Here is a 71,453-nt window from a genome sequence, read left to right as displayed (position 1 = left end):
ATCTATTTAACTCAACACTCAATTTCGTATCCAACTCCACCTGTTCCAGGAAGCCTCCCCTAATCACCCAGCTCTGCCTTAAGCTATTCTTGGGCAGCAAGTGATAAAGAGTTTTTTGGTCTTTGGTTGGTTTGAGCTCGTAACCCAGAAATGAAGACTTTTCCTCTTTTGTAGCAGAGTTGCCTTTGCTCTTGGTGGCTATGGAATTGAGTAGGCAACTACTTTTAAGGACAAATTCATTAATTTCCGTAACTGATATGTGTCTAAGAAGATAAGAGAAGCAAAATTCCAGAATAGATAGATAAAATAGTTAATGAAATAAAAATGTTATAGATTGAATACAGCTTTCCATTAAGGCAGTCTATCATTAAGAAATTTTAATGCCCACATGTCTATATCTTTCCTATTTTCCTTTCTTATTTTTCCACTGAATGTCCATTGTGCAAGGCAGTTGGCAACATTGGCTATTTACTTTTCAAAGAAGGAGAAAGTGAGGCTAGAGAAGTGGGGGTAATTTCCCCAAAGTCAAAAAACTGATCAATAGCAGAGTTACGATTAGACTCTTGGTGTGTCTGATTCCAAAGCCCAGGTTCTTGGTAATATGAATAATTATATATATATGTATATAAATATATATGTATATATATATATTACAAATAAGATTATTTCTTCTAATAATTCCACATGAATTTCCAAGATCTTCACATATTTTTTCTAGTGATACTACAAATAAGTAGGGAATATGAATTCTTTCAGACCTTGTTTCCTAGCTTATTATTTGAATTTTGAAATTTTACCACAGTATCTCTTTCTGGGGGTAATTTAGGGACTGGGACCCCGAGCTTTTGTGCAGAGCCTGCCCTACCCGGAATGGACAGCAGAGGGAGCTGTTAGCCCTCCCTCCCTGCAAGGCTGGTGGCTGCATGTTGCATGCTGCCCTTCCTTCCAGTTTCAAAAGCACATACATCAAAAAGAATATTTAAGGAGACAGGGAGGGAGAAGGAGGTGGAAGAGAATACTTGGACACTCCAGAGAGAAAGTGCTGTGACCACTGGGGCTTGGTGTGGGGAGCAGGAAAGCAGCATGTGTGAAAGCAAGTGTCTGCAAAGGCGGCACTGGGATGTGCAGTGGGGATGGCTCCAGGCAGGATGCCTATTTTAGTCACATCTGCCTCTTACTCCCGAAGTTATTGTGGAAAAAGATGCTAAATCTTTCTGAACCTCCGTTTTCTCATCTGAAAGACAGCAATAATATCTGCCCTGCCAATTTCATAGAATTGTAAGGATAAAATAAGATATTTAGTGGGTACAAAGGGCATGCAAAACCGGTAATGAAGGTAATATCTGGCATACACTGAGTGCTTATCCTGTGCCAGATAAGAGCTTTACATGTACGAACACACCTAAGATAATAACACGAGGTCCAGAGACATGGAGGATTCATGGACCGTCTGCTCTGCCAAGTCACCCAGACGAAAGCAGTGATGTACCATTTTTAGTAAAAGAAAGAAGTAAAAATAACTGACTTTGGAGATGGTCCTGCCGTTAACTGCACGGATCTGTTACTTCCTATTTCTAAGTCTTACTTTCCTTTCAGTAAAACGGGAGTAACAGTACCTACTGCGATTCACAGATTAGGAGAGGGAATCTAATTCCTTCCTCGTTCTTCCACATCTGCTTTTGGCTCCCAGTAGTTTCTTACACACTTATTGATGGAACTGAGAACACAACTCCAGTCTCTGGAGTGCAGCCTCAGGCACTACAGTCATCCTAGAGGGGACCACGGCCAGCCACTGATTCACAATTCCTTGTGGGGTCTAACAGTTAGCACTAATTCCTCAGCATGTTCGTTTCCCTGCTTACATGAATCCTCAAACATTGCACACATTCCAAACAAAAAACTTCTTAACCAAGAAATTGTTTTAAAAGAAAAACTAATGATTAGCTTCAAAAAGTCTATATCCTTATACTGAGCATCATTCACAATTGTCTGAAAGTCTTGATTTCAAATAAGCTGCCTTACTGTTGATCCACTCTCATCTCCCAACTTGTCATATTGGATGTTCTGATTTGGGGATTGAAAAATAAGGTCACACTATTTTTTTTTATAATTGGAAATCCCTCCCTTTGAAAAATTCTAAATTAATAAGTAGAAATCACTTTACGATTAATTCGGTCTATGTCACTGTTAAGAAAAAAATAGCCAAAACTTGGAAATAAGGCAGAAGAACTGTGTGCCCTTTCAATGTCATACTGGAGCTTCGTCTCACAGGCCTACTCAAAAAGTATCTAATTCTCTAGCAGACTTACCTTTGTTTGACTTGCTATTATTGATTGGGACCAAGGTTCTTTGAGGTTAGAAGAGAACTTGCAGATTTTCATCAGGTAGAACTGTAAATAGTTTCTCTACTATGGAAAAGTTAACCACAAAGCTGTGGTTTTATTGGCCAGAATGATACTAACCAGGTTTGCATCTAACCTGGTAGTCGACATTCTAAAAGTCATCATGTGCCTAAAAGTTCTTCAATTGCTCTTGACGCCAACTTTACTACTGATTCCCTTGTTAATGAGTTGAATAACTCTTTGATGTGTGTTCATTCCATATTTGTATAAAAATATAATTTTTAATTATTACTAAGTTATTCTTTGACATCCTCCTCCCTTCCCTACTCTCTACCGCTGCATCACTGAATGGTAAGATAAAATTCCTGATTGTATATCATGAGCCAGAAGTGGCTGCAAAATACAAATGGTCTTACTCTCTAACAACCGCCACACACACACACACACAAAACAACTACTCTATACTGAAATGAAATGTATTATCCTTAGGACAAGCAATCTTCACAATCTAATAGATGTACAACAAGTAACTACTTTCTGAAGGTCAGCTTGTCCTGTTAGCTGAGGGTATATTCTTCAGATCTACATTCTAGTGTATATATTATGAGGCAGAGTTGCTTATGATGTCTTCGTCCATTCAACATTATTTGATTGAGTGCATACTACTTGCCAAATACTATTCTGGCTGCCAGCAATGCAGCAATTAGCAAAATAGACCAAGTCCATGCACCTATGGAACTTACATTCCAGTGGGAAAGCAGATGATAAATAAGTTAATATAAAGGAAGGATGTCAGATAAATATAATGAAGAAAATAAAGCAGACTACAAGAGATAGAAGATGTGGAATATGAGGAAGTAGCTGTTTTTTAAATGGTAGTCATGGGAGGTCTCACTTAGATGGTGACATTCAAATGGAAGCCTGAGGAGGTGAAAAAGAATTTTCCAGGGAAAAGGACAAGCAAGTGCCAAGATTCTGAAGGAGGAATGTGTACAGTGTGTTTGAGGAATGGCAAAGAGACCAATGTGGAGTGAATAGGAGGAAAGTAGTAGGAGATAAGATCAAAAATATGGCAGGAGCAAGGCTTCCCTGGTGGCACAGTGGTTAAGAATCTGCCTGCCAGTGCAGGGGACATGGGTTCGAGCCCTGGCCCGGGAAGATCCCACATGCCACGGAGTAACTAAGCCCGCGAGCCACAACTACTGAGCCTGTGTGCCACAACTACTGAAGCCCATGCGCCTAGAGCCCGTGCTCCTCAACAAGAGAAGCCACCGCAATGAGAAGCCCGCGCACCGCATCGAAGGGTAGTCCCCGCTCATCGCACCTAGAGAAAGCCCGCGTGCAGCAACGCAGACCCAAGGCAGCCAAAAATTAATTAAGTAAGTAATTTAAAAAATATATGGCAGGAACATAAAGACCTTAAAAGACACAGTAATGACTTTGGATTTTACAATGCTGATTGGAGGAGTTTGAGCAGAGGGGGAGCCTTGCCTTTTAAAAATACTCGAGGTGCTGTGTTGAGAACAGACTGTAGAGGAGAAAAGTGGAAGCATGACGACCAGCTATGAGGTTATCAGCAACAACCTAGGTAGCAGATGCTAGTTGTTTACTTCAGGTGGAGGAGGCACGACTAGGGATATATTTTGAAGGTACAGCCTACAGGATTTCCAAATGAATTAAAAGAAAAACACAGGAATTAAGAATAACTTGGCCAGAGAAACTGTTAGAACGGAACTGTTACTTGATAAGATGGGAACTATAGAAGAATAATTTGAGAGTAATATCAGGATTTAAAGTTTGGACTGATTTAGTTTAAGATGCCTATTAGACATGCTAATAAGTATTTCTGGTAGACAGCTGAGTGTGAGTTTGTAGTTATGTTCCAAGATGGAACATAAATGTGGGTCTCATCTCAAATGTGGGAATTCAAAGCCAGGAGACCAGATTGAATAAGGAAATGAGTATAGAAAGAGAAATCTAAGAAATGAGCTCTGAGGCATTGAAATGTTCAAAAGTGTGGCAGGTAAGAACGACAAAGAAATATGAGAAGAAGCAGTTAGTGAAATAAGAGAAAAAACATCCTGGAAGAAGGGGTTTTAAAAAGAAAGACATACAGGGACTCAAACAGATACTCGTGTACCAGTCTTCATACCAGCATTTTCCACGATAACCAAGAGGTAAAGGCAACCCTAATGTCCATCAACTGATGAATGGATAACAAAATTTGGCATATACATAGAATGTAATATTATTCTCCTTAAAAACAAGGGAACTCTGATACATGCTACAACATGGGTGAAACTTGAAGACTTCATGCTAAGTGAAATAAGCCAGGAACAAAAGGAAAAATATATGATTCTACTTATATGAAGTACCTAAAATAGGCAAATTGATAGAAACAGAGAGTAAAATGATGGTTGTCAGGGAATAGGGGAGGGGGAAATGGGAAGTTATTATTTAATGGGTACAGAATTTTTGTTTGGGATGATGAAAAAGTTCTGGAAATGAATAGCGGTGATGGTTTTACATGTGAATGCTTTTAATGTAACTGAGTTATGCACATAAAATGTTTTTAAGATGGTAAGTTTTATGTTATGTATATTTTACCATAATTTGAAAAATATATACATATATAAGCATGATCAACTTTGTCAAATGCTGCTAATTAGTTGAGCATATCAGCTGTCTATTATGCATTAAAAACACCCCAAAACTTAGTGACTTAATCACTTTCTGCTTATGATTCTGTAGGTCAATAATTTGGACTGGGCTCAGTAGGCAGTATTTTGGATTTTTTTCCTTTAGGTTTATTGAGAAATAATTAACATATAATACTGTGTAAGTTGAAGGCATACAATGTGTTGACATGATACACTTCTATATTGCAGAATGGTTACCACCATATTGTTAGCTAACATCTGCATCACGTCACATAATTACCATTTCTTTTTTGTAGTGAGAACATTTAAGATCTACTCTTTTAGCAACTTGCAAGCATATAATACAGTATTAACTATAATCATCATGTTGCATGTTAGATTTCCAAAATTTATTCACCTTGGAAAGAAGTTTATACTCTTTGACCAGCATCTCCCCTTTTCCCCCATTCCTTAGTCCCTGGTAACCTTCACACCATCAGTTTAGTTTCTATTTCTTTAAGTTGGGCTTTTTCAAATTCCACATAAGTGATATTATGCAGTGTTTGTCTGATCCATCCATGTTGTTGCAAATGTCAGGATCTTATTCTTTCTCATGGCTATATAAGATTCCATTATACGTATATCCATTCATCCACTGATGGACAGGTAGGTTGTTTCCTTATCTGGGCTATTGTGAATAGTGCTACACTAAACATGGGTGTGCAGATATCTCTTCTAACTCCTGTTTTCATTTCCTTTGAATATATTCCTTTGAAGTGGGATTGCTGGGTCCTGTAGTAGTTCTATTTTAATTTTTTAAAGGAGCTTCCATACTGTTTTCCATAGAGGCCGAACCAACTTACATTCCTACCAACAGTGCACGAAGGTTCCCTTTTCTCCACATACTCGCCAGCACTTGTTATTTTTTGTCTTTTTGATGATAGCCATTCTAATAGGTACGAGGGGATATCTCACTGTAGTTTTGATTTACATTTCCCTGATGATTGGTGACACTGAGCACTTTTTCAGGCACCTGTTGGCCATTTGTATGCATTCTTTAGAAAAATGTCTATCAGTTTCTCCACTTATCTTTAATCAGATTGTTTGGGGTTTTGTTGTTGTTGTTGTTATTGAGTTGTATGAATTCTTTATATATCATGGATATTAACACCTTATTCGATATATGATTTGCAAATATTTTCTCCTGTTCTGCAGGTTGATTTTCATATTCTTTGTTTCTTTTGCCGTGAAGAAGCTTTTTTGTTTCATGTAGTCCCACTTGTTGATTTTTTTCTTTTATTACTTGTGGTCTTGGTGTCATATCAAAAAAAATTATTACCCAATCCAACATCAAGGAGTTTCTTCTTTAGATTTTCTTCTAGGAATTTTATAGTATCAGGTTTTATGTTTAAGTTTTTAATTCATTTTGAGTTAACTTTTGCGAGTGGTGCAAGATCGGGATCCAATTTCATTGCTCTGCATGTGGTTATCCAGTTTTTCCAGCATCATTTATTGAAGAGACTATACCTTCTCCATTAAGTATTCTTGGCTCCTTTGTCAAATATTAGTTGACCATATACATGAGGGTTTATTTCTGGGCTCTCTGTTGTGTTCCATTGGTCTATTTGTCTATTTTTACGCCAGTACAATATTTTGTAAATTACTATAGCTTTGTAATACAGTTTGAAATGAAGATGCGTGATGCCTCTGGCTTTGTTCTTCTTTCTCATGAATGCCTTGGCTAGTCTAGTTTCTGTGGTTCCATACAAACTTTAGGATTGTGTTTTCTATTTCTGTGAAAAATGCCATTGGAATTTTGAGAGGGATTGCATTAAATCTATCGATCACTTTAGGTAGTATGGACATTTTAACAATATTAATTCTTCTGATCCACGAACACGGGATATCTTTCCATCTGTTTGTGTCTTCTTCAATTTTTTTCATTAGGCCATGTAGTTTTCATTGTACAGATCTTTCAGCTCCTTTTTAAAATTATTCCTAAGTATTTTATTTTTGATTCAATCGTGAATGAGATCGTTTACTTCATTTTTTTCCCAAATGTTTTGTTATTAGTGTATAGAAACGCAACGGATTTCTGGATGTTAATTTTATATCCTGCAACTTCCCTGAATTCATTCATTAGTTCCAACAGTTTTTTGGCTGAGTCTTTAGGATTTTCTTCATAGAAAATCATATCATCTGTAAACAAAGACAATTTTACTTCTTCCTTTCTTATTTGCATGTCTTTTATGTCTTTGTCTTGCCTAATTGCTCTAGCTAAGACTTCCAGTACTATGTTGAATAAGAGTGGTAAGAATGGGTACCCTTGTTCCTGATCTTAGAGGAGAAGCTTTCAACTTTTCAGCATTGAGTATAATGTTAGCTGTGAGTTTGTTATATAGAGCTTTTGTTATGTTGAGGTATGTTCCCTCTTTACCTAATTTTTTGAAAGTTTTAATCATGTTGTATTTTTTCAAATGCTTTTTCCTCATCTATTGAGATAATCATAAGATTTTTATCTTTCGTTCTATTAACGTGGTCTATCACGTTATTAATTTGCCTATGTTGAACCATCCTTGCATCCCAGGGATAAATCCTACTTGCTTATGGTGTATAATCCTTTTAATGTGTTGTTGAATTCAGTTTGCTAATATTTTGTTGAGAATTTTTGCATCAGGTGTGTTAGAGTAATTCTGGTCTCATAAAATGGGTTTGGAAGTGTTCCCTCCTCTTCAATCTTTTGGAAGAGTTTGAGAAGGATTGGTATTAATTTTTCTTTAAATGTTTGGTAGAATTCACTAATGAACCTAACTGGTACTGGGATTTTCTGTGTTGGGAGGGTTTTCATTACTTATTCAATGTCCTTATTCATTATTGGTTTATTAAGATTTTGTATTTCTTCCTGATTCAGTCTTGGTAGGTTATGTGTTTCTAGGAATTTATCCATTTCTTCTAGGTTATCCAGTGTGTTGGCATGTAATTATCCATAAGCGTCTCTTATGATGCTTTATATCTCTGTATTATTAGTTGTAATGTCTCCTCCTTCATTTCTGATTTTATGTATTTTGGGGTTTAATCTGTCTCTGTACCTGCTCCAGTCTTCTTGCTCCCTCTTGTGGCAGGATTCTTAAGCTGTTATGTCTTCTCTGGTTCCTACCAGTCACTAGGCTAGCTAGTGGAAACCTCTCTTTTGTTTTCCAGAAGATGGCGCTATAGCTCAAGTTTATGGTTTCTCCTTGCCCACAGATAGTGGCTTGTTTTCTGAATGCTCCCAGTCTACCGGGGCTCTCTATCGATGCTTCGTGTGGAAGTGCACACCAGGTGTCTGTGCAGAGTTGGGGAAGGTGTGGGTTTAGCACTTGGGGCCTTGGAGGTGCCCACGGATCTGATAGATTCCTGGGTTCGGTACTCCTAGAGGCTTGTGGGCGGACTTCCTGCTGAGTGCCATCAGCAGGAATGAAGTCCCTTCTCTGCTTCTTTCCCAATATCCTCTCTCCCCCCTGTCATGGAGGTCCCACCTCGAGGGGTGGGGGACCTGGGAAAGTTTCTCTTACCCCCACCTCCACTGCAATCAAACTCATTTTTTTTTTCTAGAATAGTGTGCTGGAATCTCTCCTTGGGAAAGCTGGACTTTTGCAAATTCTCCTTCATGCGTGGATATCTACCCAGGGCAGCACTCTCCAGGTTTTTTCTTGACTGTGCTGAGAGAGGTCTGGGCAGGTTTGCTGGCTCCCCGTTTCCACAGCCCATACCAAGGTCTGTCTGCCTATTACTGAATGCACCAGGGACAAGACTTCTCTCAGATTCCTTGGCATATGGTGCTAGATCCCACAACACCTACAGAGGCCCTTATGTTCATGGATGGATACCTATTTCATTGTTTAAAAGGGGGAGATACAAAGGAGAACTGTCTTACACCACCGTGATGCAGACACCACTCCTAGGCGGCACTTCTAATGGTCTTGCTTAGGGACACTTAAGCAGCTGCAGTCAGACAGCAGGTTGGCTGGGAGCTGACTCTTTCCCGAGGGCCTCATTGATAGATCTGGTGGTCAGTTTGGACTGCCACATCTTGATTCTCCTCCACATCACCTCTCCAGCAGGAGAGCACAGACTTGTTTCCTTGGCAACTGGGCTCCAAGAGAGCCAGTATCAATGCACAAATGCTTATCAAGCCTCTGCTTGCTTCAGACTTGCTGATGACTCATTGGTCGACACAAGCCCCATGGCCAAGTCCAGAGTTGATGTGGAAGGATACCACATGGGGGTGGAACCTGAGACACATGACCTTTTGGGGACAGTAATGTAACAAGGTACCATAGTCTAGTAAGACGCAGATTGAGAACTGGGGAGGGAAATAACCAACTCCAGCCCTGTCTTACTGTCTCACTTAAGGAAGAAGGAGGGGGAAGCTGAAAAGTACTTGTGAAGGTCAGAGCCCAGGAACACAGGCTCATTGGAAGACTGAGACTTAATCACAGCAGCATGGACTTAACTGATGACCTTGACCAGTTCTGTTGTAGAAGAGTACTGGGGAGGAGAGAAAACAAGGTTGGAGAGTGTTCAGGAGGAAGATGGGAGGTAGACAAAGAAGATAGTGAGATTAGACAACTCAGAGGGGTTTAGGGTAAAAGAAAGCAAAAAAAAAAAAAAAAAGGTATATGGAGAGAGACATGAGGTAAAGAGAGGGTTTTTTCCTTTTAATGAGAAATATTGTAACATGCTTTATGCTGATAGAAAAGACCAATAGATGATTCATGGGACTACTGTTTCTCCATAACCTCTGTAGGACAACTAGTAACATCTGCTTGAAAGTTTTTCAAGGCAAAAATTATTCAGTACTTTACCATGCTTGAGGTTTAGAAATTTAAGGATTCCACCCAGCATGGGCTGAAACGGATCTAAAATTATTTTCATAAAGAAAAGTCTGGCTTTGCCCGCAGGTACCTTCCTATCCAGGTCACTTAATTTTTGTAATTTTGTCACTGAATGTCAACTCTGCCCCACCCTGCCCTTCCCCGCTGTTGTGGACATGGAGTCTTCCTGTGGGCAATATAAAACACCAGCGTTTCTGTTTCTCATTTGCAAATTGTCTCTCTTCAAGCTTCTAGCAAAAGCTAGGCTGGTAGCAATGCTATTCAGACAAGACTGACCCAGAAATTAGCTTCCATCTACTCCTCCAAAATCTCTAAATTCACTCCTTATATCAAGAATTGGACACCTAAGGGATAAATAGTAAATGTCATCCATTTATCACCTTACTGACTCACCTTTACTGAGTTACATTTCTATGTTATTCCCTCAACTTTTCCTAAGAAGCAACCATATTCAGCACTTACGTGTGTCATGAGAATTCCAAGCAATTTCTATTCTTTTCCATGAGAAAAAGTTTTCTTTTTTTCTAATAAGAAAAGCAGTTTCTCTCTTGACATGTAAAGGGCTTGGAAGTGGTCATTCCTGTCCTCCCAAGAAGAAAAGCTGAACAAACTGAAAATCAACAACCCTTCTTAGATCTGTGAGAAAATTGAGGTCATAAGGCAAGTCGCCACACTGAAAATTAGAGAGACAGGTGAATACAGAGAATCACAGCTTCTGGGAGCAGGAGTCCACCGCTGGAGCCAGTATGGGTAGAAACACTTCCTAGAGTCTAAGTGTGGACCAGCTATAAGTTAAAAATTCCAGGGGCTGAGTCTTAGTGGAGCCCTTAACATTCATAAGTTTTACCTTCAGGAGCCCCATCTGGTCCTCAGAGTAAAGATAAGAGAAAATTCCCCTCATATTTCTGGCAAGGGAAGAGGACAAGTAGGTTTTTTGAAACAAGTCCATAGTGTCTGTTCTTTTTTGTTCTGTTTTTGTTTTTGTTTTTTTGATTTTTTAAAAATTTTATTTTATTTATTTATTTTATAAGCAGGTTCTTATTAGTTATCTATTTTATATGTATTAGTGTATATATGTCAGTCCCAATCTCCCAATTCATCACACTACCGCCCGCCCCACCCACCACTTTCCTCCTTTGGTGTTCATACGTTTGTTCTCTACATCTGTGTCTCTATTTCTGCCTTGCAAACCGGTTCATCTGTACCATTTTTCTAGATTCCACATATATGCGTTAATATGCAATATTTGTTTTTCTCTTTCTGACTTACTTCACTCTGTATGACATTCTCTAGGTCCATCCACTTCTCTACAAATGACCCAATTTCATTCCTTTTATGGCTGAGTAATATTCCATTGTATATATGTACCACATCTTCTTTATCCATTCATTTGTCAATGGGCATGTAGGTTGCTTCCATGACCTGGCTATTGTAAATAGTGGTGAAATGTAGTGGGGTGCATGTGTCTCTTTGAATTATAGTTTTCTCTGGGTATATGTCCAGTAGTGGGATTGCTGGGTCATATGTTAATTCTATTTTTAGTTTTTTAAGGAACCTCCATACTGTTCTCCACAGTGGCTGTATCAATTTACATTCCCACCAATAGTGCAAGAGGGTTCCCTTTTCTCCACACCCTCTCCAGCATTTGTTGCTTGTAGATTTTTTGATGATGCACATTCTAACCGGTGTGAGGTGATACTTCATTGTAGTTTTGACTTGCATTTCTCTAATAATTAGTGATGTTGAGCATCTTTTCATGTGCCTCTTGGCAATCTGTATGTCTTCTTTGGAGACATGTATATTTAGGTCTTCTGCCCATTTTTTGATTGGGTTGTTTGTTTTTTTAATATTGGGCTGCATGAACTGTTTATATATTTTGGAGATTACTCCTTTGTCCATTGATTCATTTGCAAATATTTTCTCCCATTCTGAGGGTTGTCTTTTGGTCTTGTTTATGGTTTCCTTCGCTGTGCAAAAGCTTTTAAGTTTCATTAGGTCCAATTTGTTTATTTTTGTTTTTATTTCCATTTGTCTAGGAGATGAGTCAAAAAGGATCTTGCTGTGCTTTATGTCAAAGAGTGTTCTTCCTATGTTTTCCTGTAAGTTTTATAGTGTCTGGTCTTACATTTAGGGCTCGAATCCATTTTGAGTTTATTTTTGTGTATAGTGTTAGGGAGTGTTCTAATTTCATTCTTTTACATGTAGCTGTCCAGTTTTCCCAGCACCACTTATTGAAGAGGCTGTCTTTTCTCCATTGTATCTCCTTGCCTTCTTTGTCATACATTAGTTGACCATATGTGTGTGGGTTTATCTCTGGGATTTCTATCCTGTTCCATTGATCTATGTTTCTGTTTTTGTGCCAGTACCATACTGTCTTGATTACTGTAGCTTTGTAGTATAGTTTGAAATCGGGGACCCTGATTCCTCCAGCCCCGTTTTTCTTTCTCAAGATTGCTTTGGCTATTCAGGGTCTTTTGTGTTTACATACAAATTGTAAAAATTTTTGTTCTAATTCTGTAAAGAAAGCAATCTATAGATTCAATGCAATCCCTATTCTGTTCTTTTTAACAAAATCCTGCCCTCAAGGGAAACTATTTTACCAGAGGCTAAACAACTTGGGGTTTTACCAGAGCCCAACTGACCTGGGGGAAGGGAAATATCCAGCTCCATCCCCCTCTTCCTGTCTCACTTAAAGGTGAAGGGGTGGGAAGCAGAGAAGCACCTGAGAAAGTCAGAGCCCAGGAACTCGGTCTCATGAAAAGACTGAGACCTAATCAGAGGATTATGGAATGCTTCTCCTCCCTGCCATGTCTTTATACCACATCATTTGGGCTCCTAATAACAGGAAGTCAGAAGAAAAGCAAATAAAGATAGCAATTTGTACTAAATTATTATGCGTTATTGGTCCCAATTCTTTATACTCCTGTGGTATTTTACACCCACACCCTTTTTTTTTCTGGACATATTTTATTTTATTATACAATTGTTCTACAATTATTTCATACTCCTAAGATCCATAGGATTATAATTAAAATTCTTATGAAATTTATATTATTATTTATAATATTTATATTTATATAAATATATTTATAAATAAATATATAAATTTATATATATAAATAAATATATAAATTTATATTATTATTTATAATAATGTTAGAAAATTTTTTAAATTACATACAATTCCACTGTTCTATCATATGAATCATTTTCATTTCTCTATGCTTTCTTCCATTCTTTGTACATATGCAGACATAATTGCTATGGCCTCAAGGTAGGCAGGGCGTATGTTTCTCTGCCCCTTGACTTTGGGCTTGGCCACATGACTTGCTTTGGCCAACAGGATATGTGTAAATAAGCGAAGACTTGAAATGTGCTTTCTTACAGATGCTCTTGCCTTCCTGTGTGCCTGTAATCCACCATGAGAAGAGTTTTCTTCTAGTAGCTGCCGTCCCTTCAATCTGGAACCTAAAGCAAACACACGTGAGCACACCTGAGCCCAGCCCACAAGCTGGAAACATGTGCAGCCAACCCACTGCCTAAGCACAGCTACCCAGGTGAGTCCAGCTGAGATCAGCTAAACAATAGTTGACATGCAGGCCCATGAACATAAAAATAAATGCTTGTTTTTGTAAGACACTGAGTTTGGGAATATATGTAACACAGTAGAAACTGACTAAAACAGAAAGTTTGTGAGTAGAAGTGAGCTGCTGCTATAATAAAAGTGTAAAAAAATTGGGCTGGGAAGCAGGTGGCCCAGAAACTTATAAACTGGAAAATGATGACATGTTTTATATAGTGGTAAAATATTTGATAAAACTGTCACCTGTAGTTACTTGAAAGGCAAGTAACTAATGAAATGAGGACAAAGTTTTAAGGCAGACTGTTGGCTGTGGAGTAGCTGTCACTAGTTACATTTGATAAAGTACTAGAGTAAAGACAGCTATGAAATGAGCTGAGAAAAAACTGGCCAGATTTCAAGCAGAGATTAGAGGGAATATAGAGATCACAGAAATTGCAGAGTAGGGAAAACGAAACTATTTCCCATCAAATCACAGGAGTGGCTATTAAAATACAGACTCGAGAAAAAGACCAAATCAAAAGTATGGCTCTTTTTAAGACCTTGGAAAGGACTAAAGTATCACAGAGCAGATCCTTCCAACTACACAAAAGGACCACTAGAAATGTCAAAAAGCTTCGCCCAGAAGCCTGAAGTGCCCCACATTTCCTTAACTGTGTCTAGAGAGAGAGAGCTTATCCCCCAAAGAGTGGTAGGTGTGTCTTTGGACACATGATGCAGATTGTAATCAAATACTTAGAAAATTCACAAAGTTTTTAGGAGGGCTGTGTTTGCAAAAGGTGCCTCACAAACCCAGAGTATAAAAAACAAAAAAACAACCCCGAGGGTGTTCACAATGAATAAGGATCTGTGAGCCTCTATATTTTACAGGCAGGGAGCAGGTTGAGAAGGCCACTCTGCCACCAAGATGGGCAGGTTCCCCTATGGCCTCTTCAGAAGAGGCTAAGGAGAATGATGGAAAGTGAAGGACCTCCCAGAGTGTGGAGCCATAGCGGTAAAGGACATGAACTTCGGAGTCGCTCCCAGAAGCAGACCCAGGGCCTAACCAAGAGACATTCCCAACCCCCCAGGACAGTGAAACCTGACAACACTTGCCTATTGGGCTTTCAGAATTGCTATAAATATGACTGCTCAGCCTCTTTCAAATCAAAGTGTTCATTGTGGTTATCCTGTCCCTGTGCTCTCATTCTATACAGGGTGTGCAGAGCTGGGGAGGAGGATAACTTGCCTTCTTAGATCACTGGTCTCCTGATCAAGCAGACCTGATGTAGTCATGAAAATCTGGACTTTGAGCCGATGCTGTGATTAGATGAGACTTGGGGGTGGGGACTGATCTTGGAATGGGTGTGAGTATATTTTGCACAAGGGAGGGTCATGAATAATTTTGCAGATTGAATTATTGTTTCCAATTATTTATCCCTTGTGGTAGTATTATACAGTGACATCTACTATGGACTGATTTGCCCCCTAAAAATTCACATATTGAAGCCTTGCCCCTCAACATGACTTTATTTGGACATGGGGTCTTTGGGAAGTAATTACGTTTAAATGAGTTTGTAAGAGTGGGTCCCTAATCCAATAGGACTGGTGGCCTTATAGGAAGAGGAAGAGAGAAAGAATTCTCACTCTCTTTCCACATGCAGCACTGAAGAAAGTGCATGGGAACACACAGTGAGATGGCTGTCTCCTACAAGCCAAGAGAAGAGGCCTCAGAACGAAACCTACCTTGCCAGCACCTTGATCTTGGACTTCCCAGACTCCAGAACTGTGAGGAATAAATGTCTGTTGTTTAAGCCACCCAATCTATGGCATTTTGTTAAGGTAGCCCGGGCAGACTGAGACAACACTCTTACCATGGCCTCATGGTGGAGAGAGAGTATTTCTCCAGCTCTTGACTTTGGGCCTGGCCATGTGACTTGCTTTGACCAACAGTATGTTAGTGGTTATAATATGAGCAGAGGATTGACATGTACTTACACAGTGGGGCTCGCCTCTTATGCTCAAGTGATCAGCCTGATCCCATCTCCCAAAACCTAGTGGTTTATATAAAAAAGTATTTATTTTCATGTTCACTGGTCTTTAGGCCAACTATGGATCAGATGATCTAGGCTGGGCTCCACTGGCGGCTCTGCTTCAAGCAGTGAATTGGTTGGGCTTGGTTCCAGGCTGTGGGTTGAGTTAAGGTCAGATCCACATGTGGTCCAGAGACCAGGCTCAAGGAGCAGCTCTACCCAGGGAAAACTCTTCATAGCCAACCATTGGAGTATCAGAGGCAAGCCCCACTGTGCAAGCACAGGTCATTTCTCTGCTCACATATGTCCACTAACATCCCATTGTGCAGCAAAAGCTGACAGCTACATTATTTGAATTTTGAGACTACATTTTCTCAATCAATGTTGTTGAGGACAGTATTATATCATTCAGTTTCCCTTATACAAGACACATGAGAAACTGACCTAGCATTCACTGCTAGGGAAGAATTTGTTTTCTGCCAAAGAACTAGTTTGCTTTTTCCTTTCCAGTAAAAAGATGCTTCTGAATGTAGAAAGAAGAGAAAACTAAATACACACAAAAATATATGTGGGAAAATACTTTGAGGATTATGGTATTACTAAGATCTCAGGAAAATCCTGAACTACAGTAGATCATAAGTAATCTCAAAGGACAAGAAACTTGAAACCATGCCCTATGAGGAAATATTGAAGAAAACAGAAACATTTAGGGGAGATTTGAAGGAACAAAACAGAAGTTTTTAAATATCGACAAGGCTGTTATGTTAGATTTGTTTTATGTCACCTCAGAGGCTGAGACTAGGAGCAATAAATGAATATTATAGAAGAGAATGAGAGAGGGTTGTAAACATAACATATAAACTGAGAGATAAGAAGAACCAGCATGAATGGGCTGTGCTGAGCTCAGCTCCACTGGTGTAAAGGAAACTAGCTATTGAACTGTGTCATCTCTGAGGATAAAGGTAAAGTAGGAGATTTGCCATAGCCTTATCTGCAAGTTAAAGATAAGTAGCTTCCCTATTTAAAGAAGCCCTAGCCAGTCTGACATGTGAAGAGCTTGGAAGTCATCCCTCCTATCCTCACAAAAAGAAAAAAAAAAAAGCTGAACAAACTGAAAATCAACAAGTCTTAGATACATCAGGGAATTGAGGTTACAGGACAAACTGCCACCCCGAAAACTGGAGACACAGACAAATATGGAGGATTATAGTTTATTAGGAGCAGAAGCTGCAGCTGGAGCCTTGCAGGAACATGTAAAGGGCAATTGACTAATTATTGGTGACTGGGCCCGGACTAGCTTAAGAGATAAATTTGCCTGGGGGCCCTCACACTTTCCTGAGTTTAATGTCCAGGAGCCTCACCAGGTTCTCAGGGTAAATATGGGAGAAAAATCCCTTCATACATCCAGAAGGGGAAGGGGAAAATTAACCATTTTAAAATAAGCCCAGCGTGCTCTGTTCTCCTTAACAAAGGCCTGTTTTTAAGGAAAACTTATTTTACCAGAACTTAACCAACTCGGGTTTTACCAGAGCCTAACTGACCTGGTGGAAGGGAAAAACCCAAGTCCAACTTCCTCATCGTGTCTCAGTTAATGGGGAAGGAGGAAAAAACTGAGAAGTACTTGTGAAGGTCATAGCTCAGGAACACAGTGAGCTATCCAAAGAGATGCATGTCACTTTAGGGCTTAAAAAAAAGGGGGGGTGTACATTCTCCATTTTCTCTTTCCTCTTCACTCTGATGGATGAAGAAAATCACAAGGCCTGAGGGTGTGGCAGAGCCACAAGATGGAAGGAACCTGGGTCTCTAAATCACAGCATGGAGGAGAGTCACCTGTGGACCAGGAACACCCACAGAGGACTGTTACATAAATGAAAGATAAATTTCTATTGTTTGAGCCTTTATACATTTGGGAGTCTGTTTGTAGTCTGTACAGTATGCTCCCCTTATCCATGGTTTCACTTTCCACAGTTTTAGTTACCCATAGTCTACCATGGTCTGAAAATGTTAAATGGAAAATTCCAGAAATAACTCATAAGTTTTAAATTGTGCACTGTTCTGAGTAGCATGATGAATTCTTGCACCATCCCCTTCCATCTTGCCCAGGACAGTGAATCATCCCTTTGTCCAGCATATCCTGCCCATTAGTCACTTAGCAGCCATTTCAATGGTCAGACTGATTGTCTCAGTATCTCAACGCTTGTGTCAAGTGGTACTTATTTTACTTAATAATGGCTCCAAAGTGCAAGAGTAGTGATGCTGGTAATTTGGATATGCCAAAGAGAAATCACAAAGTGCTTCGTTTAAGTGAAAAGGTGAAAGTTCTCAACTCAGTAAGGAAAGTGAAAAAATCATATGCTGAGGTTGCTAAGATATGGTAAGAATGAATCTTCTATTCATGAAATTGCAAAGAAGGACAAAACCCATGCTAGTTTTGCTGCTGCACCTCAAACTGCAAAAATTATGATCACAGCGTATGATAAGTGCTCAGTTAAGATGGAAAAGGTATTAAATTTGTGGGTGGAAGACATGAACAGAAAATGATTCAGTACTAACTCTGGTTTCAAGCAGCCACTGGGGGTCTTAGATCATGTCCCCTGCAAACAAGGGGGGACTACTGTACTACACTCAGTATTACAATTCTCTTTGCTTTTTTTCTAGAGAAACCTCTACCTGTTCCTTAATCCTCTGAGTTTCTCTAACAACACACTGCCTCTCCAGGAACCTTCTAACCCTTCCAAGAACTGTCCGGAGCAGGGTTTCCCTTACCATTTTATCAAGATCTCCCAGGAACAGTTTCAGGCTTTACTGGGAATATGAACGTAGAGGTCATATCTTGATCTTCCTCTGAAGTGCCAGAATCCCAGGGAAGAGAAAGATACAGCCAGCAGGTACATGCCCTCCCCGCATTTGGTTCTTTATTTCTCCACTCGCAATCTTGGATTCCCTTGTCCACATATCTGAGGATTTCCACCATGAAATGGCAACTCTCCTTTGCCCTGTCTCAGAGCATCCCCATGAGGGCCAGTGATGGGAGCTCTAAGTCCAAGGTTGCCTGTTGTCACGGTCTCAATTAGCTTTCACCACAAAAATGCTACCTAACCAGCCACCTGAGGACTCAATAGCTTAAAACAAAACAGTGACCTCTTCTCATGTTCACAGGATGGCTGTGCAGCACAGGTCTCATTCTGGAGCCCAGGCTGGAGGGGCAGTGACTAACTAGGCATGATTTTGTCGTGGCAGAGGACAAAAGCTACCAGAGATATAAGTGAGAATATGTGAGACCTTCTATGACCCATGTTCAGGACTCACATGTAGTCACTTCCACCTACATTCAATTGGCCAAAGCATGTCACATGGCCATGCCAAGTGAAGGGGCATTGAAGTACATTCTGTACAACTGAGATCTCAGCAAGCTGTGCTATGTAACAGCAAGGTGTACTACCACAGAAACACAAAGAAGCAAGACCATTAATTCAATCTACCACAGTCCCTGAGAGATGGAGCAATGGGGGCCAGTAGCTATGCTGTCTGAGGGCCATGGAGTCTGTACGGAAGGTCAGAAATGTGTATTAACCAGCAGACATTACAGTTCAAGAGGTATTTTGTGGGACTTGGGCTCTTTGGAATCCCTATGGTTTGTGTATTGCAAAAATTCAACAGAAGGAAAGATGAAGTCAGACCAATCACATCATTAAAGAACTATCATGTTGATTCCATAGGTGTTCTGTTCATAATTATTAACCACTTACTAACAGATATCCATCCTACCAAAGCCATGCACCATTTCAAAGACTAGCTTCAGTCACTCCCCATTCAGACTAAGCCAAAGTCTTACGGAGAAAGGAATCACTGAATGATAGAGCTGAGGGGAAGCTCAGACAATAACTAGCTCAACCCCCTCTCTCTGAAGATGAGGAAACTCAGGCAGAGACAAGTGATGTGACTTAGCCACAAACATGAATGTCTGCAGTGTATTGTGCTGACCCCAGCACTTTGTTCCTATGAATAAGTTGTGTTAGCAGTTGTGGACTTCTACAGTAATTGAGATCATGGGGCAGTGGGTTCAAAGTCAAGAATTCAGGTGGGACACGGTTGGTTGGCCTCTTCCCAGGGAAAACCTAATCAAAGCTGCATGAGAACAGTGGGGCTCTCAGAGCCTAAAACCCTGGCATAATATTCCCCTTTGGTTATCTCACAACCTGTGTCAAGACTTTTTTTGTAAGAAGGTGACCTGTCAGCAGTGCCCCTAGTACTCTTCTCCGTCCCGACTCCCTCCTCACCTTTCCATTGGAAGCAGCCATTTTCTCAGAAAAGATGGGAATGTCAATCAATTTGAGCTAAGATGTCACACTTGCTCTAAAAACGTTAACTTTATGCACCAAAAGAATTGTGCGTAAAAATAAACAAAAAATCCTAATATCTACCTCTCTCCCAATATTTGAATCGACTGTTCTCCATCGATTAGACCTCTTTGGTCTTGGTCTTTGGTTGTCCACCATAATTACACGTCAAAGATGCGATTGTCATACTATATTTTATATATTGAGAGCTCCACAATTCCACTGTAGCCTCTCCATGGCAGAGAGAAATCAAAGTCACATATAAATATATACAGGAATGGCGACAAAAACTTGGAGAAATCTTTCCCTGCAGGCACTCAGGTCTCAGGGACAGTCTGAAAATTTTGACAAAATTCTCTCCTTGACCAAATTTTAGTCAGGCTCCTCTGAACCCTCTTTTCCACTAGGCCTCTACATGGGACACACTACACACCGGCTCCGGTCCTCAGCCCTCCCAGCAGTTTTAGCAAGAATCCTGCTAAATCAGTTTAGAGAGAACCCTCCCACCCTGGATATCCGATCAACCTGGCTTGCCATCAGCAAGCATCCCGTTAAATCGGTTTAGCAAGAGTCCCTCTACCCTTCTTGTCTCCTCTTAGAATTCCATCCACTGACCTCCTCACTCCGAGGTGGGTGACAATTCCCCGCCTCGTCTTTGCTGTATTCACAGTTGAGCCGGAGAGCTCAGCTCTATTGCAATAGTCTTGCCAGCTATCTCAATCATCCCGAATAAAGTCCTACTTTTCCGCTTTAACAATTGTCAGAATAATTTCTTCTTTAATGAGTTCCCAACAAAAAAACCAAACCCGGGATTTTTTCTGGAATGAGAAGAGATTCAGGGCTTCTCCGCTCACTTTTGTTGTATTTGTCCACAGAGCTGCACGCAAATTCTTTGAACATTTTGGAGAAGATCCTTCTATACAGTTACTTCCTCCATGGCATTACACACTTGGGATTTAACACGCAACAACTACAAAAATCAGGAAGTTCCTTCAACATGTATATTACGTACGAAGTTCTGAACATGTGCCTGCCAGAATATGCATATGCATGCTTCCCGAAAGATCCTAGACCCCTCCGCACTCCCCCAAAGCCCCTCGCTGCTCTACTCTTCATAACACATTCCTTGAAGCATGCCTTAGAGTGCCTCGAGTGCTCGTCCAAGCAAGTGCAAAGCAGTGGTTCGTGCAAATAAGCGCATGAACGTGTGCACCCAGGCTACATTCAGTTCAAACATAAATCCGGGCTCTTCCTGCCTCATCTATGCCGAGGTCGCACATGGTGCACAGGAAACTGCACCAGGGGGAGCCGAGAGGGCAGAGAGCACTACTACTCAGGCCAGAGAGGCGGAGCCGGGCGGAGGGTCGGGAGCTCAGCCAAGAGGAGCGCGCGGCGCGGACCGGCCGGAAGCCACGCCGGGAGGAGGGTCGGGAGCTGGCGCGGACGCCGTCCCCCGGCGCCGCCGCGGCCCGCTGACATCAGCCGCGCTCCTCCCCTCGCCTCCCAACACCCTCAGCTCCCGGCCGGACCCTCCCTCCTCCCACCACGTGTCCTCCCCGCTCCCTCCCGAGGGGCCGCGCGCACGGGAAGCCGGAGAGACGGAAAGGATGGCGCTGTGACAGCCGGGCCGGAGCCCTCGGCGTCTCCACCGCGGCCCCGGCCCACGCCTCGGCTCTCGGCCCGGCGGTGAGTGCGCGCGGACGTGCGGGTCGGGGGCCGGGGGCGGCACGGCCCCTCCCTCGGGCCCCCGGCGGTTCGGCCGCGGCGGGGGCGGGGGGTCCCGAGGCTGCAGCTGCAACTGCCGCCGCCACTGCCTTTGTTGCGGGCCCGCCGGGGAAGGCAGGCGGCGCCGGCCCCGACCGCTCGGCAGGTGCGCTGGGGCCGGGAGCGGGCCAGGCGGGGAGATGGGCCGGGCCGGGCGCGGGCAGGGGGGCGGCAGGAGCGCTCCCGGCGCGGGGCCGCGGAGAAAGGGAAATGGGACAAGATGGCTGGAGAAACCGGAGCGCGCCCGGGGGCGCGGCAGCGGCGGCGGGCGGGGCGCCGGGCCGGTGGGCGGTGGCGGGGCAGAGGATACCTCTTCGCTTGCACCTTCACCGCGGGGCGGCGCCCCCATCCCCCCATCTCCCTCCCGGGAGCCGGCAGGGGAGGCCGCGGCCAAGTTCGGGCCCCAGCTCCAGGGATCTGAAGCCTGTTCCACCCGCCCCAGACCTATCCTGCCGCATTCGCCCGTCCTTTTTGAAAATATCGAAGAAGCAGACTTTGAACTCCGGAACGATCTTTTCTTCGGAAGCCCGGGAGGATGCGGCCCACAAGATGCGCGCTCACTCCACACCTAGGAATTGCCCGAGCCCCTAGAGGGCAGGAGCGCGGCCCTTTGTACTGGCCTAGGAGCTGGGCGAGAGAATTTGCAGAAGAGAGAGAATTTGCGGCCCAGAGGCAGCGAGTCTTCCCGGTGGCGGTGGGCCCCAGAGCCTGGCCCCAGCTGATTTCTGCACCTTCTTGGGTGTCCAGGCATTACCCCTCACTAAGGATCACCGACTCCTGGGCTTGGAAAGTCGCGTAAGGCAGAAGACTCTTATTTTCTGACCTGGCTCATGGACAGAACCTTTGAGTCTGGAAAATCCAGGTACTCTGGGCCACCCAACCTCCTGATGGTGAACTGGCCCTGTAGGAACAACCCAGTTGAGCGAGTGCTCCGTCTGTGTTCAAATGCCTTCATTGAAAGGAAGCCAACACCGCTGTCTTGCTGCCAATTCCATGTTTGGGTGGCACTGGCTGTGAGAAAGTTCTGCCATTTGATGCACTCTTTGAAAACCTCTTCCCGGAATGTTTACTCAGCGGCCTGTTCTGCCTTTGGGTCTCTACAGAACCAGTCTGGTCTCTCTTACACAGATAGCTTTTTAAATATTTGAAGGCAGCCAGGTATGCTATCTGCCTGCAGCCCTCTTCTTATCATAATTAAATATGTCACCTTCCAGCTTCCTGGTGCTTTCCCTGAAACCCTTCCTCCCCAGGCCTGGCCCTGTCCCCTTCCATTGTTCCAGCTGAACTGTGCTTGGGGCTAAAAAGGTTTGTGTAGCTTGAGCTGCCCCCATCACAGGCTTTAAGGAGTTCACACTAGCACCTGATTTTTCTGAACTGAATCTTGCTTGCAGAGATGGAGTCCACAGCCTACCCTCTCAATTTGACCCTGAAAGAAGAGGAAGAAGAGGAAGAGATTCAGAGCCGGGAACTGGAGGATGGCCCCACAGATATGCAGAAAGTCCGAATCTGCTCCGAGGGCGGATGGGTAAGTAAGAAGGTGTGGGGTCCACACACAGCTGTGAGGGGCGGGCCTGGGAGCCAGACTTGTATTAAGTCTCTTCCTCAAGCAGACATAGGAAGTAAAAATAGCCTAGCCCAGCCCGGTGTGTTTGCATTCCTGAGAAAACAGTTCTGTGGCTTTAAAAGGCACAGTGAAGAATGGAACTGGTTATGGGAACGGTCCCTTCAGGCACGCCATCAGGATCGGAAGTCCAAGAGGCCACGACTGTGTCTCTCCCCTGTACCCGTGGATTCCCTGTATCCTGCTCAGTGCCAGGCACCTTGTAGACACCAACTAAATCTCTGCCGGCCTGTGTGAAAGAAAAATTGTTCTGGCATTTGTTAAGATGATAAGGAAGACCATTCAGGACAATTGAGATAGGTTTCAAGACTGTCACCGTAGGGGAGAGAGATCGGGCTCAGCAAGTGGGGATTTATAGCCAAGGAGCGGAGCGGAGGGCTCAGTGGTTGGAAAATTACTAAGAGGAGACATCCACGGTGGGGGGCTCTTTCTAACCTGACTTAGCAGGATTCTTGCTAAAACGGGTCTGGGCAGACGGAGAACCAGAGGCGGGTGTGTATGTGTCCAAGAAGCCGAGTGAAGAAGAGGGCTCCGAGGAGCCTGACCAAAGTCTGGGTGAGGAGAGAGTATCACCTACTGCTGGTTGAAGGGAGCCGTTTAAACCATTTAAGTAAGTCTTGGGCACTGAACTGACGTGAGGAGAGCTTTATGAGACGAGGCCAGTGGACACAGGCGAGAGCTGCATTTCCAGCTGGTCCTGGATGGAGGGACTGGGATAGTAGGCAGCAGTGAATAGGGGGCGTATCCAAACAGCATAGTGTGATAGAATGAGAGTAAACTTACAGAAGGGTAAATGCAACAGATATTTATAGTCATTGTTATGTACATTACTCACAGTACTTACTGGACTTCACGATAATTGGGCATGAATGGTAAACATTTTAAAGAAGCAACAAAATGATATTCCTTTTCTCTGCTTAGTTTTCCACTGTGTATGAATGTCATCGGTATACATATCCTTTGTTTCCAGTGAGAGATCTGTATTCATAGAATCATGGTCCTTCCAAACTATCCAATCCTGCTCCGCTACCACTGCATGGGGTGCAGCAAGGTTATCTATTTTGCCCCTAGGATACACATGTATGCTGACATTTGTTCTTAAAAACACCTCTTGAGCTGGAACCTTAAAAGTAGTGCATTTTGTTGTATGTGTGTTATACTTCAATGAAAAAATTTTTAAGCAGTACAACACCAGGCTCTGGGTTTGCTCATCTAGCTATGGAGGCTGGATTGCATTTGTCTCTTTGGCCCACCCTGGCCTCCTCCCCAGTTCAGATCCATGAAGCTGGGGAGATTTGGGAGAGCAGGCATCAGTCCTGTGTAGCCCTGAGCAAGAACTCATGGCTTTGAGGCTGCATTGGCCAACCGAGAACACCTAGACAGAATGGAGAAGTGCGCAAATCAGGTGCAGTAGAAGCGCACATATGAGTGTCTTGGGACAACACAGAGAGGAGCGAGGTGAAGCCCATGCTTGGCTGGGAAAGAAGGAGGTAACCAGAGGAGCTGGAGGAGGGGGACTGGCATGAGTGGCCCCCAGGCAGTCTGCCATCCATCCACAGCTACTGAGCACAGTGCTGGGTGTTATTAAGGCAAAATCCCTAGTCTCGCGGGGGTACTAGTCTTGTAAGGAAGATAGGGAAGTAAATCTAATTAACGGCACAGTATTTGGAGTTCTGTGGGGGAAGTCAGCTCAGGATGGGCCCTCCTGCAGGCTGGAGAACCAGAGAAGGCAGGCAGGGACCTAGTCTGGAGCAGTAGGCAATTTTGCCCCCAGTCCCATCCCTCCCAGGGACGTCTGGGTGGAGACGTTTTTGGTTGTCATGACTCGGGATGGGGCTTGGGGAGTGGGAGATCCTACAGGCGTCTCCTGGGTAGAGGCCAGGGATGCTGCTACCCATCGGTGATGCACAGGACAGCTCCCACAACGAAGAATTATCTGGCCAAAAATGTCAGCAGTGCTGAGGTGGGAAAAACCCTGCCCTAGAGCATTAAAACTAGGGGAAGAGGGCTTCCCTGGTGGCGCAGTGGTTGAGAGTCCGCCTGCCGATGCAGGGGACACATGTTCGTGCCCCGGTCTGGGAGGATCCCACATGCCGCGGAGCAGCTGGGCCCGTGAGCCATGGCCGCTGAGCCTGCGTGTCCGGAGCCTGTGCTCCGCAACGGGCGAGGCCTCAACAGTGAGAGGCCCGCGTACCGCAAAAAAAAAAAAAAAAAAACTAGGGGAAGAAAAGAATCAAATATATATTTTGGTTGTTGGGGATTGTGCTAGAGTGATCAATAAAAGCTTTTCAAACCAAAGAATCATGCTGTATATTAGGGTAATATTTCATGGGAGAACTGGAGTAGAAATCCAATTTCAAGTAGAAAAAAAGGGAAAGTGTACTTTGAACCAAGGCTTGGCCATAGGTGGAACCAGCCAAGGGAAGGCAGGGTCTTGCCCTCCAGGCAGCCAGAAGCAAAAGCACTGGAGAGGAAAGCTTGTGTGTGCAGAGTCCGGAGCAGCTCCTGCAGCTGGAGCCTGCAGTGGAGTCAGGCAGTGGAGGGGATGGGCGAGAGAAGCGGAGGAGGCCAGGGGACCGAGCCAGCCCTGCGGGGCAGTGTGCTGCGCCCAGGAGTCTGAGCTCTCTCCCTAGTAGCTCTGAGGAAGAAGTCCTCGGCTCGTCTTTCTAAGGGACCCTACGGTTTGCTGCCGCCACCAGGCAGAGGCCACTTGGCCTAAGTGGCCTGCCGAGAAAGCACGGGCTTGGGAGTCAGACTTGCTAACTCTGTGACCTTGGGCAAGATACTTATCAGCTCTGTTTCCTCACCCATAAAACTGGGGTGGTGATCCCCGTATCCCTGTACTATTTAAAGGATTCAATAAGGTAACACATTTAACCACGTAAGAGGGAGTGCCCTACACAGTGCCTGGCATACAGCAGGCACTCTGTCAGTGCACCGGTCCCAGCCCTCTAAGTGCTGTCTTCGCTGGGTGGTCATGCAGCTTTGTCAGCGAGCCTGGGCAGCGTGTAAGTACTTTAGGACGGTTACCCTTGGAGATAAGCGTTGGAATGCCAGCTCGTGGGAGCGAGGGAGGCAGCGCATACAAGCTGAAGGAAGAACACCTGGCTGATGAGTCCTTGACCTTCTGAGGGAAGGCAGGAAGGCGGGATCGAGGGCCTCTACCTGTGAGGCCAAGCAAGGGTGTCCAGGGGTTGGATGCCGGCTGCTGATTTCTGAGTTTGGCCCAGGGCTGGCCCTGTTTACCTTCTGCTGTGCTTGGCTAGATAAAAGGCCTCTGTGGAGAGAGGGGAGGCCTGCACAGCAGGGCCTGGCTGAAGGCTTGCTCAATTCTCACAGAAGGTTGCTGTGAGGAGAATTCCTAAGCCACTGCACTGCGCGCCTCTGGAGCATAATGTGGGCTTGTCTGAGGATCCTCCGGGGCTCAGTCATAAATGGGAGGAGATGAATCCAGCCTCAGCCTCCAGCTGCCTTCTCACCACTCCAGGGCTGCTGATATTTTTACCAGGCCCAGGGCGTGTTACCTTCTACAAGGATCGATATGGGTAGCCCCTCTGAAATGACAGGCATAGCCAGTCCTGTGTCCTGTTTTATCAGCAAAGGGAAAGGGACTATAAATAGGTATGGCCTAGATCTGGAATTTCCTAGGGAGAGAAAAGGCCAAAGGGAGAGTTGTTTAAAAGCCTGGGAAGTGGGATGGGGTGGGATGGAAAATTCCTGGCTGCCTGGCTTTCCAGATTGATGAAGTCTGAGCAGAGCCTAGAGACCAATCCGTTTGTACCTCCTGGTATTTTACACTAGGGATTTTTGTCCATTCTTACTCCAAAGAGTAAGTTCTGTGACAGATAAATTTTAACGATTATTTGAAACTATTCCAAGTGGAATAAGAGAAGGGAAGTCCAGAGGTTATTTGCTTACATCTTTGATTCAAGAACACATTTTTAAGGGATTACTACCTGCAGGAAGTGTTCTAGGCTTAGCGAAACAAAACGGACTAAGCCCGGGTCCTGCCCTCAGTGAGCCAATATTCTAGTGGAAGAAGCAGACAGGTAAACCAAGAGGACTCTGCAGTGTGATAAGTGCCACCAGAGCCTTGAGCCCAGGGCGTCACAGGGCACACAGCCTGGGTTGGGACCAGTTTCCCGGGGAACAGGATGTCTGGGCTGAGTCTTGGAAGGTGGGTGGGTGTCAGCCAGGCCAAGAATGGGGAGGACCTCCGAGGCAGCGGAGCACCGTGTGCGGAGACACGGAGGGTGTGAGGACGGTTTGTTCAGGGAACTGCAGCAGCTGAGTACCGCCGAGCGTGTGCGGGGTGGGAGCGGAGGCCTGCCAGCTGGTTACCTGGGAGGCCCCCCTGCCCTCTGTGAGGGTGGGAGCCGTGAAGTCAGACAGTGCTGTGTCCCACTCTCAACCCTGCCGTTATTGGCTGTGTGACTTTGGGCCAGAAACGGGGCTGCTCTGCGCCCGTTTCCTCCTTAATTAAATGGGGCTGTGGGGGGAATAAGGGAAGCAGTGACGGGGCCTTTCCTAGGAGCTTCTCCCTGTGTGGAAGGGGCTGTGAGGGTGGGGGGGGATGGGGTGGGCTTCGTGAGTAAGGAAGAAGGGCCGGGAGATCTAGGTGATGGATGGCCGGGTGCCTGAAGAAGCTGCAGGCGGTGCAGACGCTGGACTTTTCTAAGCAGATGGAAAACAGTACTCTGACCCCCCAGGCCCTAGATTCAGCTATGGGTAGTAGCCATGAAAGCAGCAGCCCAGATCCCTTACCATTGAATACGATGAACTTGGGAGTAGGATTTTTAATGACTGAAGGAAAACACATAGTAAAAAGAAAAGCAGAGAGTTGAACAAGAGGGGGTCGGTCTGGGTGGCTTGGCTGCGTTTGGCTGCTCAGGCACCCCCGTCCCACTGGCCCATGGGGGCGGGGAGGTAGGTGAGCCCGGAGCGGGCTGTAGAGCGCTCTTCTCTGGCCTTAGGGCTTCCTGCTGCGGGTCTAGGCATTGAAACAAAGCAGTCTGCTCTGGTATCTCATTACATAAATTGAAGCTCTAATGAGCCCTTCCGTCCTCCTCCTCGCGCTCTTGTGGATCGGAAAAGGCCGGCTGAGGCCCCTTCTCTCACTGGCCCCTCCCTGGCAGCGTTGGGTTCTGAGTCAAAAACGGGGGCTAGTGCCCTGCAAATGGAGACTAGTGCCCAGGAGGCCCCCAGCACCCTCCTGGGCTGAGGATCTGTGCCCAAGGGAGAGAGCAGGGTTGTGCTGGTGGGGCAGCTGTCTTGGGGTGTTTCCTTGAGCGTGGTTGGTTCTGGCTCTGGATGGGGGCTGAGCCGTGATCAGCTCTCCCTGCTGTATGTGAGGATCCAGTGTCTCCCAACCCGTACGGGGGACTTTTCTTCTCAAGGTGCTGCTCTCCTTATCTGTGGATGCCGGGGGAGGAAAGCACTCAGCAGGGCATGGGAGACCTTGTTTTTGTCTTGGTTTTGCTTCTCGGAGGAGCCGTGTGACTGAGGACAGACGTTTCCCCGGGCCCAAGCCCTCACCTGTGAGGAGGGTGTGTGATCTGTGTCTGCACGTGCCTACGAGTCATTGAGAAAGGCCTGTTCACTGTTGCAGGTGCCGGCCCTATTCGATGAGGTGGCCATATATTTTTCCGATGAGGAGTGGGAAGTTTTGACGGAGCAACAGAAGGCCCTCTACCGGGAGGTCATGAGGATGAATTACGAGACTGTCCTGTCCCTGGGTAAGGCTTTGTTTTCCTTTGTCTCCTAGAAGCTCTGAGCCCAAAGAATTGTTTCCACGTCTCTCTTCTCTGGTGTATCCAACATCCCTCTCTCCTGAACTTGGAGTCTGTCCCCACAATGCCTGTGCCCATTTAATTTCCTGTTTTTGATTTAGGCAGGATATAAATATTGTGTCCTTCTACGCAGCAGCTTGTGCCAGCGCTCAGAACCATCCTCATTCAACCCAGGCATTCTCATCAAACAAAGAAAAAACAAGACATAATCTAAGAAATGTCCCCATGGGTCTGGGCCTGTGCTTCATATGTTCCTTAGGAGGGAAGACAGGGCCTCATTGTTACCCTGTCAGCCTTAGAAGCTTGGGGACATAGCCTCAAAGAATCCTTGCTCCCTTCCCAGCATTGATATCCATATTATTGGAATGTAACCATATTATTAGAATGTAACCCTTTGGAGGGATTTCCCCATTTGCTCCTGTGGGTACCAGAGTGCCCGTTAGCTCCGTGGCTGCACCCACCCACTTCCCTGCTAAATGCAGTTCCTTTTTGTGGTTGCTGGTACATGAGCAGAGATTCATAAATTCCCTTGGACAGACCTATTTCCCATCATATTTTTTCTTTTAAGTATCCCTGAGCCCTTTCCCCCCGCCTTTCATAAATCTGCATATTGAGAAGACTGGGGTGGGGTGGGAGTGGAGAGGAGGGTTTCTTAAGTATTATAAAGTACTTATTTTGGCAGTGTTCCAAGACAGTAACACACAGCTCTTACCTGTTTTATTTCCTATAAACAGAATTCCCATTCCCTAAGCCCGACATGATCACGCGGTTGGAAAGGGAGGAGGAGTCTCAGAATTCTGACGAATGGCAGTTCCAGGGAGGAACCTTTGCAGGTACTATGATTAACCCAATTCCACATCCATCCAGTGGGAGAATAATGAGATGAATTTTAAGTTTCCAGGTACATTCTGTGGGGTATTTAAGAGTAGGGCAAGGTTGTGAGGCAGAAAGATTATGGGCTTTGGAGTTTCAGAATCTCATTTCCTATGCTGTGTGACCTTAGGCGACTTCATCCACCTCTCTGAGCCTCCATTTCTTCACCCGTCGACTGTCAGTAATAAGTCTCAACATGCACCTTTGTATGCAGGTGAACCAAATTGAAGTTTGTATGGCTTTGGTCCAGCGCACATCCTGGGTGCCTGGGTGGCACACCACACACCTCTGAAAACTAAGGAAAATGGTGTGACGAAGCATGCATCCAGGGTTATTTACTTGGCTTCCTGTCTCCTTAATCTTGGATAGAAAAAGCAATAGCAGCTGTAGTACATACTTGGGCAAATATGTCTAAAGAAGCACTCGGTCTTTTATCAAGAAACATAGTTAGAGGGCAGGAGTTGGAATAAATACAGCTTCCCAACAGCCAGAGTGGTTTGATTTGCCTTCTTTCTATAAGTAATAGTTTAAAATGCTGTATTTCATTGATTCCAAGACACGTTTTTCCCTCATCACTTTAACATCTCTGCAGTTGAGAATGCCTCTTAAAATTGATGGCATGTTATAGTTTCACTAGCAGCTTTTTTTTTTCTTAATGGCATATAATGGTGCATCTTGCAATTGATGGCATCTTAGTTTTGGTGAGATATGGTAATTTCCGTGAGTCTTCAATTTCCGTGAGTATTCAACTTCTGTGGCCACCTCCTAAACAAACATACAGTGAAACCCAGTTCTGACATTGGTATGCAAGAACCATACTTCTGCCTTATAAGCTTAACTTTGCTAAGTGTGGTATTGCTATAGATGTTCTTGGTTTAAGGGATATGATTCAGCCCATGATGATACAAATTCTGTAATATTATGTGGTAATGTGGGTTATAATTGGCTTCTCGTCCAGGTAAAGATTATTTTGACCCAGGCATGGCCCACAGTTAGTATGTGATCCAGGCTTGTTGCCTGTATTCAGTTTCCAGCTCTGCCACTTCCTAGCTCAGCTACCTTGATGCGTTACTTAATTTCTCTAGACTCACCTGCAAAGAAGAAATAAACAGTTATTGTGAGAATTAGATGTGGTAATCCATGGGAATTGGCACGGGGGTAACGACTTCGTGTTATCTGTTATTAGAGTTACTGCTTTTAGTGAATTTGAGATTAAGGTATTCTTGGTATTTCGACCAAAAAGAGAAAAAAAAAAATCAGGGAATGAGCCAGAAATCATTTTACTTACGGGCACTATCTTTGCCCCTCCCTGTCTGTCTGCCAGAAAATGAAGACTCTGACGTGAAGCCCCCAGATTGGGTGGGCCCGATGAACACGGCCTCCCAGTTTCCGCAGCCTCAGCACCTGGACGGCTATGGCCTCCGTCTGCCTCGGGACATCACAGAGTTGCCCGAGTGGGGCGAGGGGTACCCCTTTTACATGGCCGTGGGCTTCCCCGGGTACGACCTCTCGGCAGACGACCTGGCCGGGAAGTTTCAGTTCAGCCGGGGCATGCGCCGCAGTTACGACGCGGGGTTCAAGTTAATGGTGGTGGAGTACGCCGAGAGCACCAACAACTGCCAGGCGGCCAAGCAGTTCGGGGTGCTGGAAAAAAACGTCCGCGACTGGCGCAAGGTGAAGCCGCAGCTGCAGAACGCCCACGCCATGCGGCGCGCCTTCCGGGGCCCCAAAAACGGGCGCTTCGCCCTGGTGGACCAGCGCGTGGCCGAGTACGTTCGATACATGCAGGCTAAAGGGGACCCCATCACCAGGGAGGCCATGCAGCTGAAAGCTCTGGAGATTGCCCAGGAGATGAACATTCCGGAGAAAGGGTTCAAGGCCAGCTTGGGCTGGTGTCGAAGAATGATGCGAAGGTATGACTTGTCTCTGCGGCATAAGGTGCCGGTGCCCCAGCAGCTGCCGGAAGACCTGACCGAGAAGCTCGTCACCTACCAGCGGAGCGTCCTGGCTCTGCGCCGGGCACACGACTACCAGGTGGCTCAGATGGGAAATGCTGACGAGACGCCCATTTGCTTAGAGGTGCCCTCGAGGGTAACTGTGGACAACCAGGGTGAAAAGCCCGTCTTGGTCAAGACGCCAGGCAGGGAGAAACTGAAAATCACAGCCATGCTTGGTGTCTTGGCAGATGGGAGGAAGTTACCTCCGTACATCATTCTGAGGGGCACATACATCCCCCCCGGGAAGTTCCCCAGTGGCATGGAAATCCGTTGTCACCGGTACGGATGGATGACGGAGGACTTGATGCAGGACTGGTTGGAAGTGGTGTGGAGGCGGAGAACTGGTGCAGTGCCCAAGCAGCGAGGGATGCTGATCCTCAATGGCTTCCGGGGCCATGCCACTGATTCGGTGAAGAGCTCCATGGAAAGCATGCACACCGACATGGTCATCATCCCGGGGGGCCTGACCTCGCAGCTGCAGGTGCTGGATGTGGTGGTCTACAAACCCCTGAATGACAGTGTCCGGGCCCAGTATTCCAACTGGCTCCTGGCGGGGAACCTGGCACTGAGCCCCACGGGGAACGCCAAGAAGCCGCCCCTCGGCCTCTTTCTGGAGTGGGTCATGGTGGCATGGAATAGCATCTCAAGCGAATCCATCGTCCAGGGGTTCAAGAAGTGCCACATCTCCAGCAACTTGGAGGACGAGGATGACGTCCTGTGGGAAATCGAGAGCGAGCTGCCAGGAGGAGGGGAACCGCCCAAAGAGTGCGACACTGAGAGCCTGACAGAGAGCAACTGAGGGAAAGCCAAGGTAAGCAGTCGGGAGGAGCCGCTGGTGCCCACCCTGAGGGACGTGTTGGGTTCCACAGACACCTTGTCTCTTGCCATTATTTTCCTCTGTTTCCGAGAACTCTTCGAGCCCACAGCGCAGTGCTGTAGGTAACGGGCCATCCGCATTTTCTCCTTTATGTGAAACTTTGGTTGCTTGGCTTATTTCGTGGGTACTTTGTATAATGCATGAAGTGAACAAGGAGTGAGCTCCCAGAACATTTCATCTGAGGGCCGTAATTATCGCTGAAATTATTTGGGCCTGAAAGCGCGTAGTCTGACATGGCTCCGATAAGAACAAGTTTTGTCTGCAAAAGCAAAATTTTTCTTCCCCTTATAAATCGTGCTGAACATTTAGGGCCAGTGTGTGTACCTGATTCAATTGGAGCAGCCGTGCTCGCCTTGGCTAGCCTATAGGGCTGGGACGTAAGGACGCATGTGCCTTCGGACTGTGTCGCCTGGGCCTCGGGTCTCCGTCCTGGGGTGGTCTGCAGTAGCCCAGTGGGGAAGGAAAGAAATAGCTTATGCCTGCTTCTCCCTGGGAGTTCAAAAGTGTGTTTTAAACCACCATCTCATTCTCATGACATTCACATGGAGTGAACAATTATAATAATTTCACAGACGTTTGAAGGGTGATATTTTTAAATTGAAACTGCACCAGAAAATAAAAAAAATAAAAAAATAAAAAAGCAATGCTTATCTCGGACTACAGCGAGTAAAGTCTAAGGACTGAGGACGACAGGCCCGAGAATTCTCAGTTGAGTACAGGAGGGCAACAGCTTTAAAAGGAAGTGGGGGGCTTCCCTGGTGGCGCAATGGTTGAGAGTCCGCCTGCCGATGCAGGGGACACGGGTTCGTGCCCCGGTCCGGGAAGATCCCACATGCCGCGGAGCGGCTGGGCCCGTGAGCCATGGCCGCTGAGCCTGCGCGTCCGGAGCCTGTGCTCCACAACGGGAGAGGCCACAGCAGTGAGAGGCCCGCGTACCGCAAAAAAAAAAAAAAAAAAAAGGAAGTGGGGAGTGGGGGCTACCAGATATCACTAGTGGAGTGAGCCACCCGGACCCCTTGAGCGAGGGTGAACGACCACCTACAGTGGGCAACATACAGAGAGAACATTTCATTTTACCTTCTTGTTCTCATTTCCCTAATTGTCAGTTCATTTGTGCCTCCAGACAGTGTTTAATATGAAGAGAGCACTCCTTTCACAGAGGACTTAAAAGTACCTTGACGGTTTCTTTTTCTTTCCTTTAAAGTATAATTAGGTATTTCCACCCTACTTGCTTCTTTCTCCACATGAAATGCTAAGAGAAATCTTCTGTTACACCGCCCCCCTTCATGCTGTGTAAGTTGAAGAGTGACTTATGTCTCCTTCTCTGCCCCCAAATCAAACTGTACACCTAACATTGAACCACAGTGTTATTCTGAGACCCCTAGAGTTACAGAGCCAAGGAGAAGTTGTTACTGTTACAGTCGAAATCACCAAAATTGCTTTTTTCCCCCCCATGTTCCCTTATTCTTTCACTCCGTGAATTCAGCCTCCGTTTTCTGCTAATCATTACACTGCCTCCACTGGATATCAGACTTTGAATTATAGTGACTTTTTACCCTTTTTACCTTCCCGCCCCCCGCCTTGTTAGATAACATTTTTGTGCATTTTTAATTTTCTAAGCTATTTGCTACCCAAAGGACTGGATCAAAAAACCGCCAGAGGGCTTCCCTGGTGGCGCAGTGGTTTAGAGTCCACCTGTCGATGCAGGGGACACAGGTTCGTGCCCCGGTCTGGGAAGATCCCACATGCCGCGGAGCGGCTGGGCCCGTGAGCCATGGCCGCTGGGCCTGCGCGTCCGGAGCCTGTGCTCCGCAACGGGAGAGGCCGCAACAGTGAGAGGCCCGCGTACGGCAAACAAACAAACAAACAAAAACGCCAGAAGAGGAAAGGGAAAAAAACAATGCCGGGCTACAGCTATGTACGTAGGCATTTATGTCCGATCCCAACCATGAGCTTTGGCTCATCTTGACAGCCACAGTTCTCTGTACAGCTGCCGTTTTTGAGCTGAGGAAGTGCCAGAAGTAGACAGGGATTCTCATCGAACAAGACATTTTGGAGGCGACATGGGCATAAAACGGCCTCTTCTCATCTGTTTGGAAATCTGACTAATGGAATAAATATGTTCTTGAAAAGTTATACAATGTCTAAAATCCAAGGGTTAACTCACACTTAGGTTCCCTCTGTTTTCCAGCAAATGAACTGTCTTTGGAGCAGTTGAGGAAAATCCTCAAGATTTCCTTGCAGCATGGATACACAGGGAGCAGCAGGAAAAGGCCACGGGGCTCAGACAGCCCAGGTCTGGACAGCAGCCTGAGCATCCTGCCTTGGGACACCGCCCACCCTCGCCCCATGTCCATGAGGTGTCAGAAAAGTCTAGGACCCTTCACTTCATCAGAGACATGATTAGAAAAGAAACTGCTTCTGCCTCATTTCTTGTTTTAGAGTTTACTCCATGTGTCCATCAAAAGAAACCTGTAGATAGGAATGAACAAAGGTATTTCCTGGAGAAGAGGCCATTTGTTCAGCACCAATAAGAGACTCATCCTACGGGCCCAACTCCACTGGTATTCTTTCTGTGGAGAAAACCTCAAGTCAATGTTTTTTCTTCTGCCTTTAAAAATGCTTCCATCAGTAGAACCTGTCCCCACACAGGTCAAGACTGCAGAGAAGGCTTTGTAGAAATGGTCATTTATGTACACCTGCTACTTACACATTTCCTCTTTTGGAAAAATGAGATGCTAATAACAACAACAAAATTCAGACATACTGGCCTGGTGCCAGCAGATGGCTTTTCTGTAGACAAACTAGGTTAGTGTGGAAGATACAGATTAAAATAAACTATGCCGTTTCATTTATCTTCCCAATCTGGTTGGCAGCTAGACTTTCCTAGGGTCTCATTTAATGGCCCTGTTTTTCATTATTATTATATTTAATGATAGGGTAGCATTTAGTACACAAGCTCTTCTGTTTCTCAGGCTGCCTGCAGAAGTCACCATAAATTATCTGTCTACATGGTACAAAGCCCATTGACTCATCTGATTCTTGTTTTGTTAATTCCTTTAATATTTTTATGGCAAGGGTGGTGAGAGGGCACCATGGGCCTTTAGCCACAGCTGTTTGAAGACTTCTCATCTTCTATCCTGCAGAAATAGGTGGGAGGTCTTTGAATTTTTACACTAAAGTAATTTGCATTCCCACATAAGTTGAGTGTTATGAAAACATTCCTTCAAAGCTACCTGTGCTACGAAAAATATGCCAGAACCTCATAGACAAAGCCATTGTTAGAAGTGTCATTCCAATGTCAGATCTGGTTAACAGGCTACCATAACCACTTTTCCTTCCTGTAGACCCAGCTCGTTTGTATATTATACTGTTCTTGGCATTTTGAAACACCTATTTCTACTCAGGTACTCATTTTCCTATTAGTGATTCACCTTCCTCATTTTTTAAAACCAGTTTTCCTCCAAGAGGGGAAATTTCACTTAACTTCTGGTATCTGAATAACTTTCAGTGTTTGAATCATTTCCCCATTTGCTTTTACCTGTACTGTATTCTTTGTCATCTCAAACGGCATCTAAATCCAGCTACTCTTCATTCCAGAAGTTTTCATTCCCTCCAATTACACTTAATTTATCCTCCACTGTCCTGGTTCCTGGCCCTTTCCTCTTTATGTCCTATTTTACTTGCTTTGGGAGCTTAAAGGATTTTATAAGACCTAATTTTTGGTTCCTGCATTGGAGCCACAGTTGTCTTGCAGGGAAGAGTAGAAAATGGGTTCAACTCCTGTTTCATTACACCAACACCTCTTTGAGTCTCATCGTCAGCTGATAGATGATGCCTTACAGGTTGCTTAGCACTGGAACTTCCCTAGAGGAATGGCTCTACTATCAGGGTTTTTCTGGGCTCGTTCTTCCACGGACTTTATTATGATCTATGCCTAACAGAGCCCCAGTACAACTATTTTGCAGAATGGCTATTACCCTAGAGTTACTATAGCACATATTGAGACATAGTTGTACTCCCCAGTAGATAGGAACTGACTCCAACAATAAACTTTGATAATAAAGACAATAGGCTCTGGTGGCTTTATTTATTATCTGCTAGCCTTGTGAAAAGTCACATTTCAAACTCTTCATTTACACTTTATTCTCCACTCATTATGGTACCAATATATTACACCCTTGAAATAAAAAAGTCTCTTTGTGGGATGGCAGCGTAAGTAATGTCGGTGTCTTTAAAGACAAATGTTACGTGTGGTTTTAAACTGGCTTTTAAAGGTGGGGGAAAGGGCCCTGGCAAAAATAGCTTTTTCCCTCAGTCATGTTTTGGATGCTCTCAGGAAAAATCACACGAAGGAAATTCATAAAGGGATATTAATTTTAAAAGGATGGAAACATGCTAGCAGCTTGATGAACAGAAAACTTGTGTCCTGTTTTCATAAATTTCTCTAAAAATGAAAGTATGATGAACCTATATGCCCTTTTATGGTGTGCTTTTAGTCTTGACAATTTACCATGCCCGTAGATTCAATTAAATATTAATCTACTCTCCAAGAATAATCTAGACATTTTTCCTTTTTTAAGCTGTGAGAATTAAATGCTGAACCAATCTGTTGGCCACAGCATCTAAGTCTGACCCCTAAAACCAAGCTTCCTTACCATTATTCAAACTGGAGGCATTCTGGTCTGAGTCAAAAGACATGATGAAACAGGTATTTATCTATGGTCAAAGTGAGCAATCATTTAGAAGACACTTCGTGAAATTCGATCAGGAACGTCGTGATCACTTCAGGCAATGGGAGAAGTGTTAGAGAAATTGTGTGCTTGGTTGATCCCAGCAACGGGTGACAAAGCGGATAAGAACGTGTGCTAAGCCAGCACTCTGGTACCTGGTAGAAAATAAGGCGGGCCTTATCAAACCTGGTTTTGCACAATGATATACCTACAGCTAAAAGACAATTACTGAAATCCCTACAGGAAAACTAAGCTCTATTCTAAGCCTGAAATTATCTGGTTTCTAGTAGCTTTTTTCCTCTTTGAAATAGTTATTTTTCTAAATGATGCTTGATAATAAGCACTCATGATTTCTTGAGAACCTAATTATAGAAGAGACTGCACTCAGGATCCCACAGTTGACCACAGTGCTACAGCTGGAGGCCACCTTTGGTGGAACAAGGTATTTGAACTCGGGCTCTCTTGAAAAATCCTAAGTATCACTCTAATCTACCTGCCTGCCTTGCCCTCAACCTAATCTCTCCACTGTACAAAATGATGCTTGAGGGAAACTGGCATGGAAAGTAGATCTTGGAGTGTAGGCCCCAAACTTGGGAGGCGAAAAGAGTCCTCTGGTGTCCTGTGGTCCCACCAGAGTAGGCAACTAGGGATTTAGGCCAGGTCCTATAGAGTAGTGAGGAATTTTTCTGTTTGGAGGTCCCTCTGCTATACAGATTTCTAGGGAACCTGCCACTGCAATGGGCAGCAGGGCATGTCTGAGGCTTCTAGCTGCCTCTCCATCTATGGAACACATGAAATTTAACACATACTTAGCATTAAGGCTCAGACACATGGATAGGCCAAACCAAAACCACTATATGCAGTTAGATACCAGTTCAATTTCTTACAAACCCTAAAAATTCTTGAGTTATCTAAAACCCTAAAGGACTTTCCAGACTTGTGCCAAGAACTGAAACTAGGCTGTTTATTTTTTCTTTTTAGTCTTAACCTACATATCCCAAGAGGAAGAAATGACATGCCTTAACTGGAACCTGCTTTTAATCTCCCTCATCTAGTACATTCTTTTGAAAAGTCTCTGCTAAGATCTCATAAAGCAAGGTTCTTCATATTTCTGTAGAAGGCAGTATTCCTTATGTTTACTTTAATAAACAAACAAAAAGTTTTCTCCCAAAAGGTTTATTTGTCGCATTTAAAGTACAAAACCAAATACACAGATCCAGATATTGAACCATATATACATACCTATACATATATTATTCAGACCTACTTAAACCGCTCTGTACATTCTAATGTATCCACCAATAACATCTCTTGAATAAAAAGATATCTCTAAAGAAACAAACAGTTATTAGTAACACTGCCATCTGAAAGTATAGAAAAAGATATTTCATAGGAATAGGAGAATTACCAAGTATAAATCCAATATGTTCACATGGACTTCTTAAAACAGTCTATAGGAATAATTAATAGATGAACCTGCCAATCGAAGTCTTTGGGCATAACAACTCTATAAAAGAAACTTGAGTTATGAGAAGATATTTTATAAGGTTAATTACACTCTAAGATTGTTTTGATTTGGTTTTTAATTTAAAGAAAGGACTTTATTTTGTCTAATAGCACAGCATTTCTAAGTCTTATTTTCTATGGAGTCGGAATGAATCTTTAGGCAACTACGTATACCTGTTAAAAATTAAACTGGTCACTATATATATATATATATATATATATATATATATATATATAAACTAAAATGATAACCGATTTTTAACACTGTGTTAAAAGCACAGTTCTTTCTTCAGGAGGAAAGCAGAAATTTTAGACTTGCCAGATACAGAATACGTGATGTCTCTAAACACACAGATGTCCTGCTGATCGTGGGGACTAAGTTATAACAGCTTCTTTGTTCTAGAATGTCACCTACCTCACATGCAGACCACAGGATACTAGGCCTCAGATGCCTAAACAGCACCATTCCAGGCACAGAACTTTCTCAGTGCCTATTCCCTTAACTGGGAACACACACACACACATACATACATACAGAGATATGGGTCATTATTAAAATCAGATTTATTAATGGCTTCACAGTAGCAACACAAAATGTACTATCACATTTCCATGGGAAAGGTTATATTTACTTTACACACTTCAGTCTTGAAATGTGGACCCCAAAAACATTCAATTCCCAATGATCAATGAATTTGCTGACGGTCCCACACCCTCAAATCCTAATTCAGCAGAGCAAAAGCCCCTCCTTGGCTGCCAAGCGCTGGCAGTGGACTTTGTCTTGCTGCACCTCTTCATGATTTGGATGCCAGAGTTTCATAATGATCCTTTCAATGTTGAGAGCATATACAGTGTGTGTAGGAATGACTTCCCTGTGTACCTGGGATTGAAAAAATATCAGCACGTCTCCAATTATACTTCAGTATACTTATTTTTCCAACACAGAAAATGAAAGTAAGGTTTGCGTCAACAAAACACTCACACAAAAGACACAAAAACCTGTAAGTTTTAAGCCAGAACCTAATTAATCCCAAATCAGATAACAAGAAAACAAGGAAATAACAAGGCTCTGAAATAGAAATAAGGGGACAAGGAGATTTTTTTTCTTTCACTGGGGAGGTGACGGATGCGGGAGTTAAGTTAGGAAGGACTCTTGAGCCGGGGGTTTGAAAGATTAGGTTACTATTAATGGCTTTAATAACAATAAAAACTGAAAAACAAAAGCCAGGAAATGGAAAAGCTAGTGAATATCTTTGTAGACTTGAAGAAACTCTGAGCCTATCCATAAATCTAGGTAAACCTTAAGAAGCCGAGAGTTACCTGCAAAGCTTCAAAAAGGTCGTACATGTTCACTGGAGGCAAAGACGTGGGCAGCGTGTCCCCCGAGCACGCCAGCAGGAGTGCAGCCTGCTGCTCAGCGTCGTCAGGGGGCAGGTGAGACGCTGGATTCTGACCAGCACAAGGAGCAGAAGAGGCTGGAGGGCTGGAAACAAAATATTTCAGAAATATTCCCAGTAAGTAAGATGGAAACAACTGAACAAACAGAACAGGGATGGGCTGCTAGAATACTTATAAAATATATCTCAACGTGAATCAGAAATCCAGTTATTTTTCAGCCAGTGTATACATGAGTAGTCTATAATTTTAATTTTTAAAGGCAGCCCATCTGTTGGGCTGGAAATAAAATGCAGTGCAACTGCATTTACCCTTCTCCCTCCACAGTGCTAAAATACTAAGTCAGGATACTGAGTCAAAATTGTTCCCTGCCCTTAAAGAGCTTCCGGTTGGAAAAAAGTAACAGACCTTCATTAAAGGAAAATGAAATTGGAAACAACCAACCTGGAGAGGAAGGTAAATGATACTGGAGACAACAGGATCAAAAATAACAAGGAAGAAAAGAAAAGAAAGCACAAAAAAAGCAACAGGCAAAAATGGAGGGTGGAGAAAATTCACCCAGATCTTGCCAGTTTCCCAAAATAGAACCCAGATATAACATCAGCTGGGAAGTCAGACATAATTTTTGTATCATAATACAGTAGGAGATAACCTATGCAGTTTTGGAGAACACGCAGGAGGTGAAACAACAGTGAGGAGGGAACTAGAACGAAAGCACAAGTGGAGCGTGAGCGTGGGCTCCGGCAGCAGACAAAGGCAGTGCTGATAGAGAAACAAGCGGCCGACGGTGAGACAGGAGCCTCACAGGGACAGGCTGGCAGGGGGAGAGGGCAGCTGGAGGCCCGGCAGGGTCACACACCACTCCAGCGCTCACCTGCTACGAGGGGCCACTCTTTTACTCTTTTTGGTTGGTTTTTCTCTAGAGAAGAATGACTCACAAATGAGAAAAAAAATACCAAACAGATATGCCTGAATGAGACTGAGAAAGTAAATCTCCACCTATGGCAATCTAAGTAGTGAACCCAGTTTAAGCCAGTGGTCTTCAAAATGAGCCCTGTGAGCCGCTCAAGGTCTTCAGAGCCGTGAAACAGGTACCAGCGCCATGCCCTCCCCATGGTGTCAGCACTATCTGCTCTGTTCAACTCCCTGCTCGGCCTTCCCACCCCACACCCCTCAGTGTCACTCCTCCTGCCTTCCCTGCCCGTTACTTCTTCCCCAGTATCACTCCTGCCAGCCTTCCCAGTCACACTTTTTTCTCTGAAGTTTTATCTCCCTTGTCATCTCTTTACCTCTCTTCTCCCTGAAAAGAGACAACACAGGGATGAAGGTAATCCAGGTCATCTCAGAGGGATGACTCAGAACATCAGAGAGGTCCTGGGAGCCCACAGTGGAGGGCAGACAGACAGGTTCCAGGGATCGGAGCTGAGAGACCAGATCTGCACAAGAGGATGCCGAGAGCGACCTGATGACACCCAGCACAGGCCGCTATCTTGAGCTACAGCTAAAAAAGCCAGAAAAGGACCTGGAGAGACACCTACTGCTCCTCCTCCCACCATCAAGAAACCCAACAAGCACAGGCCACGTTCCTGAGTGAGAGCCGGCCCACTCCCCCCACCAGTCAGGTGCTGACCCTCAGGAACCATCCAGACGCACTGCCCCAGGGAACTGCTCCACTGTACTTTGGAAAGTGGGGGGCACTCACTTTAAACCACATGCAGCGGCCAAGCTCTACAACTTCACTCCTAATATAAAGAGTACCGTAAGAATTCACTAGTTATCACGCAAAGATGTAACTTAAGAAAATAAAACCATACTGCTCTCAGAGGTACCTTAGACACACAGAGCCCCAGTAACCAACTTTAACGGTGGTCTATTACAAAAGAGTAGTGTAACCAATTAGGAAGGATGGATGCAAAAATCACAAGAAACTTCACATACCTTTCTATTAAGTTGTTGTAAGCTACTACGCTGTTCTTCAGGTATGGCTGTGGAGTCACATTACTACCAAAGGCATATTTAAAATGACCATCACGTAATCGATAAGCTTTCCTTCTTGACACAACTGATGTCAATATATCTTTAAGGTGATTCTATAAAAACAAGAAAAAAAAAAGAGAAAAATAGCATGAACTCCTCTTTAAAAGCAAACCATAAAACTTCCTTTGACCAAAAAATGTTTATTGGCATTTAGTGGATGGAGATGTGAGACAGGCAAACAAGTGCTGAAACCAGCTGAATGTTCACGAAAGAGCCACAGAGCCATACGTACCAGGGTAGGAGGGTATAGAAAAGAGCAAAGGGAGACACGCTATTTTTATTTCATTCTATTTAGGATGGGCTTGCTCTACTTTAAAATTTATTAAAGTTTTTATATCTCTGAATCGGCTCCTCTCCCTCAAAAATGATGTTCAGATAGCTTTAAATAAAAGTACAAAAATAAGTAATTTTTTTAAGCAGCAAACTACCTTGAAGCTTGGTTTAAAATGGTACAAAATGTTTCACCATCAGGAACATATTGGTTATAGTGCCCAATCTACTAAAATCCTTGCATAAAAAGAACCTTGGCTCTCTCAAAAGCCACATAAACAAAAGATATATAGGAGATAAACAGAAAGTTAGGTATTTAATATCTCTTTGTGAGAACCAAGTACCTAAGAGAGGGTTAGAGAATGTCTGTGAAAATAGAGACAGAACCAGTCCCAGCCTACCCTTATTAACAGGGGTGCTGGGGTCAGGGATGATGTTTCAATTCTACCGATAAGATCAGCTCATGTCAAGACTTCATGGTACAACTTATGATTCAATGTTTACAACTTAAGGAGAAAGCTATTATAATCTCTGAGGTACCGGCAAGGAAACGGAGGCCCAGAGAATTGAAAGGAATGACCCAGCGTCACCGGTCAGTACCTGTGCACCCTAGACCCCAGTGTATGTTCTGTCGAGTAACTAAATGAGTAAAATGAATGAATGAAAGAGTGTGCTGAGACAAGAATCCCACAGTTCAGACACCAAGTCTAATAATGCTCTTCAAATGCTGTACCACAGCAACATCAAGTGATTTTAATCTTTAGGATTCTCAATCTCATTTTTTTTTTTCTTAAAAACTGTCCCCTTGTTGAGAAATTAAACATCCAAAGTGTTATGCAAGTAACCTTTCTGAAAAGCTTAGTCTGTTAACTGAAGGCAATTGTTTGGATTATGATGTTTTTCCCCTCAAAAGAAAACAACTTTCAACGATGACAATTCTGAGATCAGAGTCACATTTTAGTTCTTTTCTTGCAGTACCAAGTTTGAATAACACACAAGCTTGTCACATTCAACCTGTAAGAGTGTTTCTGCCACCAGCAAACCAACCTCCACTGCATAGACCACAGCTGAGACAGCCTCCTCGGTGACGTTGTCCAGCCCATGCTCGTAAGCAGTCACTATCATTCTCCCTTCAAGCTGACCCCGAGTGGGAAGCATCATTGTGTGGGAACAAAGTTTCAAGTCATCATCATCTTGGGGATCCTTGGCCACAAACTGCTGGGCTCCCGAGAGAGGATTTTGAGGCTGGAATCTATGCTATGGGTAAGAAAACTTTTCAAAATTATTCATTATATGGCAAGTAATAAGACACAAACAAAAGTAACCTATGAATTGGACCTGAGATCCCACAAATTAATGCCACCAACTATACCACAAGAGTTAAAAAAAAAAAAGTAACTCATGCACAACTAATCACAGATTCACACCCATTACATAGTAATAATGAAGACATGAGTTATGGGGAATAACAGTACTATGCATAGCAGTTTATTCTATTCAATTAATACCTCGGTAATCACAGAATATACGGCTCTGTGCTAAAAATAACAATTGGGGAGAAGGAGGAGATATAAAACTATTTTCAAACAAGTCAGAGTATTTTAAGTATACTTGTAAGTAAGCAGTTCTGAAAATAAAAATATATAATTAATGCTTAACAAAAGCCCTAAAAAAACCTAGCTAACCAATATAACAGATCTAATAAATATTCCAAGATAATGTAGGGTAGTGTAACTCTTTACTTACTATTATCTTCTACTAACAACTCTCAACACAGAATCTTTCTAAGACACAGTCATTAGTTTTTTTAAAAATAGTTTTTCCCAATCTTTTCCGCTCATAAAACCTCAGCCTTCCTCTGGGAGATGCTGATAGCCCAATTATATTCTCCATATCAGTGGGAGATATGCCTCAGTCGCTTTTGCTTAAGCCCAACTCACAAGATTTTGTAGCAAATATGGCTTGTCCTGTTTGAAGTTTGTACTATAAAAGCATACTTGTTGTTTTTCCATTTTCCAAGTAAGTATAAAACTGTATTTTATATCAAACTTGCTTTTTTAAACCAAGTATACCTCTCTGGAGATACTGATGCCCTCCAGATCAAATATTCTTGACTTAAAACATAGAGCCAAGGTAGAAATAAATAAATGTTTGTTGATGTTAATGAATAAAGCTATCAATACCCAGTCAAATCTATAAAAGGGATACTTTCGGGAAACTGTGTTCCCTGGATATAAACCAGGAAAAAAATAAGCAAGTTATTCTAAAACGTTTACACATTTTATAGCCCAATGCCTTCAAGATTTCTCTGAGGATCCCCAGAAGGCTCAAGGCCTAGTGGGGCGTCAGCAGCATCCTGCCAGAGGCCTCTGGGCTTCCTGGACCCTTGGAACAGAAGTCTTTAATCTGAGAAACATTATTCTTTCCACAAAGATATTTAAGAGGAAAAATAACACAGGCATAGTTGTTGAATTACTGAAAAATCATTAGGTACTAATGATAGCATATTAATAATTACACAATAACAAACTGGAATAAAAATTCAGACACAATCTTTGAAACCCTCTTCACCAAATTCAAATATAATAACACCGTTTTCTCCCCAAATCATGCCCTTTTTTTTCAACTTTACTACCAGAATTGTAATATTCATTAAAACACTAAAGCCAGTTCCATCACACCAGTGCTTAAATCAGTCGTTACCAAGATCTACTAAACAACCTACATCAAATTTCTGACGAACAGAAGAAAGCTTTTTCTTTCCCTTTGGTTTTCCAGGTTTGGCTGCAGAACCCCCTGTCCAGGGTAAAGATCCAGCACCCTCTATAGGACAGAAAAATAACAATCATAAGAGAAAAGAATGATAACTGATGACTGCTGTTTGTTTTCACTTTAGGCTAAAAAAGTATGAAATGCTCAAATGATGAAAATAAACAAATGCTTAAATTCAGATCTCTCATTCTCCTTCTCTAAACAAAACATTCTCCTTCTCTAAACAAAACATTCTCCTTCTCTAAACACAACTTCTCTCAAATCACTTTTTTTTTTCTAGCTGTAACCAAAATTGTTCTTTTAGGAAGACAAATTTGTTTTTCACATTTTTCATTGTTTACCGGGTGTTTGTTTGCTTATTAGTAGCAGTAGTATTATAAAAACTGGACAGAATTTTCTAGTTCAAGATGGTGAAATAAGCACATGTATTTGTCTCCTCTCTCTTCCAAGACCCTACTAAAAATGATAGTAGAAAAAAGTAAATGGGGGCTTCCCTGGTGGCGCAGTGGTTGAGAGTCCGCCTGCCGATGCAGTGAGAGGAGTGAGAGGCCCGCGTACCACAAAAAAAATAATAAAAAATAAAAAGTAAATGGCACACATCCAGAACACAGATAAAAAGCAAAACGAGTGGCAGACCAAGATGAGATCTCAACAAATTTCAAAGATGGGCTAAAAAGGAGCCAACTTACAAAGCAGACACTTGGAAGCTGTGACCTAAGTTGGCATGGTTGGTAAATAGGTGGAAGTAAATAAACCTGACTAGTAGATATCCACAAAGAATCTGGATTTGGAGAAGGTGAGTGCAGTGGGAACCAGAAGGGATAGTACAGCTCAAAACAAGATTAATGGAAGATCTATATTGAAAAGTCATCCATACAAACCCCTTCCCTCACCCCCAGGACTGAACTCAGTACAAAACAAAAATGCAAGGTCCCTTGCTCAAAAGTTAAGAATTTCAAGACAACCACAGTACAGCACTAAACCAAGTGCAGGCCCTTCCAAGTTCATGGACAGTTCCTGGCCCCATGAAACCAGCCCCACTCACTCCTGTATATAGTGCAGTATAAACAGGTGGCAGGGACAGGAGAATGGAGAACTCTTCTCTAGTTAAATAGAACAAAATTTCTGGGATTTACTGAGGTAGCTGGTATGAATGTTGGTACCCTAGAGCACAGTTCTCTGCAGCCGGCATTTGAGGAACCTCACTATAATGGCTGGCCTCCCGTCAGCTCACTCTAAAGCACAATCTCCAGGTTTTATGCTTCATTCGTAAATGTGGATTCTCAGACATTTGATGATAAGCTGTAACATGGTAAGATAGACCAAACTAAAAAAAAAAAAAAAAAAATGAGATCCTAGAGATAAAGAATTCAGGCAACACAAAGAACTTGAATAATTTCTAATTCATATCCTCAGAGAAGTTTGAGAAGATGGGTATCCATAAAACAAAAAGAAGACGCTACAAAAATTGCTGAATTAAAGAATGCACTGGGGGCTTCCCTGGTGGCGCAGTGGTTGAGAGTCCGCCTGCCGATGCAGGAGACACGGGTTCGTGCCCCGGTCTGGGAAGATCCCACATGCCGCAGAGCGGCTGGGCCCGTGAGCCATGGCCGCTGAGCCTGCACGTCCGGAGCCTGTGCTCCGCAACGGGAGAGGCCACAGTAGTGAGAGGCCCGCGTACCGCAAAAAAAAAAAAAAAAAAAAAAAAGAATGCACTGGACAGAAGGGCTGAAAGAAAGAACTGAGGAAATCTCACAAAACACAGAGCAATAAGGCAAGACGGATGTTTAAAACCAGTCAATCCAGAAAGACATTTCAGCACACTATACGGAGCCACTGAGGTCCCATAAGAAGAACGAAAAGCAAAAGCAGTTGTCTTTGAGAACAAGCTGGTCTAGGAGGGGGAAGCTTTTCATTCTAAGACCCTCTGTACTATTTTTTTTTAAACCATGAACATATATAGTTTAGTGTTTAAAAAAAATCAGAAGTTATACAAGCTCATTACAGTACACTTGAAAAAAATATCCCAAAGAATTTTTTTAGGAAAAGAAAAAAAAATCATCCATCATTCTAGCAAAACATTATTTCATCTTGATGTTTTTGGAAGAATGAGTTCGTAAAGCTTTGAAAAAATATTCCTGGTTCCTCAGCTAAAAATGAACTGTTTGGGAAGTCAAGTTCCTCTTCTCCATCTCTTTAAGTGTCTTTGGCACACCTAGATCACACCTGGTGAGGCCGGTCAATCTTAGATGATTTCCCTGATGAATGGAACTCGATGTTAGGCGATGCTGCTGCTAAGTGGCCAAATACCTCGGGTGAGGAAGCAAAGCATGGCAAGGACTGACTCTGACCCCAAGGAAGGAGGGCTTCACAGCAGCAGTCAGATTTTGGTTTGGATCCAACACTTCTACTCACTAGCTGAAGAGGGCCTCAGGTAAGTTTTTATTTTGTTTTGTTTTCTCTCCTCTGAAGTTTGTTTCCTGGCATATAAAGAAGAGGCTAAGACCTCTTAAGAGTTGTTGTGAGGATTAATGATAATGCACGTAAAGCGTCTAAGGCACTGCAGTTACAGTATTCAATAAATAACATTATTAAAATCATCTTTCCTGCCTGACAGAAAAACAGTAACCAACCTGACCACAATTATTAAAGTACAAAAAACTGTAATTCTATACTTTACTTTCAATAGAAATCACCTCTTTGTTGCCAGCAAATATTAATTTCATTTTAAGGGAAGACATTTTGGGTGTTTGAGAAATAATCTCTAAATTCCAATGTTTCTTCATTTATTTTTAACAAACAACAAACATTCAAGAATATCAAAGGCTTTATTTAATTAAAATCAGCCACCTATACTAATACCACTTCGTATTTGTTTGGCATTTTTTATTTTTAAGAGTACTTTTTGCATGTTCTTTCATCTGTTTTTTTTTTTTTTTTTTAATAATCCTGCAGGGTAGGTATTACTGTCTCTATTTTATAAATGTGGACGCTAAGAACACTCAATAATTAACTACATTATCTAAGCTAGTGGCAAAACCTAAGCTTGAACCCAAGCCCCCTGACTCCTATCAACCAAGGTTTTTTATTTTTTTTTATTTTTTATTTTTTTTTGCGGTACGCAGGCCTCTCACTGTTGTGGCCTCTCCCGTTGCGGAGCACAGGCTCCGGATGCGCAGGCTCAGTGGCCACGGCTCATGGGCCTAGCCGCTCCGTGGCATGTGGGATCTTCCTGGACCGGGGCACGAACCCGTGTCCCCTGCATCGGCAGGCGGATTCTCAACCACTGCGCCACCAGGGAAGCCCCAACCAAGGTTTTTATTTCTGATTGTCCCACTGAACCTTTTGGGTGGGTGGCACTTTAGAATATACCTACCTAAAAAGTAAGATCTAATCCTCACAATGCTGGCTTTTCTGATCAAATTAAACTTTATACAATGAAGTTGATTATCTTTATGATCTAACTGGCGAAAGTCCACTTCTATTTAAATTAAATAAAACATTAGAAATGTGACACAGTATAGGATGTGCAGTGAGCGGTGTAGTGAGGGGTGGAAAACAGCCGTCCCTCTCTAACACCAACCTCCGTAAACAAACGCTCACTGTTTATTATTCTTCACACCAATGGCGACTTCTTTGAGTGTGGAGAACAGGCCTTTAGGAGATCTCATCTGAACTCTCTATCTTACAACAGAGCTTAGCAGAGGGGGATGATACAAAATACTAGTCACTTCTAGATAAACATGGGCTTTTAATAAATGATCATCAGAATCACCACAGGCCCTTTAAACAACAAAAAATTCAATTTAATCTACAGTAGGAGGTACCTGTAAATTCAAGTTTTTAACAAGAGCCCAGGATAAGCTTTATCATGAGGCAAAGTTTTAATGTGTTTAGGTATTTGTTTTTGACTGATTAAAATAAAATTGAAAGAGGGGACTTGTACCACTTAAGCTCCAAAAAATTAGGGACAAAGAAATCATTCTGTCTATACCTACTTATTTAGTTTAGGTCAAAGTGACAGACTTAGCATCCACAAACCTCCCCAACATTCACTACCTGTGTTCTTCACCAATAGTTTGCCAAACACATGCTGAATATCCAACCTTCCAGGTGCTAATATCTCACTTAATTAAGAATAGGACAAAGTCCAGGTTCTCAACATACAGCTGTGGTTTCCCCTCCACGTACTTTACCTTCCCTATATCTACGGAAACACTCTCCTAACCACCAAATTCCCTCTCTTCACTCCTCAGCTTCTTCCTCCTGACCACCTACCCTCCTCCTCACCTCTCATTTATTTAAGTAATCTAAACCCAACGGGATGGGGGGTAAAGACCAAAAGTCAATGAAAGGACAGAGAAACCACCTGCTTTAAAAAGGTTCTATAGACGAATCTGTATTACACAATAACATGTTTCTTCTGAGCAGTTCAAAGAACATTTCATTTGCAAACAAGTCTGTTAAAGGAAGTGAAAGTCTAGTAAGCCCAGCATTCTGTGGTTTTGCTGACTGACATCCCTGGAGGTATTTCTACTCCCTTACCTGGTGTAGACACCAAAATCTGACAACGCGTGAGAATAGCCAGGAGGAAATCGTTGTGAGAATGGACTGAAAAAGGGAAGATTGTCACAAGTCAAATACAGAATATTTACAACATAAGGAACCCACTGTTTCAGTCTAGCTTTTAAGGACTTTGGATATCCCTACTCTGCCATTCTTTACATTTAATTTTAAATATCCACATTATTTAAATGACCTTACATACCACTAAACCCAAAACTTTTTTTAAAATTTTAAATAAACTTTTAATTTATTGCAAATCTGGGAAAACTTCAGAACAGTAAAATAACTCCCCAGATAATCATTTTACCATTATCCTGTGTGAGAAGTCTATGAGCTTCAAGGTCAAACTCTTCTTTGCTGATCTTCTGCTTGAACCACAACTTTAAGTTAGCCCAGTATCTGCAGAGGCAGAAACAATATTAAGAACCTCAGGTTTTGCTTCTTCCCCAAGTTCACCTTATCTGCCTCAACTCCCAGGGAAGGAAGGAAATTTTGCATTCCCTAGTGTTATGGACTGAGTGGTGTTCCCCCCAAATTCATTTGTTGACGCCCTAACCCCCAGTACCTCAGAATGTGACTGTACTCGGAAGTAGGGCCTTTAAACAGGTAATTAAGTAAAAATGGAGTCGTCAGGGTGGGCCCTAACCCAGTGTGACTGGTGTCCTTCTAAGAAGAGATGAGAACACAGAGAGAGAGAGAGCAGGCAAAGCCAAGGGGAGAGGCCTCAGAAGACAACAACCCTGCTCACACCTTGATGTCAGACTTCTAGACTCCACAACTGTGAGAAAGTAAATCTCTGTTGTTTAAGCTACTTAGGAGTCAGAATACCATCAGAAGAAGGAAAGTCCTCCCTAAAAGGGACTGAGCAGCAGTCACAGAATCAGACTCATAAGGCAACCAGCCAAAACCCACTGCTGTACCTTTCCTTTCTCACTGCTGCCCTGCTCACCAGAAACCTACACTTAAGATTTATATTTTAAAGTATAATTAAAATTATCAAATATTGCATATTTGAAAATTGCCGAGATCTTAAAAGTTCTCATCACAAGAAAAAAAATTTTTAAACTGTGTGGTGAGAGACGTGAACTAGAGTTACTGTGTTGACCATTTTGCAATATATACAAATACTGAATCATTATGTTGTACCCCTGAGACTAATATAAAGGTATATGTCAATTATACCTCAATTTTAAAAAGATTTATATTTTAAAATGTGTATGTGTTTTATGGGCATTAATACCAATTCTGGGCGACCTCTTTCCTTTCAAATGAACTCAAGTTTTAATCTATCCTGGCTGAATGGGATTCTAAAACAGCTCGCCACAAAGAAAAATACCTAAGCATATGAGAAATTTAGTGGTTTTTAAAGTGAAAACCAACCACTAATCATAAAAATTACTAGTTAACTAGTAGGAAAAAAGGATCCAATCTTTTATACCTTAACAACATTATTAGAAATAGGAGTAAAGTACTTTACTTTTCACATCCACACCCCTTGTTTCGGTGCTGCAGAAAACTACTCCACCTTCAAGAAACAGGGCTAAAAATTACTTAGTATGTTTCACAATCACTTTCAATTCACGATTATCTACTTTCTAGTTTCTAACAGAAAAGAACAAAAAAAAAAGCAGCGATTCTTAAACGAGATGGTTTAATGCTCTCACTGCCCTATTATACCCATGGCAGGGTTTCTCCTGTTCTCCCATATGTAGGTTAGCTTAAGTCTGGCTAAGTATATATGTAATTGCCTGGGTTCCTGTGCTTTGCCCTCATCCCCCACTTGCCCCCACACCGGAGAAAACCCGTAGCTTTAGTGGCGTCTTAAAGCTTCCCAAGACCCATTTCACTCAACAGCAAAACATGTTAGTTCTAGAGCCTGGCACCATGTTTCACCTGACTAGTCACACCCAGCAGTCAATAATAACTTCCCAACATCAAACACTTAAATGCCCCACCCCCTGCTTTTTTTTTAAAGAACAACTAAAAAATGAAATAAAGCTCCACAGAAAAACAGAAGTCTTTTCCTATCCCATTTTATACAACAAAAGAAGATAGTAACATGAGAAAAACTTCATTATTTTAAAAGCCCTGTGTTCCTATTTTATAAGAAAGAGGGAAATATATTTATATTTGGAGTGTATGAACTTGCTCCAGAGCTAAGGCAAGGCTCTGCCAACATGATGTTGTCTATCTTTTCCAGTGGCAAACTTTCTAGCCCAAATAGCCAACACTGGCTATCAAGTTGAAGACTCGCTCCCCAATCCTGGTCCCTGTATTAACTTGCTGTAGAGCCATGGACAAATGACTGTTTTCCTCAAAAATACCAAAAACAAAGTTAGTCAACCTCTATGTAGGTGAGGATGATGGGTGATGAGTATAAATGGGTCAGACTAGGAAGCACTTGAGATACCTGGAGAAAATTAAATAACATATGGCTAAACCATCCGAAAAACTAGGCACCCATTTGAACCCAGAACTCTACTGGGTACTATACAAAGTGAGTTAGCCAGCAGAGCTCTTTTCTTTCTACAAGCTGACATGGGCACACAACCTGACATAAAGAACATTAGGACCACTGCATAAATAGAAAGCAACTCATATCTGAGTTCCTTATACACCTTATTATATATTTTACCTACGAACAAGGACCACATTTAAATGGTCACGTTGTACAAACCAAAGCTAACTACTCATGGAGGAAATGTGAGAAAGTACTGTATAGCAATATCACAGACTGTTCAACCAAGAAGCGCTTTTCAAGGAGCAGAAGGGGGGAAAGACAATGAGAGAATGAAAAAAACTAATAACTAATAAAGAATGGAAAAAACTAAAAAAACTGTGCCATTAACTGCTCCTGGCACAAAAGCGTACTTTGATTGCATTGTTAGTGGAGATTCAAATTTAGCTTTCGCAGCTCTATGTGACCAACGTTTGATAGCCAGTGTTGACCTTTAAAGACCAAACAGGAAATGCTAACTTCAACATTTCTGGCGACCCCAAGCTTGTGTGAGGAGTGTGGGATCACAGAGTTCACCATCGCATCTAATCAATCAGTTATACACACAAGCCAGGTTTATTATAACATGGAAACATTCACTTTCAAATATTTGTAAGCATCTCAGATGTAACTGAGTGAAAAGTCTTTTGTGCTTAAAAAGTGTAAATTTTAGCTGTATTACAAAAATAAACTATAGTAATTAATGAAGGTAAAAGCTATCAATTTTACTCATTAAAATAATTAAGAATTTTAAATTAAGTAAGCAAGGAAAGAGACAAAGTCAACATGAATATTAAAATATAACTTTAGGTAGAACGTTTTATCTTTGGGAATCAATGTTTACAAAAAATTAAATAATTATGCCAAAATAACAGATTAGATGATTAAATTTTAATTCTAGTGTTTGTAGTTTGATTTATTAACGTTCCTAATATTAAAATAATCTTTAAAAATTATATTTTGTTCTTAGTTATTCCATTTAGGCCATGAGTGTTCCAAGAAGTCTTACATGGGAATTCTGCATATCTATCTTGTTAGGACGAAAAGTAGACTCTGCCACCCCAAAATTTCACAAGAAGGAAAAACTCCAAAAATCACGTATGACATCCAAGTTAAGTAACTTCAATCTCCAGTCATAATGAAAAGTAGAAAGATGAGAAGGAGAAAGTGTTGGAGAAAAAGAAAGATCCCCCAAACACCTTGCTCCTACACAAACATCATTTCAAAGTGAGTGTCTGTTGAGTAATGAAAACGTGTAGAATATCACAGAAACCATCTAGCAACAACAACAACACAAGACTTATACTTTTAAACGTTTAAAATTTGCTTCTTATATTTTAGAAAAATAAAATTGTAATAACAATGTTTTGAAATTTTCCAAACTCGACCTTGTACCTCGGAGGGTTCCTTCTATGACTTCAGCCTTGTATTGAGTTATTGATTTTACACTCGGCCATTTCAGCATCTGACCCCACTGTGTACTCGGTCCCCTGCTATAACCTGGGTGAAAGTCTGAGAGCCTCTGGGGTCCTTTGCAACCCTCTGTAAGGTATCAGAGCCAGAAATCAGATGCGAGCGCCCCAATCCTGCCATGACTTTGAAGAGTTACTTAACCTCTCAAAATCTCAGTCTTCTCATCTATCAAACGGGAATGATAATTGCACCTACCTCACATCTCTGATGTGAGGATTAGATGAGATAGTACATTTAGAGCCCTTAAAAGGTGTTCAGTAAATGTCTGCTACTGCTATCATCACTGTAATTGCAGTATTGTTCGGTGACTATTTCACCGGAGGGTCTGTCTGCCTTCCGAAATCGCTGTCCACGCTCTTACCGACAGTGCCTCCACAACACCCGCGCTCAATAAGCCTCCGCCTCCAGGAAGCCCTCCGGGAGCGGGCCGCCTGCGCGGTGCCGGCTCAGACCAGGCCGCTAGTCGGCCACACGCGTCCCGCACCCTCGCACGGGCCGCAGTCGCCCAACAGGCCCTTGGGCGTGAAGGCGTGGAGTTAGCTTTTCCCGCCCCACCCAGGGCACAGCCTCGAGTGAAGGCGCCCGCGAGGTTCCGGAGGGAACCAGGGAGGCCCGGCCCCTCCAGCCGGGTGAGTCGGGGTTGCCCGCCGGCCCCTTCCCGGGCCCGAGAAACCGAGAGGCCCCGCCACCCGCTACGCGAGGGCTGCACAGGCCTCGCGGCCGCGGGGGACAACTCCACAGTGGGTCGGCAGCCCGAAGCTGGGGGAGCACCCGCGCGGAAACCCGGAGGCTGCGTCCGGAGAGTTCTTACTGTTTCACGTTGTCCCCCAGGGCCTCGCTCAAGTTCTTCTTGGCCGCCTCCAGCTCGCTCACAAAGGTCGCCATTGCTCCCCACGTCTCAGCCCGACCTCAGACCCCTCGGCCACAAAGACCAGCAACCGAAAAACCAACTCCGCGAAGGCTTCTGCTCTGGAGGCTCCGTCTTCTCCCGCCTGCCCCGCCCCCAAGCTCTGAGAAGACGTTTGTTTGGTTTTCGGCTCCGCCCGCCTTTCTGGAGAGAAAGTGCTGAGCCAAACTCGGTGTTTTCGTGGTCCTCCTGCTCCCGCCCCCTCACATCACGTGACCCGCTTCACCTAGCGCTCCCGCGCCCCACCTAAACCCGCCCTGCCCGGCCCGGGCTGCAGCGTCACCTGCAGGGCTGGCGTATCCCGGGCTCTCAGTCTTACCGCTGCGCAAGTTCAGAATTCGATCCTTTTACCTGGATGAATATCTTCCCCCTCCAGGTCAAAAAGTAAATGTAGTATTGACTTTATTCTCTTTCTTTGCCTTATTTTTTTTGCCGATCACGCATCATCTAACATGCCACTTAATTGACTTATCTTGTTAATTTTCTGCCTTCTCCAAGTAAAATGTGTAAGTTGCGTGAGGACAGGATTTGTGTTTGTTCACTGATGTTTCCCCAAGTTCCTAGAGCAGTGCCTGGCACATAGTGGGCTCTCAGTAAATATTTGCTGAGTGAATGAAGTAATTTTGAAAAACAGGAAAATACACAGAAGGATAAGAGGAAAAGAAAGAAAACAAAATGTTACCACCCCGGGAAAAACTCTTTTAACTGAGAGAGATTCCCCCTTCCCATAATTTATAATCATACTCTATCTTCAATTGTGCATCTTGGTAGAGTTTTGTTAGATTTATACTTAATAATATAAATGTTTTCCTCTGGTATTACATTGTCGTTATAATCGTAATTTTGGTGACAGCATATTAAATACCGCACAGGAGGAAGGCACACAGTAACTTGTTTCCCAATTGTTAGGCTGATTACTTCCATTTTTTTCTATTAAAAGCAATATTGTAATACACTTTATTTATAAAGCTTTTCCTCATTTAGGATTATTACTTTAGAACAGAGTCCCATAAATAGAGTTACTGATTTAAAGACAGGAGTATTTATAAGAGTCTTGGTGCATATTGTCAAATTGCCTCCCCCAAATTTGAAATAATCCTAAATGGCTTTTAAATCTTGTGTAATTTCTCCACAGAGCCTCCTTCAGGCTTCTCCATTCCTTCAGCAAATATATAGTGAATTCCTATTATGCGCCTGGCAATCTTTTGGGTCCTGGGGATACAAAGATGAACAAGGCAGGTAAAGTCTTCCTATCTGTGTCATAAAACTCTACAGAAATTTTGACTTTTTAAAAAGTAGTTATCCACTTATGCTTTCCATGGCTCCCCACTGACTACTGAACAAATTCCAGACTCCCTAACCTGGCATTCAAATTTTCTTATGACCTGGACTCAGCCGACCTGTCCACCTCACACACACCCAGGCCTGTCCCCATCACCCCTTAGTATGCACTCCACATTCTAGTTACTTCACTTTCTATAACAAACCACATGATTCAGTCCTTTTATATATATCTCCCCTCTGCTAGTTTTGAGACCTATGGTTGGCTACCTACATTTTTTGCGATCAGGTTCAAGTTTTTTTTGTTTTTTGTTTTTTTTTATGGTACGCAGGCCTCTTACTGTTGTGGCCTCTCCCGTTGCGGAGCACAGGCTCCAGACGCGCAGGCTCAGCAGCCATGGCTCACCGGCCCAGCTGCTCCACGGCATGTGGGATCTTCCTGGACCGGGGCACGAACCTGTGTCCCCTGCATCGGCAGGTGGACTCTCAACCACTGTGCCCCCAGGGAAGCCCAGGTTCAAGTATTAAAGGACCCATTCAATAGGACTAGGAAGGGGCACAGATGTTTGGGTATATCTCACAGTTCCAGGAACTGTCCCCACTGTATGGCTACCCCATCTCTATGGCTACCTGTCCACTAAGAAAAATATGACTCTTATCTCTTGGAATCGATGCTTGAAAACATGCATACCTCTACACATCTAGCTCAATTAAATAGTCCATTCTTCTTCATCACTTTGTATACCAATTAGCATTAATTTCAATATAGTGATTCAGGTAAATGTCCACTTGAACTGTAGTGTTAGACAATATAACAAACACAAACAGACATCCGACCGAACAATATACTTAATAGAAATCAATACTAAAACCATTTGTAATTTGGTAGTTTACTTTAAAGAAACTAATTTTAAATCTTTTAGTTCTAAACATGCTTGTAAAAATGTATACCACATATAGACAACTATTAAATAGCTTCAGAGAATGTGTGTGAAAGTCATTTATAAAATGTAAAGAATTCTACAAATGTTAGTTTAATCTAGTTTTTTACATCTTTTTAAAATTATTATTCTATAGCAATTTGCTCTTCCCCAAATGCAGGCTAGTCTGAGAGTAACTAGTAAAGTCAACTCAATAGGATATTGGGCACAGACTATATAAAATAAGAGTTCCCTTTATTTATATTATCCATATATTTTCCATGTTGTTAGGATGAACTGTTGAAGGTTGGTAGTATTATTCATATATTGCCTATTCTTATGCAACGTCTTGCAAAATATAATTATATAAATTATAAATATAATTGTGTACAAATACAATGCAAAGGAAAACCCCTCAAAAAGACTATTTTCATAGCTATTTTACTTGCATATCCATGAAAGCTTGGCCTCTGCTTGCTTAATTCTTCCCAATTCTTTATTTTTATAAAAAATTTTTATAAAAAATTCTTTATAAAGCACTAGTTTGTTTGTTTCTTTGGTGGTAGGATTTGATGTTGATGGAGTTGTGAGATATCTCACCTCTGGAGATGACGATGATGATGATAATGATTTCTCCCAGGTATGATATTTAGGTTCCTTAGACCTGTATATAAACCACTGACTCATTCTTTATTCTGGCTACCACCTAGTGCAGCAGAAATATTTGATTGACTTTCCTAGTCTGCTCATTGGCATTGATTCATTAGCTTTCTTCTCGAAGCACTGACTGCAAATGTGTGAGTTGTTTCCATTTCAGACGTCACCAGCTCTGCTTTATTGGAAGGACTCTTACAGTTCAGCTTTAAAATATTATTGATAATATTTTAGTTGCCCGTTGAAATTACCCTCATAATGTTCACAACAATTTGTAATACTTTTTATGTAGTATACTATGGTATGTATGGTACATACATATGGTACCTATATATACAGTTATACTATAGTACATAGTGGCTCGCACTCAACATATCTGGTAGAATTAAATATTTTAGAAAATTCTATATAATAGTCTTCCTCTTCTATATCTATATTGATCTACAGATATTAATATATTTAAAGGTTATAAACTACCATGTACTAGGTCCTAGTAAAATTTATTGTTGAAAACACTTGGAGAGGCATATCACACTGACACCACATATATTTATTTTATGTCTGCCCAAATAAGATGTAAAGAGGTTCTTAATCTTTTATTTTGTGCCATGGGCCTCATTGGCAGTCTGGTGAGCCCTTCTCAGAATAATATTTCTAAATCCATAAACTACATATGATTACATTTAAAACAGTTTTATAGAAACACAGTACTATCCATGGGCCCCAGCTTAAAATCCTCTGAAGCTTTATAGGTGCTTAGTTTGCTCAGGCTGTGATAACAAAACATCACAGACCGAGTGGTTTAAACAACATAAATTTATTTTCTCACAGTTCTGGAGGCTGGAAGTCCATGATTAAGGTGCCACCAGCAAGTCTGGTTTCTGGTGAGGACTCTCACCTGGCTTGTAGATGGCCACCATCTCTCTAATGTCCTCACATGGCCTGTCCTCCATATGTGTTTGGAGGGAGAGGGGGATTGAGAAGGAAAGAGGGGAGGGGCAGAGAGAGAGAGTGTGTGTGTGTGTGCTCTGGTGTCTCTGCTTGTAGGGACACTAATCTGTTGGATTTGGGCTTCACCCTTATGACCTCATTTAACCTTAATTACTTCCTTAGAGGCCCCATCTCCAAATATAGCCACGATGGGGTGGGGTGAGGCAAATATTCAGTCCATAATAGTACTACAGGGAGTTAATTATAGTTTCTCTTTCCTTTTCTCAGAAGCTCTTGGAGATTAAAGTTTTAGGACTCTGAGAAATGGAAGGCATCTAGGGATTCTAGTGATAAAAGACACCTAAGCAACCCCTAAGAATACTGAAAAGTGAGCACTGTTTTTACAATGTGTCTTGGCACTATCATGGTTGTAATTAACTTGATGAAAGCATTTTCCCTGGAGTTAGTGAGTCTTACAATAGAGGAACAGACATTTAAGGAATAGAAAGAAGAGGCATGATCTGTAATGTAGATAGAAGATAATTAGAAGCCAGTGTACTTACATTAAAAAATGTAAACTCTACAAATATTAGCTTAGTCTAGTTTTTTAAATCTATTTTTTAAATTATCCTAGCAATTTTTCTTCCCCCAGTTAGAAGAGTATAAGTAAAAGTATAAGTATTGTTGCAATTAAAAGAAGAGGGCTTCCCTGGTGGTGCAGTGGTTAAGAATCTGCCTGTCAATGCAGGAGACACCAGTTCGAGCCCTGGTCCGGGAAGATCCCACATGCCGAGGAGCAACTAAGCCCGTGAGCCACAACTACTGAGCCTGCACGCTAGAGCCCGCGAGCCACAACTACTGAGCCCGTGTGCCGCAACTACTGAAGCCTGTGTGCCCTAGAGCCCGTGCTCTGCAACAAAAGAAGCCACTGCAATGAGAAGCCCACGCACCACAACGAAGAGTAGTCCCCGCTCACCGCAACTAGAGAAAGCCCGCACGCAGCAACAAAGACCAAACGCAGCCAAAAATAAAGAAATAAACTTAAAAAAAAAAGGTCTTCCCTGGTGGCGCAGTGGTTGAGAGCCCTCCAATGCAGGGGATGTGGGCTTGTGCCCTGGTCCGGGAGGATCCCACACGCCGCGGAGCGGCTGGGCCCGTGAGCCATGGCTGCTGAGCCTGCGCGTCCAGAGCCTGTGCTCCGCAACGGGAGAGGCTGCGGCAGTGAGAGGCCCGCGTACGGCAAAAAAAAAAAAAAAAAGAAGAAGAAGAAGATTTAGAATTACGACAATCAACTGAGAATAGAGATACAGTAGAGTTTACCTTTCAGCTAAGAGGGCAGACTACGCGGGCCGAGCTGGATGACTAATTAGCTTCCGAGGACACAAAGAGGCAGCCAACCTTGAGCACAGTTCCCTAGGTATCGCCAGGATATTTCTATGCCTTGAAGGGAATCTCAGAAACTCTCTGCATTCTGTTGCCTCTTCTTACTCTGGGAGCCTGACAGCAAAGACCCCGGTGGTCCTATATTAGTAGTAAGAATGCTGCAGACAGTCTGTTATGAAACAGGGTCCTATTAAGGATGAAGTTAGTCCTGGGCATAATATCAGAGGTATTTATGGGATCATTCTTTAAATTTTTCAGCATATGAATTATTAAACTATGTGTGTTGAAAAAGAAATCTCTGTAAGCAGCTTGCCAAACTGAAATTTGGAAAACTTGGCTGAAGTCTTTGGCCAGGCTTCTTATAGATAAGAGCTTCTCCAAGGTGCTAAAAGATATTTTTGTATAGTGATGGAGGTCAAGCTTTGAAGACAGCTTTGGCACTGGGGGGCAGGTGGAGATTCCAAACTGATGCACTGTCTCTAGAGTTGCTAATAACATAGGGAGACTATGCTGGATGGAGACTAGGCTCCACACGTCACCCTCTGGAAGGAGGGAAAGCCACAGTGCTGATCGAGAAAGAGGAACTGCTCTCTGCTGTTGCCCTGAAAAGTCAGACCCCAGGGATGGAACTTGATAAGTGAATTTTAGAAGATTAGGCCAGGGCTCATTGTTTGAAATCCAGGAGGTGATTTGCTAACGGAAGTTACAGTGACAGTTGTACCACACAGAGCATCCTATCTACTTGCAGGAGTCTTGAGCCCACTCTTTACTCCTGTCAGAAGCCTCAAGCCTGCTGGAAGCCAGGGCTTCCTCCACAGTAAGGAGCTCTGTCTTGCATATCTTTTGTTAGCTTTATGCCTAATTTCTTTGAAAGTTTTTGATGCTCTTGTAAAGATATCTTTTATGTCTGTTACTTATTTCCTTTATTATTTTATCTAATTTCTTTTGTTCATGCATTGGAGTGCCCTGGAGGCAAAATAGCATAGTGTTAAAGTACAAGCTCTAGAGCTAGTCTGCCTGAGGTTTGAATTCTGACTTTTGCTATTTTAGGTGTATGACTCTGAGCAAGTTACTTAATCACTCTGTTTCCGTTTCCACATCTGCAAGGTGGGAATAGGAATAGTACTTACCTAAGGGTCATTGTAAGAATTAATTTTAGTGTCAAGATGGTGGTATGGGAAGATGCGGAGTTATCATCTCCCCACAACTAGGGCACCTGCCTGCCACTGGCGGGAAACTCTGACCCCCAAGGAGGTGGGAGGAACCCCAGAGTGAGCCGGTAGGATGTAGGGGGACCGAGGTGGGTAGAGAAGTGGAGGCCAGACAAGATCGGTGCCCCTGAGGCTGGGGAGATCAGGAGAGGCAGGCAGGAGGGGCACTCCAGGAGGAGTGGAGGGCGACTGCCCCACCCACTCGGGCACGGGGAGCCTGCTGAGCTTGCAGGCCAGTCCCCTGCCCTCCAAGGCCCCCCTCCCCCCACCACCGCCCACATTGGTCCTGGGGACATAGGAGGGAGGCCTGGAAAATCAGGAGAGGAGGTGGGAGCGGCCCTCCCAGACCCCCAGACCAGAGGAGCAGCAGAGGAGGGCGTCTGCCCTGCCCACTCGAGCCCAGGAAGCCTGCTGGGTGCCCAGGCAAGGTCCCCTGCCCTCTGAGACCAGGTGTGGGGGCCATGCCTGGGCCCTTTATGTTCCTTGAGCCTAAGCCCCACCCCCCACAGCCCCCAGGGCCTTTTCCAGCCCTGTGGGTCCTGAGCATTGGCCCCGCCCACCACCCAAACCTCACCCTTGCTTAGGCCCCGCCCTCCACAGCCAAGGCCTTCCCCTCCCCCCTGCCTTTTTTTTTTTCTTTTCCCTCCTCTTCTTTTTTAATATTGTGGTACTGATGTATCTTCCAGTTGTTGATTCATCTATATTTTTATTTTTACATTCTTTCTAACATATGTTAGTTTTGTAGTCTACTTTTATTTTTTACTTTGTTATTGTTCTTTTTTTTTTTTTTTTTTTTTTTTTTGCTGTACGCGGGCCTCTCACTGCTGTGGCCTCCCCCATTGCAGAGCACAGGCTCTGGACGTACAGGCCCAGCGGCCACGGCTCACGGGCCCAGCCTCTCCGCGGCATGTGGGATCCTCCCAGACCGGGGCACGAACCCGTATCCCCCGCACCGGCAGGCGGACTCCCAACCACTGCGCCACCAGGGAAGCCCAGCTTGCAGGATCTTGATTCACAACCCTGGGGTCGGGCAGAAGCTCCTGCAGTGGAAACTCCGAGTCTGAACCACTGGACTAACAGAGAACCTCAGACCCCAGGGAATATTCATCAGAGTGAGGTCTCACAGAGTTCCTCATCTCAGCACCAAGACCAGCTCTACCCAATAGCCTACAAACCCCAGTGTTGGAAGCCTCAGGCCAAACAACCAGTAAAACAGGAGCACAATCCCACTTAAAAAAAAAAAAAAATGAGATGGCAAAAAAATATGTCACAGATGAAGGAGCAAGGTAAAAACCTACAAGACCAAATAAAGGAAGAAGAAATAGGGAATCTACCTGAAAAAGAATTCAGAGTAATGATAGTAAAGATGATCCAGAGTCTCGGAAATAGAATGGAAGCACAGATTGAGAAGATACAAGAAATGTTTAACAAAGATCTAGAAGAACAAACAAACAGAGATGATAACGGAAATGAAAAATACACTAGAAGGAATCAATAACAGAATAAGAGAAGCAGAAGAAAGAATAAGTGAGCTGGAAGACAAAATGGTGGAAATAACTGCCAAGGAGCAGAATAAAGAAGAAAGAATGAGGGCTTCCCTGGTGGCGCAGTGGTTGAGAGTCCGCCTGCCGATGCAGGGGACACGGGTTCGTGCCCCGATCCCGGAAGATCCCACATGCCGCGGAGCGGCTGGGCCCGCGAGCCATGGCCGCGGAGCCTGTGTGTCCGGAGCCTGTGCTCCGCAACGGGAGAGGCCACAGCAGTGAGAGGCCCGCGTACAGCAAAAAAAAAAAAAAGAAGAAGAAAGAATGAAAAGAATCGAAGACAATCTCAGAGACCTCTGGGACAACACTAAATGCACCAACATTCGAATTATAGGGGTCCCAGAAGAAGAAGAGAAAAAGAAAGGGTCTGAGAAAATACTTGAAAAGATTATAGTGGGAAACTTCCCTAACATGGGAAAGGAAATAGTCACCCAAGTCCAGGAAGCACAGAGTCCCATACAGGATAAACCCTAGGAAAAACACACCAAGACACATATTAATCAAACTAACAAAAATTAAATTCAAAGAAAAAATATTAAAAGCAGCAAGGGAAAACCAAAAAATAACATACAAAGGAATCCCCATAAGGTTATCAGCTGATTTTTCAGTGGAAACTCTGCAGGCCAGAAGGAGGGGCAGGATATACTTAAAGTGATGAAAGAGAAAAACCTGCAACCAAGATTACTCAACCCAGCAAGGATCTATTCAGATTCGATGGAGAAGTCAAAAGCTTTTCAGACAAACAAAAGCTAAGAGAATTCACCACCACCAAACCAGCTTTACAACAAATGCTAAAGAAAATTCTCTAAGCGGGGGAAACACAAGAGAAGAAAAAGACCCACAAAAACAAACCCAAAACAATTAAGAAAATGGTAATAGGAACATGCATATCGATAATAACCTTGAAAGTTAATGGATTAAATGCCCCAACCAAAAGAAACAGACCGGCTGAATGGATACAAAAACAAGACCCTTATATATGCTGTCTACAAGAGACCCACTTCAGACCTAGGGACACATCCAGACTGAAAGTGAAGAGATGGAAAAAGATATTCCATGCAAATGGAAATCAAAAGAAAGCTGGAGTAGCAATTCTCATGTAAGACAAAATAGACTTTAAAATAAAGACTGTTACAAGAGTTAAGGAGGGACACTACATGATGATCAAAGGATCAATCCAAGAAGATATAACAATTAAAATGTTTATGCACCCAAAATAGAAGCACCTCAATACATAAGGCAAATGCTAACAGCTATAAAAGAGGAAATCAACAGTAACACAATCATAGTAGGGGACTTTAACACCCCACTTACACCAATAGACAGATTATCCAAAATGAAAATAAATAAGGAAGCACAAGCTTTAAATGATACAATAGACCAGATAGATCTAACTGACATTTATAGAAAATGTCAGAAGTGGCAGAATACACTTTGTTCTCAAGTGCGCATGGAACATTCTCCAGGATAGATCACATCTTGGGTCACAAATCAAGCCTCAGAAAATTTAAGAAAATTGAAATCGTATCAAGCATCTTTTCTGACCACAACACTATGAGATTCAAAATCAAATACAGGGAAAAAAAACCTGTAAAAAAAACACAAATACAAACAGTGCACTGCTAAATAACCAAGAGATCGCTGAAGAAATCAAAGAGGAAATCAAAAAATACCTAGAAACAAATGACAATGAAAACACAATGACCCAAAACCTATGGGATGCAGTAAAAGCAGTTCTAAGAGGGAAGTTTATAGCAATTCAATCTCACCTCAAGAAACAAGAAAAATCTCAGATAAACAATCTAACCCTACACTGAAAACAACTAGAGAAAGAAGAACAAAGAAAACCCAAAGTCAGTGGAAGGAAAGAAATCATAAAGATCAGAGCAGAAATAAATGAAATAGAAACAAAGAAAACAATAGCAAAGATCAATCAAACTAAAAGCTGGTTCTTTGAGAAGATAAACAAAACTGATAAACCCTTAGCCAGACTCATCAAGAAAAAAAGGGAGAGGATGCAAATCAATAACATTAGAAATGAAAAAGGAGATATCACAACTGACACTGCAGAAATACAAAGGATTATAAGAGACTACTACAAACAACTATATGCCAATAAAATGGACAACCACGAAGAAACAGACAAATTCTTGGAAAGGTACAATTTTCCAAGACTGAACCAGGAAGAATTAGAAAATATAAACAGACCTATCACAAGTAATGAAATTCAAACCGTAATTAAAAATCTTCCAACAAACAAAAGTCCAGGACCAGATGGCTTCACAGGTGAATTCTATCAAACATTTAGAGAAACACTAACGCCAATCCTTCTCAAACTCTTTCAAAAAATTGCACAGGGAGAAACACTCCCAAATTCATTCTATGAAGCCACCATCACCCTGATACTAAAACCAGAAAAAGCTATAGTATCACAAAAAAAGAAAATTATAGACCAATATCACTGATGAACATAGATGCAAAAATCCTGAATAAAATACTAGCAAACAGGATCCAACAACACATTAAAAGGATCATACACTATGATCAAGTGGGATTTATCCCAGGGATGCAAGGATTCTTCAATATATGCAAATCAATCAATGTGATACACCATATTAACAAATTGAAGAATAAAAAACATATGATCATCTCAATAGATGCAGAAGAAACTTTTGACAAAATTCAACACCCATTTATGATAAAAACTCTCCAGAAAGTGGGCATAGAGGGAACCTACCTCAACATAATAAAGGCCATATATGACAAACCCATAGCAAGCATCATACTCAATGGTGAAAAACTGAAAACATTTCCACTAGGATCAGGAACAAGACAAGGATGTCCACTCTTATTCAACATAGCTTTGGAAGTCCTAGTCATGGCAATCAGAGAAGAAAAAGAAATAAAAAGAATACAAATTGGAAAAGAAGAAGTAAAACTGTCACTATTTGCTGATGACATGATACTACACATAGAAAATCTTAAAGATGCCACCAGAAAACTACTAGGACTAATCAATGAATCTGGTAAGGTTGCAGGATACAAAATTAATGCACAGAAATCTCTTCCATTCCTATACAACAACAACGAAAAATCAGAAAGAGAAATTAAGGAAACACTCCCATTTACCACTGCAACAAAAAGAATAAAATACCTAGGAATAAACCTGCCTAAGGAGGCGAAAGACTTGTACTGAGAAAAACTATAAAACACTGATGAAAGAAATCAAAGATGACATAAACAGATGGAGAAATATACCATGTTCTTGGATTGGAAGAATCAATATTGTGAAAATGACTATACTGCCCAAAGCAATCTACAGATTCAATGCAATCCCTATCAAACTACCAGTGGCATTTTTTCACAGAATTAGAACAAAAAATCTTACAATTCATATGGAAACACAGAAGACCCCAAATAGCCAAAGCAATCTTGAGAAAGAAAAATGGACTTGGAGGAATCAGTCTCCCCAACTTCAAACTATACCACAAAGCTACAGTAATCAAGACAGTATGGTACTGGCACAAAAACAAATATAGATAAATGGTACAGGATAGAATGCCCAGAGATAAACCCACACACATATGAGCACCTGATTTACAACAAAGGAGGCAAGAACATACAGTGGAGAAAAGACAGCCTTTTCAATAAGTGGTGCTGTGAAAACTGGACAGCTACATATAAAAGAATGAAATTAGAACACACCTAAACACCACATACAAAAATAAACTCCAAATGGATTAAAGACTTAAATGTAAGACCAGACACTATAAAACTTTTAGAGGAAAACATAGGAAAAACACTCTTTGACATAAACCACAGCAAGATCTTTTGTGACCCACCTCCTAGAGTAACAGAAATAAATACAAAAATAAACAAATGGGATTTAATTAAACTTAAAAGCTTTTGCACAGCAAAGAAACCATAAACAAGACAAAAAGACAACCCTCAGAATGGGAGAAAATATTTGTAAATGAAACAACAGACAAAGGATTAATCTCCAAAATATACAAACAGCACATGGAGCTCAATATCAAAAAAACAAACACTCCAGTTAAAAAATGGGCAGAAGACCTAGATAGACATTTCGCCAAGGAAGACATACAGATGGCCAAGAGGCACATGAAAAGATGCTCAACATCACTAATTATTAGAGAAATGCAAATCAAAACTACAGTGAGGTATCACCTCACGCTGGTCAGAATGATCATTATCAAAAAAGCTAGAAACAATAAATGCTGGAAAGGGTGTGGTGAAAAGGAAACCCTCCTATACTGTTGGTGGGAATGTAAATTGATACAAACACTATGGAAAACAGTATGGAGTTTTCTTAAAAAAACTAAAAATAGATTACCATATGACCCAGCAATCCCACTCCTGGGCATATACCCTGAGAAAACCATAATTCAAAAAGAGTCATGTACCACAATGTTCATTGCAGCTCTATTTACAATAGCCAGGACAGGGAAGCAACCTAAGTGTCCATTGACAGATGAATGGATAAAGAAGATGTGGCACATATATACGATGGAATATTGCTCAGTCATAAGAGGAAACAAATTTGAGTTATTTGTAGTGAGGTGGATGGACCTAGAGTCTGTCACACTGAGTGAAGTAAGTCAGAAAGAGAAAAACAAATACTGTACGCTAACGCATATATATGGAATTTTTAAAAATGGTACTGATGAACCTAGTTGCAGGGCAGGAATAAAGAGGTAGACATAGAGAATGGACTTGATGACATGAGAGTAGCATCAATGTATGTACACTACCAAATGTAAAATAGTTGGCTGGTGGGAAGCAGCAGCATAGCACAGGGAGATCGGCTTGGTGCTTTACGATGACCTAGAGGGGTGGGATAGGGAGGATGGGAGGGAGGCTCAAGAGGGAGGGGGTATGGGGACATGTGTATGCATATGGCTGATTTGCTTTGTTGTGCAACAGAAACTAACACAGTATTGTGAAGAATTATACTACAGTAAAGATGTATTTTTAAAAAAAGAATTAACTTTAACATGTAAGAGTATATGAAAGCTCTTGGCACAGTGCCAGACATATAGTACGTGTCAATATGTGCTATTATTATGTTGATCCTGTGTATAGCAACATTGCTAAACTCATTAATAGTAATAGTTTATCTGCAGATTCTAATAGTTTTCTTAAATGTCCTGTGTAGACAATCATATTGTCTGCAGATAGGGGAAACTTATTTCCCCTATTTCATTTTCGTGGTTTTATTATATTAGCTAGACTAGCACTACCTAATAGAACTTTCTATAATGATGGAAACGTTCTATAGCTGGGTTGTCCAATACAGTAGCCACATATGGCTATTTAGCAGTTGAAATATGGCTAGAGAGACGCAGGAACTGAATTTTTAGTTAAATTTAAATTTGAAAAACCACCCGTGGCTAGTGGCAAACATATGGAACAGCTCAAGGCCAGATCCTCTGTTACAGTGCAGAGTAGTGGTGCTAATAGTGGCCATCTTGGCCTTGCACGTGGCTTTCATGGCACTCCTCACATTTCACCAGTAAGTATGATATTTGCTGTACACTTGGAAAGATACCCTTTATTCCTAGTTTGCTGAAAGTTTTACCATGAGTTATTACTGAATGTATAAATGCATTTCTGCATCTATTCAGGGGATTGTGTGGTTTTTCTCCTTTACTTTTATGGTGTGGTAAATTACACTGATAGATTTTTATCTGATGTTAAACCACTCTTGTATTCCTGAGATAAATCCTCCTTGATTGTGATGCATTTTTAATATACTGCTGTATTTGAGAATATTTTGTTTAGGATTTTTGCATCTCTGGTCATAAACAGTAATCTAAACCTTTTGAGTACTGTCTTTGGATATAAGCATTGCATCGTGACATGAGTTGGGAGTCTTCCCACTTTTTCTATTCTCTGAAACAATGTTTAAAAAGGAGAGTGAGGGGCTTCGCTGGTGGTGCAGTGGTTGAGAGTCCGCCTGCCGATGCAGGGGACACGGGCTCGTGCCCCGGTCCGGGAAGATCCCACATGCCGCAGAGCGGCTGGGCCCGTGAGCCATGGCCGCTGAGCCTGCGCGTCCGGAGCCTGTGCTCCGCAACGGGAGAGGTCACAACAGTGAGAGGCCCGCGTACCGAAAAAAAAAAAAAAAAAAAAAAAAAAGGAGAGTGAGGCTTCTCTGTTCTTTGAAAGTTTGAGAAAATTCCTCCTAAAACTATCTGAGCCTGCTTTGGTGGAGAAGAGGACAGTTTTTTTTTTTTATTTCAAATTTAATTCCATGGTTATCGGGGATTATTCCATGGTTATTTTTTCTTGAGCTATTTTTGTTAAGTGATGTGTTTTTCTGTATACTTTCCCAAAGCGGCTCAGCGTTGACCCGTTCTTATCTTGCTGGGGTCAGGGCCGGCTCCTGTAGGTGGATGGGTATCCCCATGATTAACACCGCCACCCTTTGTTGCATATCTGTAGACACAAGATACATTGTTACTATTTTCCTGACACCTTAAAGAATGGCCCCCACATCGCCTAATTTGCAGCGGCTTTATTCCGAAGAACTCAGGAAGGTCACGTGATGAAGGAAAGGCCGGATTCCTAATACTGCGTCCCAGCTTTCCCACCACTTCTTGGTAAAGAGGCAGTTTCGATTCTTGGATTTGCAAATCCAGTTGCGTGCCGGTCTCCTGCGGGCAGCCTGAGCTACCCTCCGCCTGGGAAGTTGACGTTCAGCCCCACCAAAGTGTACCCCGCCAAGGCCGCTCTAGAGCAGCCCCAAATAATTTCTGCGCCTAAAAAGTGGATCCCCCATCCCGGGGCCGGTCGCGGTCCTGCCTCTCCCCGAGAAGGCCTAACAGTGGTGGCGCGCGGGCCCATGGACAGAAAGCGACATCGAGCGGGCTTCGCGCGGGCAAGCACACCTGCTGGTTTCGGTCCTGGCAGCCTCCGCCTATGTTGAATCTCTCGGGCGGTGACCTGATGCGTCCTGGGCTCGCACAAGTTCAAGAACCCACCTGCGCAGGCGGCCCTTGTACAGCGGGAAGGACCTTCAGTGCTGTCGCCCAACTCCAGAGCGCGCCTGGAGAGAGCCCGGGGTCTGGGCGCCCGGCGCACGCCCCTTGGATTTCAGATCCCGCCTGCGGCAGGAAACAGGTGTGGGCGAGGCGGCTAGGTGGGTTTGGGAAGAGGAACGTTTATGCGAGGCAGTGCAGTGCCGTCACAGCACCACAGCAACTGCCTCTGAGAAGCAAAGAGATTTCAGAGCTGGTTCCCACCGCGACCGAGCGGTCCCCGCAGCAGCGCTAACCGTCTTCCCAAGACGAAGAAGAGACAGCCCCGGGAGCACTACACCGCCTGGCCCGGCTCTGTCTGCTCCACCGCCACCAGGGGGTGATGCGCCCTCATCCTTCCTCCAGGATCCTGCGGTTGACAGCGAGGACAGTGGGGCTCAGGCAACCCAGCCCGGAGTCTCAGCTCGAGATGCTACGGCTGGCCATTGGCGGGGCTCGGGTGGTCACCTAACCTGTGCGCATTCCTCCTGCAGATTAGAAGGAGGCCCTGGGAAGTCCTGGCCTTCGGACTCACACATCCTGGCCGTCCAAAGGTGGGAGTTCTCAGGCCCTCCAAGAATGTTGGAGGTCAACGTCCTCTGGTGTGTTCAGGCTTAACTGGTGGACGGTGACTGTGGTGTTAGGCCACCGTAAGGTTCCTGGCAGCGATGGGCTCAAAATCATTGCCAGATTCCGGACCAGGTTGTCACCTACAGGAAGAAATCGTTGAATTTCCACGTTTGGGAACAATCTGAGAGCTGAGGACGAAAGGGCCCTCACAGCAGTGGTGAAGGCAGGGGCATACAGGGACCCCACAGAGGTCACCCAACCCTGAGAGCTTGAGCCCAGAAGAAGAGAGAGCAGAAAGTCCACTGTGAGATGGCGTCCCCATCAGGTCCTAGTCAATAATGATAGCTGCCCTTGATTGACTGCCTACTGGGAGGGAGCCAGCTAGAGCTGCTACATTACCTCCTTCAGTCCAAACCGTAACCTAGTGAGGTTTGAGCTGCTGCTGTCCCCATGCCATGGCTGAGGAAACCAGAGCTCAGGAAAGTTAGGTTGCCCTAGGTTACACAATAAGTGGCAGAGTTAACACTGAAACCCAGGCCCGACTGACACCAAATCCGTGTGTTCTCCCCTTTGCCGTAATAACCATAAAAATCAAAGTGAACTCCACTGAGCATGGAATATCTGTTAACAGTATGTGAAATGTTTTTGTCATGCTTTATTTAATCCTCACAACAACCCCATTATTATCACAGTACCTTATACAGGTATCCCTTCCTTTTTGAAAGTTTGCTTTACACTTCTTGGCTTTTCCAGAAGACCTGCATTAGTACCTGTTTTCACTAACTGCAAGAAATTGGAAGAGGGACTTCGCCTTTACCCAAAAAGCAACGATCAAGTCCAACAGGAGCCCTTAGAGAGGCGGCACACTCCCCAGTCAGGGAGAGTAGCACCACCAAACTCCTTCCCTGGGAACCACACTCAGCATCTCAGCATCAAGCCTCCACGCTTTGAACTGTGTCTGTGAGCATCTGTGCTTTATCTTGATTTGTTTTATGCATCTGTTAGCAAGGTGTGTCCTAAGGTAATTGCTTTTCCCCTTTACAACATTTCAGC

General features: G+C 43.3%; 3 protein-coding genes across 4 annotated transcripts; 1 reads left to right on the top strand and 2 right to left on the bottom strand.

The window, feature by feature from the left end:
* Positions 1 to 21,162: 21,162 nt before the first annotated feature.
* LOC132476650 (uncharacterized) lies at positions 21,163 to 21,903 on the bottom strand. Its single transcript, XM_060078751.1, has one exon. The coding sequence runs from the start codon at positions 21,901 to 21,903 to the stop codon at positions 21,163 to 21,165; it is 741 nt and encodes a 246-aa protein (XP_059934734.1).
* Positions 21,322 to 36,782, top strand: POGK (pogo transposable element derived with KRAB domain). Of its 2 annotated transcripts, none has more exons than XM_060091318.1 (6): positions 21,322 to 21,476; positions 22,946 to 23,079; positions 28,784 to 28,910; positions 29,699 to 29,797; positions 31,162 to 32,645; positions 34,903 to 36,782. In XM_060091318.1, exons 2-5 carry the CDS (start codon positions 22,948 to 22,950, stop codon positions 32,631 to 32,633), a joined length of 1,830 nt encoding a protein of 609 aa, XP_059947301.1. In that variant the 5' UTR covers positions 21,322 to 21,476; positions 22,946 to 22,947; the 3' UTR covers positions 32,634 to 32,645; positions 34,903 to 36,782. The 2 variants fall into 2 exon arrangements, with proteins under 2 accessions (XP_059947301.1, XP_059947302.1); XM_060091319.1 differs by lacking the exon at positions 21,322 to 21,476 and adding an exon at positions 21,520 to 21,660.
* Positions 36,783 to 39,176: 2,394 nt separating this feature from the next.
* Positions 39,177 to 55,058, bottom strand: TADA1 (transcriptional adaptor 1). Its single transcript, XM_060091320.1, has 8 exons — positions 54,772 to 55,058; positions 50,298 to 50,389; positions 49,970 to 50,035; positions 45,378 to 45,475; positions 43,700 to 43,909; positions 42,284 to 42,435; positions 40,271 to 40,433; positions 39,177 to 39,830 (listed from the first exon to the last, which is right to left on the bottom strand). The coding sequence occupies exons 1-8, from the start codon at positions 54,843 to 54,845 to the stop codon at positions 39,678 to 39,680; spliced, it is 1,008 nt and encodes a 335-aa protein (XP_059947303.1). The 5' UTR covers positions 54,846 to 55,058; the 3' UTR covers positions 39,177 to 39,677.
* Between the last annotated feature and the right edge of the window lie 16,395 nt (positions 55,059 to 71,453).

The sequence above is a fragment of the Mesoplodon densirostris genome, chromosome 2 (assembly GCF_025265405.1).
Source record: "Mesoplodon densirostris isolate mMesDen1 chromosome 2, mMesDen1 primary haplotype, whole genome shotgun sequence".
Taxonomy (NCBI): Eukaryota; Metazoa; Chordata; class Mammalia; order Artiodactyla; family Ziphiidae; genus Mesoplodon; species Mesoplodon densirostris.
The sequence above is the reverse complement of the archived record's forward strand: the minus strand, read 5'-3'. Positions and strand labels throughout refer to the sequence as shown.

Excerpts from the sequence above, each read along its gene's own strand:
- LOC132476650 (XM_060078751.1), bottom strand. The coding sequence starts at position 21,903 with ATGGGGGCGCCGCCCCGCGGTGAAGGTGCAAGCGAAGAGGTATCCTCT.
- POGK (XM_060091318.1), top strand. The coding sequence starts at position 22,948 with ATGGAGTCCACAGCCTACCCTCTCAATTTGACCCTGAAAGAAGAGGAA. Across the intron at positions 28,911-29,698 it reads CGAGACTGTCCTGTCCCTGG|AATTCCCATTCCCTAAGCCC; the intron begins GTAAGGCTTTGT and ends TCCTATAAACAG. Across the intron at positions 29,798-31,161 it reads CCAGGGAGGAACCTTTGCAG|AAAATGAAGACTCTGACGTG; the intron begins GTACTATGATTA and ends TCTGTCTGCCAG.
- TADA1 (XM_060091320.1), bottom strand. The coding sequence starts at position 54,845 with ATGGCGACCTTTGTGAGCGAGCTGGAGGCGGCCAAGAAGAACTTGAGC. Across the intron at positions 45,476-49,969 it reads GATTTTGGTGTCTACACCAG|AGGGTGCTGGATCTTTACCC; the intron begins GTAAGGGAGTAG and ends TCTGTCCTATAG. Across the intron at positions 42,436-43,699 it reads CTGTGGTCTATGCAGTGGAG|AATCACCTTAAAGATATATT; the intron begins GTTGGTTTGCTG and ends TTGTTTTTATAG.